The 72,089-nt window shown below is 36.5% G+C and overlaps 2 protein-coding genes across 4 annotated transcripts; both read right to left on the bottom strand.

Annotated features, from left to right (window-relative positions):
• Positions 1–22,350: 22,350 nt before the first annotated feature.
• LOC131659801 (putative disease resistance RPP13-like protein 1) lies at positions 22,351–32,792 on the bottom strand. The gene is made up of 4 exons (XM_058928936.1): positions 32,511–32,792; positions 31,379–31,412; positions 29,994–30,531; positions 22,351–25,033 (listed from the first exon to the last, which is right to left on the bottom strand). Exons 1-4 carry the CDS (start codon positions 32,790–32,792, stop codon positions 22,486–22,488), a joined length of 3,402 nt encoding a protein of 1,133 aa, XP_058784919.1. The 3' UTR covers positions 22,351–22,485.
• Positions 32,793–37,865: 5,073 nt separating this feature from the next.
• LOC131593385 (putative disease resistance RPP13-like protein 1) lies at positions 37,866–44,430 on the bottom strand. Of its 3 annotated transcripts, XM_058865873.1 has the most exons (6): positions 43,339–44,430; positions 43,189–43,248; positions 42,990–43,064; positions 39,299–41,679; positions 38,383–39,163; positions 37,866–38,298 (listed from the first exon to the last, which is right to left on the bottom strand). In XM_058865873.1, the coding sequence occupies exons 4-5, from the start codon at positions 41,670–41,672 to the stop codon at positions 38,445–38,447; spliced, it is 3,093 nt and encodes a 1,030-aa protein (XP_058721856.1). In that variant the 5' UTR covers positions 41,673–41,679; positions 42,990–43,064; positions 43,189–43,248; positions 43,339–44,430; the 3' UTR covers positions 37,866–38,298; positions 38,383–38,444. The 3 variants fall into 3 exon arrangements, with proteins under 3 accessions (XP_058721856.1, XP_058721853.1, XP_058721854.1); XM_058865870.1 differs by having other exon boundaries at positions 37,867–38,298; positions 38,383–41,679; XM_058865871.1 differs by lacking the exon at positions 43,339–44,430 and having other exon boundaries at positions 37,867–38,298; positions 38,383–41,679; positions 43,189–43,332.
• Between the last annotated feature and the right edge of the window lie 27,659 nt (positions 44,431–72,089).

The raw sequence follows: 72,089 nt of genomic DNA, 5'->3' as shown, positions 1-72,089 counted from the left end.
GGAACGTATGCAACGCTTGGTGTGTTTTCCACTCTGGGGCAGTTGGTTATCTGATTGAAGACTGTAAGTCATTCAAAGACAAGGTTCCAGACCTGATTGACACCGAGGTTATCACATTCGCACTTGAGGGCCAGAATTGAAGTTCTCCTCCGACTCAACGGATCTTCTGAAGCAATAAGTCCATACGGAGAGGATCTCCTCAATGTTGGCAATTCCTAAATTCATCATGCATGTTCATGTTTAATCTTTCTTGTTTTGTTCAATACTGTTTGCATGCAAAACTTGTTTGTTTTTGAACTATAATCATAATGCATTGGATATGTTTGTCTTGAAAAAAAATTCATTCGCTTTTGCTCTTATATGTTTTTATGCTTTTTGTGATACTTAACTCTTGCTACACAAAGCATGATAACTCCGTGGGGAGAATGATAAACATAATACCAAAAAACTCAAATGGTATGCTTTTGAGTAGAACCCTGTTGATGATGTACAGGCATTGTTTCAAATTCCCAAACACTGGAGATATAAGGGAGTGAAACCCTCGTTAACCCCTCTGAGCCTTCGAAGTAGGAGTTTCTTTTCTAAAAATAAAAAACCCTCACATTCAACCCCGGGGCGGGTAGTATTCAGTTGACCTGATCGAGCATTCAAAATTCATCAGGAGCACACATTCAAGGATACAATAATGGATATCTTTCAAAAGGTTGAGGAAAGTCAAATCCACAATGGTTATCCCTCACCTCAGGAGGTCGAGACATCAAATTTATCCCTCACATCAGGAGGTCGAGGCCAACATCCGAGCCGATGTGGTTTATCCCTCACATCAGGAGGTCAAAATATGACGATGCCATAATGGTAATTCTTCATCAATCAAGGACTCAGGCAGTCACAGTCACTTCCAACAAATCCGAGATTCAGGATCACACGACTTGTTCAAAAAGAAAAGAATGAATCAAAAAGAAGAATGAAAAAATAAAAGAGAAGAAAAGCCCGCTAAGTCAACAAGTTGAAACATGTGACTTAGGCAAAAATCAGGGCATCCCGCTGGACATCCAAATCAAAATTCAAAAGAATTTGTCCAGGCAAAAGTTAGGGAAACGAAAAAAGAAGCAAAGCAAGGATTACAAAATAAGAATCCTTAGCAAAGAACAAAGTCGTGTGATCAGACACCAAAAACAAAAGGTAAAGTGACTGTCGTGTCCAGAAGACCTCATCAATTCCGCAACCATCTCAAGTTCCTCTTGAAAGATGAATGCTCATGTCAAGTTAACTGAACTTAGGACTGGAGAACATCACGAAGGGGGTGGGCACCAAATAATTTGAGCCTAAAAATCCTTTTTCCTTAAACCGTGAACATGGCCACGTTACAACCCTTAAAAGTCCTAATTGAAACAGGGTTAATTCGAGAGCAGACTATACATGAGAATACGGTAAGCTGACTCCTAGGAGATCCGCTAAACGCTTGAGTTGGTATCACACCATCTTTCTTTCATAAAAACTCGATGTTACGACATCCTTTCAAAAAGTTTCTTTAAACTTCAAGACAAACATACTCTTTGCATTAGAATTATATTTCTCATAATAAACATTCTTTGCATGTGAACAAGTGCTTAACATCAAGAAAGTTTCCATCATGAACTTCAGATGAAAAGTTTATCCCTCCCGAAGGACGAGTTGTCTTCAGAACTCTGTTAAGCAGAGGCAGCAATATTTCAAAGTCCGATCACCCTCAGGGGAACAAAAGCGTTTGATTACTCTAACAAGCGAGTTTTCACTCAATCTGAGGCAATCAGGTCAAGATTCGAAGAATCTCTCAAAGTGCTAAGCAATCAGGGGCATTCACCCGTGCAGTTGAAGCTACCTCCAATACTTATCAATCAGAGGCATGTTTCCAAAATTCTTGATACTGGGGCAAGTTGGCTATGATAGCACAAATTTCAGGAAGTATTTGCAAGACAAATTTCTTCAAAGTCCATACAGGCTGGGGCAAAGCAATATACAGTGACATTCTTTCCTCATCAAGAGGCGTTCGGTTTAAAGTTCAGGTGTGAGCTAAACAACTTTTGAACTTGAAAAACGTCGGGGTTGCCATCCTCAACATTGACGTGTCTGTAAGCCCATTACTTATTGGCATCCTTACAATCAATACGAATATGCAGAACATTATGAAAGCCAATGCCTGTTTGGTCCCTTTGAAGTCAACACTGGCTCGACCCATTAACCCCACTTCTTGGTGGCGTTCCCTTGAAGAACTAATGCCTGTTTGATGCTCCGGCCGATACTTGTTTGGTGTTCTAATCATGGCTTGCCTATCAGCTCATTGAATCCATTGCCTGTATGGAAAGTTTCAAAGCCAAGATGGCTGACAATCTGTTTGCTCTTGCATTTTCCCGTTGTGGGTACATCCTTTTGAGCGCATCATATCAACACATTGGCGGATCTAGCCGAGTGAGAGATTCTCATTCCCCAGCTGAGTACATTCAGATGAGACTTTCTTTGTTCCAAGATTCTCATATCTCCAGCAAAACACATATCAATGCAATCTCCGCGCTTCAGAAGTCTTATTCCCGGTGGAATGTCTTATCCCCAGTTGAATCATGATCGAATGGTATTTGATTCCCTAGCAAGCTCTTAATGAGGTTCCTTGCCTGAATGCCTCATTTTCTCCAGTAGAGCGCTTCTCTCTCCATCAGATGGACCTGTTTTCCCCAGGAGAGTCATCTTAGTCCCCGGTGGAGTTGCCTTAACAAAAGGTTCTTATGCTAAGTTCCTTATCCCCAGTGGATCTCTCATCATCCTCAGGGGATCGCTATGCAGAAGTATTCATCTTCCCCACTGAGTCTTTCCTCAGCAGATATTCACATGCATACTCAGCAGAATCTGTGTCCTTCAAGGATTTCCCCAGCGGAATGCATTCTACACAAGCAAGTCGGTTACTCCCCATCAGAGTTGTCTCCATAACTTGTCTTTATCTTCACATCCCCAGGGTGTCGAGAGTTTGCTTCTCCATATGAAGTTGTCAGGGTTTTCCCCAAGCAGTTAATTGGGATGTCCTTATCTTCAAGCAAGATTTATTCCCCAATCAGAGCTCGCATCCAGATTTGATCGTCTCCAGCAGATTTCTGATTCATCTCTGTCAGCTCGTAGTTTGTGACTTCTAGTCACTCATCTTGTCCTCCCCGCAGAGTTCTATAATCCCTCCAGGACTTCTTCAGCAATTCAGTGCTCATCCGTTGTTTCCCTAAGCAACGCCCGAATCATGCATCATTTGCATAGCATTCTCTAAACGTGTAACGTCTTCCTCTCGGGAACGTTATTCCATAAACATTCATACATGCATCATGCATAAATCATATCATATCTGTTTCTTTCCGCAGGAAAGTTATCCAGATTCAAATGCTCCCTAGAGAGCAAGCCTAGTCATTACAGGCGCTTATCCTGATGATTTTGAATCAGACGAGGATTGTTCTACTTATTTTCTGGCACAGCTCAGATCAGTTCAAAGACATTCCTATTCCCGATGCCCCCAGATCGGTGGAAGATATTTGTTCCTATCCTGATATTCAGCTCAGTTGAAGGAACCGCCTCCGGATCTCCCAAGATCTTCCGAAGGAGCAAGCCTTCTGATACATCAGATCAGTTGGAAATATCTACTCCCTGACCATCAGTTGAGGACGTTTTCTTTACCCGGCGTACACAGTTCGGAAGAAACATCCGTTCCTATCCTAATATCCAGTTTCAGATTAGTTGAAGGAACCGCCTCCGGATCTCCCGTGATCTTACGAAGGAGCAAGCCACTGATATCATCAGATCAGATGGAGATGTTTGCCTGATTGACTTTTTCATTCAGATGAAGATTGTCCTACTTATTTTCTGGCATCACGTCCAGATCAGTTTAAAGGCATTCTTTCCCCGGCGTACACAGTTCGGAAGAGATATTGTTCCTATCCTGATTACCAGTTCAGTTGAAGGAACCGCCTCCGGATCCCCGTGGTCTTACGAAGGAGCTAGCCGCTAATTCCCAGATTAGTAGGAATATCTACCTGATGATTTAATTGCATCAGAAGAGATGTCTGCCCAGATTCCCAGATCATGATTCCCAGATCAGAGATACCTATTACCCGTTGATGTCCAGATCAACCGATGTATCTCCTTCGATTCCTAGATCGACCTAAGACATCTGTCCCGATGCATGTTCGGAGACATCTGCTACGTCTGATACTCAGATCATTCGAGATGTTCCTTCTCTTGATGCCCAGATCAATTGAAGTGTTTCCCCTGCCTGTGGGTGCCCGTTCCTTCTTATCACAAGTTGGAGCATATTTAATTATCCAGGTCAATTGAAGTTTTTTCTCCCTGCTCGCGGGGTGGTACATTCCTTCTTATTAGAAGACGGAATCTTCTATTGATCAAGAGCGCAAATTTTCGAGTTCATTCTGGTATTCAATCTCCTTCCACCTCGACGGTTCGAAACTTTTATTTCTCACTCGTCTGGTTCAAGAAGTTTGAATAGGGGCAGCTGTTGCACCCCAAAATTTGCCCTCTTTATCTGTGCTATAAGTTATGGTAGACGTTTATTTCGTCGGCCAAAAATCAAGAAAAATAATAAAGAGTTCCATTTGTACGTGGTGTCTACAATCGTTAATTCAACTGAGCTTTATTGGATTTCATGTGGAGGAGTTCTTATGTGCTTAATTTTTATCTTCCTCAAGAATTCCTCAAAGCTTCTTTGTTATGTCAGTTTGAAATACGAATGCGAGTCATGACATGAGAGGTGAATTTGTAGATTCATTGTGATCAAAGAAGTTTTTGTTCTCATCACTGTTACTCGTTGTTTACAATACAAGTTGACTTGGATCTAGGACGGCGTACAAGGTTTTAATTCACATTCTTGTGCAAGTATGAGGAATAAAGTTGTGTCAATTCAAGAGACTACTTAATGACATGAATTTCGATTTATGTTCAAGATTAATCGGTTCGTTCTTAAGCATTTGATTTGACAACGAATTGGTTCAAGTTGGAAGATTCATTCATATATACAAGATTTTCAAGATCATTCAACCATATTCATCATTCATTCATTACAAAAAAAATACTACAAAGAATACTCAAGAGTCCATTATCATTCAAACTCCACTACAAAAAATAATAAAAATCATTATAGCATCCAAAATGCATTTTACAAAGACCACAGCTGAAACAAGTCGGTTCGGTTCTTTCTTGGCCACTTATCAAAACCCGCCCTCCAACAAGTGACCCTGGATAATAAAAGTAAAACCGGTTCATACTTGCAGGGATGAAAAGACTGAATCGAAGCTTCTTTTTTGAGGCTTCGTCACAAAAAACTCTCTTGACTCTTCCTCTCGAATCGACACCATTGAATATCTTCAATTCATGACAAAAAGAAAAAAAAAGAAGAAGAAAATCACATAACAGCATATCAGAAAAATATCAACAAAAATTCCGAGGAGAGAATAAAACAGAATTCGCAAAGAAGAGAAATCGAAAAAGAGAGGAGGGAAGTAACAACCTGTAACAAACTTTTTCCTCTAACCAACCTTGACTCTCTCATTCATCTATAATCAACACAATTCTTCAATCCTCTCAACATTCAGAAAATCTCGATGAATCTGCAGAAGAAAACCAGAAAATAATCTCCATTCAAGTCTCTGCAATATTCAAAGAGGAAAAATCGGAAGAAAACGTAACGAAACTCTTGAACCGAACTCACCATCCTCATCCTCTCATCAACTCTTCACACTCTTCAGCCTATCTCTTCTGGATCCCTCACAAGGTTCATCTTCTTCAATACTCCCTGATTAACCAAGAAATCTAACAGAAACACAACAAACTTTTGATTCAACTCACAAACTTTCAGTCTTCATCTTCCACAATTCAACCTTCAACATTCACGATAATCTTTGACCAATCTTCAATCTGAAAAAACAAGAAGAAGTAGACTCTGAGAATCGCGATCTCTTTCCATTCTTCGATTTGTATACGAAAGCCGAAAAATAAAAAAAAACAGATTGAGGAATTCACACAGAAGAACCTCATACCTTCAATATCATTCACCGCTGAATCCATCATCATCAATATCGCCGCGTCGCCGATTCGATTTCAACAAATAGTTTTGTTCCTCCTGCAGTGAACACGATTCTGAACCGCAATCCAAAACCTTCTCTGATGATTCCGCAACGTTTCCATCAATCACCATCAAGCATCGTATCTCAATAATCTTCATCATGTTCTGAATAACCTCTTCATCAACAAGAACTTCGACAACCGCAGCGCACGCATTTTCCTTGAACCATTAGCTTCACGATTCAAAGAGAAGCAATCGAGCAGAGACGAGATCGGAAATTGAGGGATAACCGAATGAGAGATTGAATAGGAGATGAGACGAGAGATTGAGAGATGATTGAGTGGTGGTGGTCGCGGCGCAGTCATCGGAGAAGGAGATGAAGATCGGCGCCGTTTGTTGTTCGTCGTCCAGAGTTTGGGGGAGGAGAAGCAGATCGATATCCCATGGCTCTGAGGCATAACAACGTAAACCTAATTCTATCTCCTTTGCTTAATCCATTGATTAATTGGAATTACGTTAATTGATTGAGTTTATTTGAATTGATTAATTGAGTTTATTGAGATTTAATTGGAATTAGGTGTTAGAATCTGATTGGTGATTAGAGAAAATCCGGATTAACATGGTGATTATACTTGATAAGATTAGTTGAATCATAAAATTCTGATGCAATTGGATCAAGCAGAAAATTGGATATAGAATGCAGGCCTGCCACGAAAATCCTGTTCACACCCCCCCTTAAGCCCATAGCACCACCTTTCAGTACAAAAATCTGAACAAAAACATTCTTTGGGCCACCTCTGGTTGGGCCAGCGCCCCTGTTGCTGTATGCACACTATTTTCAACATTATACCCCCTGTGTGCATAGATTTACCTTTTAGATTTAGTTCTTTTTATCTAGTTTGCTTTTCATTATCTTTTGCATGATAAAAAATGAATAAAAACATGTATTCTTTTCTAGTTAGAATTAGATTTTTGTTTTCTATATTTGTTCTAAGTGAAAATGCAATACAAAAACATGCAATGTCTTTTGCTTGTTAGAATTTAATTGTTTTGCACATAGTTTTGTTCTATTACTTTTAGATAAAAAATGCCATAAAAAACAATTTAATCTTGTTAGATTTTGTTTTAGAATTTACTTAGAATTTAACTTCTATGATTTTCTATGGCGGGTGCGTGTCTCCTTGTTATTACTGATTTGTTTGCTGAGATGTGCGAGGTATTTTGAGAGGGTTCGATTGTGATTTGATTGCTTTGTGTTCCACTTTATTTGTGGGACACGAATTCGCTTCTGATGCGACTTGATTTGCATCGTGTTCTACTTTATTTGTGGGACACGAATGTATTTCCGGTCGATTCGTCTGATCTCTCATTCATTGAGATGTATATTCCTGTATTGTCTGGCTTGTGTTACTCTTGCAGGTTTGTGTGGTTATGCTCGACGTGTACCACATGTGACTCGTGATTTATTTTCACGACGACGCTTTCTGACTCGCTTTGCTTGATGATGGCTTACGCGAAGTATTCCACACTTCTCTGCTTACGCATGCTAGCTCATTGCGGATTTGCTATCCGTTTGGTATCGTTCCCTATTCCCTTTTACTTCTTTCTGTACTTTATCGCTTTCTCGCATCATCCTTTAACATGAGAAGTAGGACCTAGACATGCATCTGGCCAAGTCCTCGAAAGAGGCTCTGTTTTTGTTGGTGTGTTTACATTTGTGCTTTGCGGCAGGGAGTCACGGTGTAATAAGTCCTATATGGCACTCCGTTAAGTCCTCATGGAAGGCATGCGGAAAGGGTTAGCAATCAACCCCCGCCTAGTCTCATCGAGTCTGTTCAGTATGCGCACGCTACGCGTTGCTTGCTTCTGAACCTGCACAAGATCTTGTTATCGAGTATGTCAGGAAAAGGGTTCATGTAGCCGGACCCCCGCCTTTCCTATAGCTCGCGTCGCTCGACGTTGATGCTCGGTGTACGCACGCACCGTTTTCCTTTATGATCCGTGACGGCTTGGTTGCTGAGAGGGGTCCGCCCTCTTGTCTATGGCCCGATCATTTTCACGAGGTCTAATGCTTGGTTGACTTGGGTTGAGCTACTCCCCTTGGCTATGGCGGGACCGCTTTTCTACCATTCGGTCAGTACCGTTGGTTTTGTTTGCTTTACGAGCGGATGCTCGTTTGTGTGCTTATTGTGTGCTTCCCTTTTTCTCGTAGGTTGTTAGTTTAGTTTAGATTTGCACCCTTCGTATGATAACATTAGGTAGCAAGCTTTCCCCCTTAGCTTAGGTCTTCCTCATGCATCTTTTAAAACACAAACCACACTCTTTGATTTTCTTTTCTTAAGAGCTTGTTATTTCCGCTCCATTCCCAGCATAAGTCTCCAAAGGTCGAGCAGCGGAGTGTGAATGTAACTCGTTCACCTAAAAAACACAAAACAAACAGAAACTAGTTAGCCGAGCTACGGTAGCTCTGATTCTGCAAAACAGATACGTAGGCAGCGGGGTAGGGCCCGTGCGAGCATAATCCTTTATTTTCCCTACATTCTGCATTCATTTTAGTCCAGATTAGCGTAGTTTGCTTACACACCCATAGTTTTAGACACAGGCGTGGATACCATCGAGTACGATGGGCACGAGGGGTGCTAGCACCTTCCCCTCGCGTAACCGACTCCCTTACCCTTTTTCTCTGGTCGTGAGACCGTTGTTTTGTTTTGTGGTTTTCTGGCATTCCCTTCCTTTTCAGGATAAATATGTTAGTGGCGACTCTGTTAATTTTCGCGGTAGCGACAGGGTGCCACCCGATATTTCGAGTTCGGGTTTGGGTAGTGTGAAACCCGCACCCGAAACCCGAAGTCACACCCGCTTATTTATACATACATATATATATATATATAATATATTGTGGAAAGTTGTAGGAAAAATGTATTTTGTGTATTTTGTTACAAGTTCGGGTTTGGGTGAAAAAACCCGAAACCCAGCGGGTGTGGGCGTGGGTGTTGTTTTTCCACCCGAACAGTATTTGGGTTTGGGTTTGGGTTCGGGTGCCCATTTCGGGTGCGGGTTTGGGTAGTGTGAAACCCGCACCCGACCTGACCTGTTGCCATCCCTAATTGAAGGTGACTTGGAATTAGGACTTGGCAGGTAATTAAATCTGAGCATCTTGAGGGAGGATGATTATATGCAATTGATGATTATTTGTAGGAGATGGAGATTAGGAAGTTGCAATGTATTAGCTCTGCTGAGGGGCTGCGAAGTTGTCAGTTGAGTAGCCTTACGTCTCGGAAGAGGTTCAGCTGCAAGTTGCAAAGAGGATTGTTGTCGTAATGTTTCAGAAATCGCACTTCGGTGATGGGATATGTTGCTCAAGTTATAAGAATGTTTGAAAGTGAAGAAATGTGATAAGGGGCTGTTTGGAATGTGATCGAGTTGAAAAGAATGAGTTTTGGAGTGAGATTTCCGTAAGCAAAACGCAGGAAAATTGCTGAATAGCTGCAGAACTTCGAAAATTCATAACTGGAGTTCTGGACACCCGATTTGAGTTCCGTTTAAAACGTCGGAAAGCTAACGAGATGAACCTTGTTATAAAAATGGTTGCAGCAGCTGTGTGGACCTCCGATTTTTTTTAATACCGGGCCATACCTCTGATCTGTAGAGATACGTGAACTGACTCTTTTTTGTCGCTTAATGCTTTCGCATTTTTGAAAATTCACAGAGTCGCCACCGACCTTTTATTTTATCCAATTAAGGAAAGGTTTATAAAAGACACAGAAAAAAGACCTTTAAGAAATTCTGGGTAAGGGGGTAGGTTATACAAAGGGAAGGTGTTAGCACCCTTTGTATCCATGGTTATCCATGGGCTCTTAAGTTTGCTTAGCTCACTTGTTTTTCGATCACTTTTCAATTGCTCTGAAATTGCTCATATGTGGTTTCAAATACCTTTGTGAATTGAATTTTGTAATGATCCGTGTGTGGATGTATACAAAATGCTTGTTTATCTTTCGAAAGATGTTTTGTAAAGAACGTTAACTTTGTAATAACCCGTGTTTGGATGTATACAAAGTATTGTCTTTTTTGAAAGTTTTGAAAAATCAACAGTGTATGAGAATTTTGTTTGTTTTGATTTGAGCAAGCAAACTAGGAGGTCTACCCTGAGTTGTAAGGTCTTTATCCTATTTCCTTTAAAAATCTATCCTTTCACCGGATATAAAAGTAAGGTTCGATTTTGTACTCAAAACAGTGGAATTTTGACTTTGATTTTGAAAGAATGAAAAGGGATTACCTGAAGAGGTGCAAGTGTGATTGTGATTGGATTCAGATATTTATCTTTGAAGTTAGTGATCTAACGGTTCAATTTTATCTTTGACATACACGCAGTTTATATGTATGCTGGAAAGTAAAATGCGGAAATGTAAAGTGCGGAAAGTAAATCTACGCTATTACATCGATTGTGCGGGAAATGTAAACTAGCCTATTTACATCAATTTGACATCCTATACATTTATCTAGGAATTTAAATTGCAAGAAAAATAAAAGGCATGTTTTTGGATTTTTTATGATTTATTTTAATTATAATTAATGCATGATTAATTAAATTAAAATGAAGAAAAAAGATAAAAATAGATTTAAACCTAGAAATTAAGTTTAAAATATGTACAAAAATATTTGTCAATTAATTTTAAAACAAAACTAATTTTTTGGAATTTTTGAAATTGATTTGAAATTGATTTAAGTTAATTAAAACATAATTATGCAAATAATTATACAAATAATTAAAACTTAAAAAGAAAATTATTCAAAATATGTACAAAATTAGTTTATAATATATAGACAAATATTTAATATAAAGAACAATTTTTTTTATGATTTTTTGATTGGTTAGAATAATTAAAAAGCAAATATATAAATATATACTAATTAATTATGTAAAATATTGAAATTTTGAAGAAAAATAAAATATTTTTATTTCAGAAAATAATATATTATTTTAGAAGTCTAAAAATATTTTTTGTGTATTTTTTGGATTTTTAAAACTATTTTTAAATAATTTTGCAAAGAAAATTAAAATAGAAATAAAAATATAAAGGTAATAATCAGGTGTGAGAGTTTATGAGGGAACATGGTATGGCTGCGCGTTTTGGTGCGTTTGATAGGCTTTGAGATTGATCATGTGGCTCAGATTTGAAGAGAACATGGTATGCATGGATAGGAGTGCAGCAATGGATCAGTCTGAATTTAAGAGTCCAACATGGGGCCCACTGAAGCTGACTGGCGAATAGAAAGATGAGGATATGCCACGCGAGCGGTCAAATGGTCCTCATCACTATTCATCATCTTCTTCAACTTACCTATGGAATTTGCTGCGGATTTACCTACAACATTACCTGCGGATTTTCCTTGCTTTTTCCATGCTTTTAGGAACCTGCAAAAACGTGAGAGGAAATCAACAAGAACAACCCAGATCCACTAAATGGCATGCTGGGAGTTCATTGGTGGTGTTAGTTTTGATTAAAACCCACTCTATCTATGAAAACGAAAGCTTTGCATCTTTAGAGTTCAAAAATGGCATATGATGCTCTAGGGTGTATGGCTCACATGTAACACGTTGGATCTTCTCTATTTCATGTTGGGAACTTATAGAAACTATTAGATTACTTTGAAAAGGATTATAGCATGAGATATTGAAATTGGAAGTTTTAATGGAATATGGAAGAATAGATATGTATGTTCTATGTACAAACAAACAAGACTATTGGTTGGAACCTGTTCAATAATAATTTAGGAGAAGATTGAAGTGTTTATTTGAAGTTGATAGGAGCTTATACAAAGAAAACGAAAATTACAAGTGTTTAGGTATTTTTTTGAGAATTTTGTGTGTTTCTTTGATACCCCCTTGCTATTTTCGTGGTCCCTCTTGCTCCTTTGTTGCTGAAATATTCTTGCCTTTATATAAGCCTTGGAGTGCTTAAAAAATAAGCTAAGAAGCATTCATGAGCTTTGTTGGAATCTTGACTTTTCAAGCTTAAAACTTAAGCTACCATTGCTTGATCTCCACACCTTTGCTCTAGGCTTTCCTTGCAGCTTCCTTGCTGCATAATTAAGTCAATTGTGGAGGCTTTAGCTTAAGATTAAAGCTATGTATTATTCTTCCATTTTTCTTTTTAATTTAATCTTAAAATAAGATAAAATTATGCCAAAAATGGGTAAAAAATGGTATGGGCCTTGTCTTGGTCGTGGGAGGCCCATAACATCATGGGAATGATGTTTGAATGCTGAAAACTTGGCCCCATTTGGAAAAAATACATTTTTGAGCAATGTTGATTTTATGTATTTTCCCAAAATTTAGCCAACTTTAACAAGGTGTAAATCCTTCAATTTTTGTCATATGAAGGAGATCTTGCACTTTTTGGAAACCTCAAAGAGTCCTCTAACCAATGCCTTTGGTCTCATGTCAAAATGATTTTTGAAGCTCCTTGTGTGTCCTTTTGAAAAAAGTGTCTTTTTGTTGACTTTGAAAATGACCTGTAATGTCTTTGGTCATATTTTTCAAATGGTGAATCCAATGACCATGGGATCAATGGAATTTGAAAGATAATTGAATTTCCTTCCCAATGAGCTTTGGTTTGAATTTTTTGGATGAAGGATGAGAGAGTTATGATCAGTCAAAGTTGAGTTGACTTTTCAGGCAAAAACCCTAATTTTGAATCTTAGGGTTTTGTTGATTTTTGATCTTTCCTTGATGAATTATGATCATACAATGATCAAATGATGAATCCTTTGACAAAATATGGACTTTGACAAAAAATTTCATTTTTGACTGTCTGTTGACTTTTTGGTCAAACGGGTCGTCTGTTGACTGTTTGAGCTGCTGACGGTGCGTTTGAGTGAATTGAAGTTTGAAAATTTGTATGATGGTACTTTGAGATATATGGATGTGTATGAAATCCATTTGAGCTCTCAAAAACTTGTTGCTCCTGTAAAAACAAGAAAAACCCTGATTAGGGACTGTTTGTGTAGGAGACAGTTAAGCGTACCTGATTTTTGTGCAGTGTTGAGTCTCTGCTAATCGCGTGATATTCAGAGGACTTCTAGCACAAAATATCTTGGAATTTTGAATTATGAAAGATTGATTTGATTGATGGTACAAAAACCCTGAGAATTGTACTGCCAGCAGTTTGGCTGTCAACTGACTGTCCAGGTATTTGAAACAGCAGTTAGGGTGAAAAATCAACAGTCCAAGTTAATTTTCTTTTTTGTTGTTTTTGTTTTATGTTTTTATGTGAAAAATGAAAGTTTATTTACATAAATTGTTAGAAAAACAAAGACATAATAAATAACTAATATTTACGGTACGCGGGCAAAATTACCGATAATAACCCTGAAAATCATTTAATGCACAGAAATAGAAATATTTGACTGGCAGAAAACACACAAAATATTATCTTAGTAATTAAGCAATATTATGACAAATAGTACAACATTTAATACTGACAGTACAAATATCACATACTATATTGAACAGTACGACGAATAAACGGTACATTTAAGAAATAAGAAATACGACAAATTTTAAGAATGACGATTAATGACCCATGCTATGAACAATAACATGTAGATGATTGGGAGTGCAACCATTGCAGGTCCACACTCTTCAGGACTATGCAGGCAGAAAAAAGTCATGATCACCGTAGCAATGGTGATGACTGCAAGAGACAGTGTCTCTATCCATTTTGCCATTCTTGAAGAAGAGAAGATGGATTATGAAGTGGAAATTTGAGAAATGAATTAGAATTTGATGTGAGATTTTATGGAAGGAAATGAGAGGTATTTATAGAATGGAAAGAAGGAAAGAGACGTTGGGGAATGATGTGATTCCGTACAAAAGGAAAATTTGAGTGGAAGTAAGATTTGAAAGAAAGTGCATGATAGTGTTGGAAAAAAGAGAGATTTGTTTTTTGAAAAAGAGATTTGAAAAGATTTTTTGCAAATAATGGAATATAGTACAAAAATTAGTGGGAAACAAAAGATAATAATAATCTACTTGTTACTAGTACAGTCTGAGTTTCCTGATTCTGCGCCTGCAAAAAGATTTAACTCTGTACCAATTGTGTCAGTACCATTTATCTGTAAATAAATAAATAGCATGTGTGAAGTAATAAACAGTATTTGGTGTTTGCGTAAGAATAAATTCAACTGCAAGCCAAATTACTGTATAAGAAAAATTCTAAAAACTAAGTATTTCATATGTCAGGATATTTGTTGAAATAAAAATCCATGATTATATGAGACCCTTAATTTTCAGATTGGAGTTTTCTTGAAAAATATGTGGGCAAATTTTGGGGTATAACAAGCTGTAACATAATTAATTGTGACAGAATGACGTTGGAAAGAGGTGAAGTTATGGTTACTCTTGTTCTTAGAACTAGACTTGTTGGTTAGTATTGAACGAGACGTCAGTGTCAGAGTTGAGCGGATTGAAGGAATAATTAAAAGGTTTGTTGAGAAGAAATTTTAGGAATAAAATGTATCAATTGAGGAGTTTTGGATACATCGTATAGAGTTTCGCTGCATGATGTTGGTGTTGGATTTGCGGACAACGATTGGAAAATTCATATCTTGAGTTCCGAGTGTCGGATTAACGTGCCGTTTGAACCTATGAAGAGGAGAGATTATGTTCTACATTATGAGAGAGTTATAAGTACAATAGATTGATCCTATGAGAAGATATTATGAAGTCGGTTAAGGAAGCGTGAAACTTGTTGAATAAGAATGCCTACTATCGCGATTGTTTGAAACGAAGTTGAGTAGAACATGTTGTTGATTAATAGGTTGATGAGATGTTCGATAATAAAGATGATTTGAGTGCCGATGGATTTTAGTGAAGAGTGAATTAGTAGTAAAGATGAAATAAGTTTTAGTACGGTTAAAGTCATATTTGTGATGCCAAAGCAACAACATGTATAAAAGAAGAATTGTAGAAAATTTCTGACACCTATTGATGTGAGGAAGACTTTGTTGAGATTTCGAGTGGAAGGATATTTGGGCGCGAAAGATGTCATGGGATTTAGAGTAAAACTACGAGTTATGAATGTTGTCGCGTTTTTTTTTTCTAAGATGAGGATTTTGATTTGGAACGAGATGAATAGTAATATACGAGTATATTAGTGATTATGAAGTTTGGAAGTACTTAACAAGTGTGTGATGCTAAGTGACTATGAAGAAGATTTTTTTTTTAAAAATGTTTGGACGTTGGTGTCTCACCGTTAAGATCCAATGAGAGGGAAGTGTGCGAGTTGTAAAGACTCAAAGTGAATTATTGAACTATGACGATGTTAATGAGTTTGAGTGCAAACTCGGAAAGGACACTATTATGTGGTAACGACGGTTTATGCTTAAATATGGTTACCGACTATCTATTGACAAATTGAGGACTTGATCACCCTTAATCTCTTGTTGGTAGTAGACAGAAATCATATAAATGAGATGAGCTTGTTTTGTTACCTTAATGGTTTAAGATGTGATGAATACTAAGCCGTGAGAATAATTACTCACTATGATGTGTGAACTTATAAAAAAGTGAATATGGAAGAGTGCAACATGATGGGCAAATGAGTTAAGACGAGTAATCAGAGTCACGCAGCGAAAGTGTGATGTGGAGTAGTGTCATGAGTACTACTCATGGGAATAATTACCAAGATGATGAATAATTACCGAGATGATGAATATATTATTATGGTTGTACGTAGTTAACGAGTATATATTCGGCGAAGTTAAGACGACGAGTTGATACCATATGATGCTATAATAATTTTGTGCTGTTGTAAGATGTTATTGTAGATTCCAGATATAATAAGGGATTATACTCTAAGAAGGATGAGGTTGATTTAATTCTTAGAAAACAGCGAGACTCAGTTTGAGCTATTTTGTAAGCGATGGTATATTAAGGCTGATGAGTGTGATTATAATTACTTGTGTATAGTCGTTCCGATGGTTGGAGTGTTTTAATGGACGAAGTAAATCTGGAATTTATTTTTGGATGCGAGTAAGCATTGTTGAGTGGTAAATTAGTACCATGGATGGTAAAGAATGATTCTTGAAAGAATGAGTAAAGAGGACCAGAGTTCAGTGTAACTCGGAAATCTAATTGGTAATGATGGTGGTAACGAGTAACTAGAGTAGTGCGGCGAAAGCAGAATGTAAAGTGTTGGATAATTGATGGAGTAACTTAAGAGAAGTCAGATAATTGGAAATCAATGGTATGAAGAATACGATTATTGAGTTTCTTGAAGGAAGTAGTTGGTGAAAAGTATATGTATTACTTTATCGCGCAAATGGGAAAGTGTATTTCAGGTTGGTACGTTCGTATATGGAATGCATTGCTGCAGTGTTGATCAGGTGTGATCATACCACGGGTTGTGTAATTATATTATTCAGTTATTGGGCGTATTGTATGGGTTGTATCTCAATGTTCTATTGTTGTTAACCTTTTGGAGGTATAACGAGTAGTACACCTTTGGGTAGTCAAATGCGACGCAAGAGCCGAGAATTGAATGCGTGAGATGTGTTTCCTGTTGGTGATGTCAGATTGATTTTTAGGATCGACTGATGGAAATGTTACATGGGAACTGGAGAGTCAGATGAAAGGCTCTATCTGAAACTTTTCACTAGAAGTATGTTTTCGAGGACGAAAAATCTTTTAGTGGGGGAGAGTTGTAACATCCCAAAATTTCTTATTTAATTAATTTAATTAAGTTTTAAATTAATTAATTTGAATTAGAATTTTATTGGAATTATGTGGTAAGAAATAATAAAATGTAGTGTTGGGCCATTGGTGGAGTTAGTAATGTGGGGGTGTTAGTGTGAAGAAGCCCATTACTAAATTATGTTATGTTTTCATAAAACAAGAAAATAAGAGGAAATTGAGAAATAGAGGAAGAAAACCTAAGAGGGAGAGAAGAAGAACTCATGGGCAAAAGCTATTTCCGCAACCCTTTGGCAGCCTTCACAAATCATGTCATAACTCTCTGCTCGTAACTCCAAATCAAGTAATTCTCAAAGATTCGGATTCTACACGAAATTTCCTTCGATTTGATATATTAATTCGTGTCAGGGAGGTTCTCGATGAGGGAGATAAGCGAGTTTGAAGATTGAGAATTCTTGCTGAAAGTGAAGAAAAGAGGCTTACGGGTTTGATGGAAAAGAAGAGGAAAAGTCCAGATTCTTGGCTAAGGTAAGGGGGGACTCTTCCGGTTAACATCTATTATCGGGTTATGGATAATAGGACTGATATAGATATATTATTTCATGTCAATTGAGTCATATGATAGAGTTGGGATTTTGGGGATGTTTGTTGATAATTATCTATTTTGATGAATTCCATGAATTTGGTGTTGTATGATGTTTGATGATGCATAATATATGTTATATGTGTGTATGATATATGTTGTGTGGCTGTTTTGTGTTGTTTGATCAACTTGAATCGATTTGGTCGAGGTTGAGGAATTTTGGATTCAGGTTCGTATGCTGTCATTTGCGATTGAGATCTCTGATTTTTGCCAGTTCGCAGCGCGAAGGTAGGTTGGCGCCGCGCAGGCGTAGTTCTTTTCTCGTTTCGCGCTGCGAACCTTTGTTTGCGCCGCGAAGGCGTGTTTTCTATTCGTTGCGCGTTGTGGACTGTGTGTGGCGCCTCGTACTGTAGCGATAATTGTTTTCTTTGAAAAATGTAAAGATGCATAACTTTTGAACCGTTGGTCTGTTTTAAGTGCCGTTTCGAGCAGGATGAAGCTTATGAAATATTCTTTGTGTTATAATAATAAAATGAGCAGAATCTTGATTTTATTTTGTCCACATTTTCTTGTTTTGATGTATGATGTGTTGTGGATATATAAGATGAGATGTAACGATACAAACCATGTTTAAAACATGATTCATGTGATGATTTGGTTGTTGGTATGATGAATCTTATGAGATAGTTTTGTGATGATGTGAGTATGATGTGAATATCTTGTTTGTTGGATGGATGACGTATTATTGACATATATGATGAAATGTGACAATATAAGATGTCGTTTTGAAAAACATTATGATGTGATGATTTGTTGAGAATTGTATGATGATGATTGTTATGTTTTGGAATAATGTGGATACATGTATGTTCTTTATTATTGATGATGATGATTGATATGGACACGTGTATGTTCTTTAATGTTGATGATGATGATGATTGATTGTATTTGAATGATGCTAATGTATATAAACATACTTTGATGATGATGTTGTTGATGATGATGATGAAATGAGTATTTGATGATGTTACTCATAGACTTGACGATGGTATAAGTATGTTCATGTATGTTTTCATTCATTCATATTCATTGATGATGTTGTATCCATGATGATGTGTTGGATCAGTGAAGGGCATGATTCCCATAGCAGACCGCGATAAGCCCACTCATGAAAAACTAGAAAAATGTGTTACGGAACAGTTCTGTTTTCCCACGATTTTGCTTCCACAAAACACATCAAAACAACCATAGTTCATAGATTAAAAGCATAATAACATGTATTCATCATATAGCATCAATTACTAACATCAAAACATAATTCAATCATCAATTTCATGGATTCCACATCAAAACCTAACATTTCAAAACCTAGAAATTCTCAAATTCTACACATGTTACTACCTATTACATACATCATATACCCCATAATCATATAAAAAACTCACTCTTACCTAAGATGAAGTTCTCTTCTAAGGTTGCCTCTTATCTTCCCTTCCTTTCTCTTCTTTCTCCTAACTTTCTATTTTCTCTTGTTTTGTTAAAACCCCTACTAATGTAATTTTCTCACTAATGGGCTTACTAACTCATACTCCCACCTATACTCTTCCTAACATTATTATTAGGCCCAATTACTCATTATATTATTTTCACACCCAATAACCCAACACACATAACATATATGTTCATAAAATCACACAATTTAATTAATTACTATATCATATAATAATTAATAAAATAAATAAATAATAAAACAACTAGTAAATAAAATCGGGGTGTTACACAAGGTCTACATCAGTACTTGAATCATGAGAGGTTTGTCCCTGATCATATGATGTTTGGAAACGTGACCTAGGTTAACCAATTCTTGTAATGAGTTGACCCTAGTGAATAGGAATTTCAGATGACTTTCCTGTGATTGAAAGAATTTTCTCCTCTAACATAAGGGGGTCCCTTGAGTGACTTGCTCCTAGTTAGGAGCTTTCTTGAAAAAATTGGCTCTCGATCAAACCTTTGTTGAAACATCTTAGATGCTAAGTATTGATTTGCGAGTAAAGTTATTCCTTTTGAAAAATAATTATAATGCAATATTCTTGCAAGTTTTGAAATTAAAAGTTATTTATGGAAAACAGATATGGTATGATGGTGGATGAGTACGAATGAAGGTGAAAATGTGGTCAACAATGACTTAACAAACATTAGGATTTAGTTTAACACAATTTTGTTTAGTATGCTTTCATAGTGAACCTAGCTTTAATTAAGCCTTTTAAGGGTTGTAATGTGGTTTGATTCACGGTTTAAGAAACAAAGGATATAAGGCACAAATTTGATTTTAAACCCACCTCATTCTTCTTGATGTTATACATTCCTAAGTTCAATTAACGCAATAGATGCATTTAGTCTGCAAGAGAATTTTTTGTTGTCATGAAGATAGAGGTAAATATAGTGGTTTAAGCATTTGACGAGTTCTTCGAGATGGCAGTCACCCATTTTCGTTGGAAGCTTGTTCCCGTTTTTTATTTTTTGCTTTTTAATCCCTATTTTGGCATGGACCAGTTCTTTTGCATTTTTTGGTCCATCTGGATGCCCTAACTTTTGTTTAAGTCAATTTTTTTTGGATCTTTTTACTTAGCGGGCTCTTTTTATTTTTGAAACAAATCTTGAATTTTTTTTGCTTTTGAGATTTTTTTTTCTTTTGATTAAGGAAGGTTGTGACTGCCATGCAAATTGTTGTGAGCTTTTATCTTCATTCCTTCCTCGGTCTTGGATGATGTATGTGAGGAAGAAGATGTTGTGAGCTTTATGTTCATTACTTCCTCGATCTTGGATGATCTATACGGGGATGAGGATGTGCTTAAACCTCTTGCTTAGATAGAATGATTCTGTTGAGACTAGAATGTATTATTGAGTTAATTGAAACCTACCCGGCCCCTAGTTAAGATTAAGGCTTTTTTAGAAAATAGGAAGAACTCTAACTTCTGGCTCGATGGGGTTGACTACGGATTAACTCCTTATTTCTCTAGTGTTTGGAAGTGAAATAATGCCTTACATTGTCAGTCAGGTCTCACTATTAAAATCATACGTTAGCAAATTAAGTTATTTATTTACATCATTCTCCCTCAAAGTTTGTTAACAGTTGAAAAAATAAAATGGAAAAGCGTTGATATTTACGGATATGGAAAGTAAATGAAAGAGTGCATACGAATGGATTTATTTCAAAAACATGCATGCTCATTTTATTGAATTACTAATCAAATAGTACAACTTTAGAACAAATACAAACCTACCAACAAAGGAATTACAAATGATAAAGCCTAATGATCCTAGTAGTGGGCTTCTTTGTTGACCCACTGAATTTAGGAGAGCTTCTTGAAGTTCTTGTCCTTGTCAAGGTAGGGCGGCCGTTCATCAGTGGGATCCTCGCTTCAAAAGTAAACTTCTTGTCATTAATAAGTCTTGGACTTTGTATTTTTTTTCTTTCAAGGGTTCCTTTCATGAGTTCCTCCATAGCTTCTTGAGGTATTCTTTGAGTTCATTTGTAAGCATCGGGAAACCTGCTAGCTGGATGACTGTTGTATAAGGGTGAAGGTGAAAAGAATTATGAGTTATGTGTGCATGTATACTGATATATGAAAATGCATGGGTATGCGAAAAGTGTTTTTTTTAAGGTATGCTAAATATTTTCGTGGAAATGCAATGCAATGTGTACTTAGGAATAAAGATAGACCTAAGGAAATTCAAATTGGTTTAGGGATAATGAGTGATGAGAATACCTCTAAGAGTTTAAAGATTGTGACTGACAAAAGGAAACCCCTAAGGGTTTAATGATGCGCAAACAAGAGGAAACCTTTACAGTTTAAGGACGAAAGGAAATCCTTAATTACGGATTTAGGGATGACAGACAAGAGGAAACCCTTATGCGTTTCGCTTCAAACTTGCTTCCACGCGTCCTTCCAACGTAGTTAAGACAAAAAAGTAGTTATTTAGCCATGTTCTGCATTCCAATTGACTATGTCGAAATGATCTTCATTTTGCTCTGGAAATTACTAAGTCTCAAACACTACTGCGTGCATAGGAACTTCGACACATGCATTGAAACAATCATGTCGAAAAATCCTCCAAAATGTTTGTCGAAAAACACCAATAGAATCATCTAATTTCTATTAAGTATTTCTTCAATTTTCTTCTTGATATACTGAGATTCGAGGTATGTCGAAAATCTCAGCTAACAATGTTGTGATTCTAGACGCATATTATTGAGGTGTTATAATTACCTTTTAAAAAAAAACTTTCTTTACCGTCAGAGCAATTTCATTTCTCTGTATTGATATTACAAGTGAAATTTCTAAAGATATTTCTTCGTAAACAAAATGGACTATAATAATCGTGCAGATGAGAGGAAAAAAAATACTACAATGGTTAGTGGTTACAAAAGAATCATATCGATAAAATGGACTAAAATGACTCTAAGACTACAATGGGGATAAGACATTTCAATATGTCATAAGAAATGAAGGAATATTAGAAAGAGCTGAAAGAAGTGTTAGACTAAAGTTGAAGGACTCATATAAACAAGAGTTTTTGCGAAGAACAAAACGTAGAATATTTAAATTTCGAGGCTCACTCCTAACTAAAAATATACTCCAACTTTCTAGAACTTAAATACATCCTCCACAGTCTATATATATTTCAACAAATCTATCTTTGGAAACACAGTGTTTTAATTCCTTTACTTTCTGTGCACTTTATCTTTCAACCTATAATATATTTCTCATATTCTTGCGATGGCAGTGTTATGCAAAAAGTATGTTCTTCTTTAGATTTTTTCTCAAGTCCTACAAAAACATGATTGTCTTAAGAAGACATTCAGAAATACTTGTATAAATATAAAGTCATGTCCCCTTTTTGAAGGTTCTAATATCATAAACATGTTCCTAACAATAAAAATAGAAATGCTGAATCATTGAATCGAAAAATCTCACCTTGTAATTGGTTGATGCGGACGACGATTGTGCTTCTTTTCCAAAGTCTCATGTTTCAGAGAACTCAAACATGATATTGTTGATTGAGTTTTGCGCTTGGGAGATCTCAATAAACCGATTTCCATGAAGGACAATTTATTTATCAACCTTGGGAATTGAGTTGAAGCAAACACCACTCCTCTCTCAAAGCAAGTAGTCTTGGGCAATTGTGTAATTGAAGGTGTCTCAATTTGGAAGACATACCTCCAATAGGAAAGGATTCCAACTGCGGGCAATTGCGTATTTCAAGGTATGTCAAGTTGGGAGGCAAACCTTCTATAGGAAGAGATTTCAGCTCTAGACAATCAGACAAACAGAGAGAATCAAGATTGATGAACAAGTGCAGTGGAAAAGGCAAGGAGGAAGACCGCCATCCTACCATTGAAAGTTTACAAAGAGAATTATAGCAATGCAAATTCAAAGAAGGACATTTTACAAAGCCACTAAAATCCAAATGCAACTCTTCCAGAATGAGACTGTTGAATAAGTTTTGCGCTTGGGAAAACATAGTGTAGCGATTTCTACTAAGGACCACCTTTTTCAAGCTAGACGACAATTCATTTACCAAAATCCGATCAAATCTTTGTAGATCTAACTCTATGATATTATCAATTTTCAGAATTGTTGCATCCAACGCTTTGCAATTATAAATCTTTAGTATTTGCAAAGAAGGAAGGTGTTGAGGAAGCGCTCTTTTCAATTTCGGACAATCTCTTATAGAAAGCTCTTTAAGCGAAGGAAACCCTTCAAGACAATGCCATTCCTCCCAGCTGTTCATTGTCTCAAATCTCAAAACTTCAAGGGACTTGAACGGAGCGTTTGTTGAGTTATTGCCGTAGAACTCTTTGCCGATAATCTTTATTCCATGACAGTTTGAAATAGAAAGCTCTTTGAGAGAGGGGAGCTGCCCGAGTGGCGGGAAATGAGAACATAAACCACAGTACTTCAGTTTAAGAGATACTAAGTTGGGTAAATGGCAACCTCTTATCCAATTTGGAAACATAATGCCATTGTAGTTCTCAATGATGAGCCTACTCAAGTTGCTATTTGGTTGAAGAGCCTCCAAGACAGACACATTGCCTTCAACTATTAAACCATCCATATCTTCTCTTCCGTCATCGAATGTCATATGTATTTCTTCTAAATACTTCTTATCTTTCATAAGGCTTGTTGCAGCATCTGAAAGATCAATGACATTACCCAATCCTTTAATATGAATTGTTCCATGAAGATGGTTTAGTTTCTCCAACGCTTTAAGATCAGATCCATTCTTCTCTTCCACTATAAAATAAGGCAAGGCCTGGAGATTTCTTAGACTTCCTATATGCTTCGGCAACTTCTTTATATAATAGGGAAGTTCCAGATGACGTAAATTGATCAGTTTTGAAAAATTTGAAGGGAGCTCGGTCAATTCATAACAGTCACGCAACAAGAGTGTTTGCAAATTATACAACATACAAATGGTATCAGGCAAGCTAGTAATCTTAGTGTAAGAAAGGTCTAGATAACGCAAAAGCTTTAAATTGCTTACCGTATCAACTAGTTCCGAGATGACACAATATCTAAATGATAACATCCGCAAACACTTTAGTTTTGAAAACAGATCATGTTGCACATTGTTGTTTATCGATATAGCTCCATTTCCTTTCAGTGTTAGACTACGTAGTCCCTTAAGTTTACAAACTGACTCTAGTAATTTATCAACACAGTTTAATTGAGGAGAGCACCGAATGTGACGTGTCCTTTCAAGGATACCTTCCACCCTAGCACCTTCTATTTGCATACAAAACTCTCCTGAAATTGAATTTGCTAATTCTTTCACAAGACTATGCATGACAAAGGTGTTATAATGAAATAGCGGTTTTTGGAAAAATGAAATTGACTCTAGATCACAAAAAATTTCATTCCCCACTTCTTCTTCGCTTTTTTCTGTTCCGTAACACTTCAACAAACCTTCTGCCATCCAACACCTGATTAATTCACCTTTGTCAAAGGAATAACCTTTAGGAAATATAGAGCAATACGCAAAACAACGCTTTTGATTGGACGGGAGTTTATGGTAACTCAATCTTAGAACTGGGTTAATGTTGTTTTCCCTATCTGATAAACGCCACATATCAGTCTCCAATATCTTCATCCATTCATGTTGAGAGAAATTTTTCCGCAAAAGTTGGCCCAATGTTTTCACAGCTAAAGGCAACCCTCCGCACTTGTCCACTATTTTCGCTCCAATAGATTCAAGATTTGGATATTCACATGCATTCTTGCCAAGAAACGCATGTGCCACAAATAAACTCCAACAATCTCTTCTTTGCAGTTGATGTAAATCAAATATATTGGTGGAATTCAGGACATTTGCTACCTCCTTGTCACGTGTTGTCACAATAATCTTACTTCCAGAAGATCCATGATTAAATGGAAGAAGTAACTGCTCCCAACATTCCGCATTTTTGTTCCAGATATCGTCCAAAACAAGCAAGTATTTTTTTCCTGTTAATACATGTTGCAGTCTTTGTTGGAGTAAATTGAAAATATGTTCATCGTCTAGTGAAGAATTAAATGACTTGATAATTGCTTTGAATTCATCGTCTGCAGAAGAATGAAATGACTGTAGAATTGCTTTGGTGAGTCCAACAACATCAAAAGATTCTTGTTGTGAATTCAATGCCAAGAACAAAGTATAAAACAAGGAAGAATAAAGGACAAGGAAGAAGAGGAACACAAGAATTGGTTATAACTGCTATTCTTTCACTTTCTCTTAAAACAAGATTACAAGTTTACAAGAATAACAAATAACCTCTCTCACCCTAAATTAGGATTTGCAGCTTAGCAATGATGAGAGACTAGTATGCTATTTATAATAAAACCTAACATACTAACTAATGGGCTTTTTCAGCAAGGCCCATTACACAAGCCAACTTAATAAACAAGCTAACTTAACAAATTAGGGTTTAAACACTGAAACCTAATTTAACATGCTAACAACTCTAGCATCTTCGATATCTGCATGCTAGACCCATCTTCGACTACAGCATGCACACTTCGACACCAGCATGTGAACAATCCTTCGACTTCATGCTTAACTCTGTCGAACTGTCGAACCAAGAAGCTACCCTTCGACAATACTAGAGTTCGATCCAATATCTAACAAATCTCCACCTTGGACCTAACTCTACAACGTCAAGGAACAGACTAGCTTTCTTCATGCAGCTTTATCAACTGCATACAGTGGAAAAACTTGCAACTCGGCAATGTCTTGGTGATCATATCAGCAGCATTGTCTTCAGTCGAAACCTTCAGCACTTGGACTTCTCCACGCTCGATTACTCCTCTGACGAAATGCAGCCTCACATCAATGTGCTTAGTTCGCTCATGATAGGCTGAATTCTTCGACAGGTGTATTGCACTTTGACTATCACATTTAATAGTGATACCTCGACCTTGAAGTTTCAGCTCCTTCGCAAAACCTTCAAGCCACAATGCTTCTTTCACAGCTTCAGTTAGGGCAATATACTCCGCTTCAGTGGTTGATAGAGCAACAACCTTCTGAAGTGTTGCTTTCCAACTAATTGCAGTGCCAAACATAGTGAAAACATATCCAGAAATAGATTTTCTAGAATCCATACAACCTGCATAATCAGAGTCGACATATCCTTCTTAAAATCCACTTCAATGCTTGCCAGTGAGCCTTTCCAGGATTCGCCATGTACCTGCTTACAAGACTGACTGTGTAAGCTATGTCGGGTCTAGTACAGACCATAGCATACATCAAAGAGCCGACTATATTAGCATATGGGATGCTATTCATATAGACTCTTTCGACATCAGTACTGGGACACTGATCAATACTCAGCTTGAATTGAGGGTTTGTTGGAGTCACAATTGGCTTCGAATTCGACATACCATACTTTTCAAGAATCTTCCGTAGATATGCCTCTTGAGATAAGCATATCTTCGACTTCTTTCTATTTCTCCGAATGTCAATTCCAAGAATCCTGGAAGCAGCTCCCAGATCCTTCATATCGAACTCCTTATTGAGTTCAGCCTTCACCCTCATCACATCTTCAACACTGTTGCTTGCTATGAGAATATCATCCACATAAAGCAACAAAATAACAAATGAATTACCAGGTCGAAATCTGAAGTAAACGCAGTGGTCGAACTGACTTCTAATGAAACTTATGCGTGCCATGAACTTGTCGAATCTCCTATTCCACTGTCGAGGAGATTGTTTCAGCCCATACAAAGATCTCTTTAACTTGCACACATAATCTTCCTTCCCCTTTTCGACATACCCTTCAGGTTGCCTCATCAGGATCGTTTCATCTAGATCACCATACAAGAACGCAGTCTTCACATCCATCTGTTCCAGTTCAAGATCGAACTGTGCCACCATGGCAAGCAACATTCGAATGGACCTATGCTTCACAACAGGAGAAAACACATCATTGAAGTCGACACCTTCTTTCTGAGTGAAACCCCTTGCAACTAACCTTGCCTTGTATCTTTTCGACGTCACTCCTTCAATTCCTTCCTTAACTTTGAAAATCCATTTACAGCTGACTAACCTTGCCCCATCAGGTTTCTTGATCAGTTCCCAAGTATGATTATCATGACGAGATTTCATCTCATCATCCATGGCCTTCAGCCATTCAGTCTTATTTCGACTCCTCATAACTTCCTTATAGTCTCTAGGTTCTTCGTCTAGAACCTCACTTGCAGAGATTAAGGCATAAGTTATAAGATCTGCATATCCAAGTCTTTGAGGTGGCTTGATGACTCTTCTCGACCTATCTCTCGACAATAGGTAGTCATCGTCAGTTTCCTCAACTTCAGCATCTTCTGCTTCTTCTTCGACTTCATCTGGGATATGCAATTCAGCATCAACATGCTCCACCTCAACAGGAATCTCTACCTGTTCCAGCTCTTCGTCAGATGTTTCTGTACTTCGACCAACATCATCAGTTTTCTTAAAAGCCATTTCAGCTTCATTGAAAACTACATCTCGACTGGTGATACACCTCCTGTGACCTGACTCTAGGCACCATAGCCTATAAGCTTTGACTCCTTCAGGGTATCCCATGAACATGCATTTCAGAGCTCTAGGTTCGACCTTGTCTTGCCTAATGTGAGCATAGGCTATGCAGCCAAATACTCTCAGTTTGTCGAGATCTGGTGGATGTCCCGACCAAACTTCTTCAGGTGTCTTCATATCAAACGTTGTCGAAGGACATCTGTTTATCAGATATGTTGCTGTCGAAACAGCCTCAGCCCAGAACACCTTCTTTAAACCGGCACTAGTCAACATGCATCTGACTCTCTCCAAAATAGTTCGATTAAACCTTTCAGCCAAACCATTTTGCTGTGGAGTACCTGCAGTAGTTCTATGCCTTGCAATACCAGAGGCAGCACAAAAACTGTCGAATGCCTCATTGCAAAATTCAAGGCTATTGTCGGTTCTCAACCTCTTGACTTTTCTGCCAGTCTGATTTTCAACCAGAGTCTTCCAACTTTTGAAATTCTCAAAAGTTTCATCCTTAGTCTTCTGGATGAATACCCATAATTTTCTGGAATAATCATCTACTATGGATAGAAAATACCTTGCTCCTGAATGTGATGGACACCTTGCAGGCCCCCAAAGATCAGCATGGATGTAATCAAGGGATCCATGTGTTCTTTGTTTGCCTTTGTTGAACTTCACTCTGCAAGATTTTCCAAGTACACAGGGTTCACAAAACTTCAGCTTTTCGATTTTGTCTCCACCAAGCAGATTTTGTTTCCCTAATTCGACCAGACCCCTTTCACTGACATGGCCCAATCTCATGTGCCAGATTTCTGTTTTCGACAAAGGTTTCGTGGATGCAATATTTGTCGAACCACTTACAACTTCAGCCTCAAGGGTATACAAGCCTTGTTTCTTCACGCCTCTCAAGACTTCCTTCGAACCCTTCATGACTCTTAGGATACTTTTCTCTCCTTGGAAAACATATCCTTTCTTGTCGAATTCACCAAGAGAAATCAGATTTCTCTTCAAATCAGGAACATACCTGACTTCAGTCAACAACCTTATTGACTCATCATGGAGCTTGAATCTCACAGATCCAACACCTGCAATCTTGCAATCCTTGTTGTTTCCCAGCAATACTGATCCACCATCTTGATCACATAATTCCTCGAACAAGTCTTTGTTTGGAGTCATGTGCCAAGTGCAACCTGAATCCATAATCCACTCCTTCTTAGAGTCACTGCTTGAAACCACAAGAACATCAGATGATTCGAAATCATCTTGAACAATGGCAGCGTTCCCATTATCCTTACCTCCATGATATTTCAAGCGTTCAGGGCACACCTTTCTTGTGTGACCCTCCTTCTTACAATGGTAGCATCGAATGCCAGATGCTTCGCCACTGTAAGTCTTCGACTGGCTTTTGCCTTTCTTCTTGTCGAACTTACCATCCTTTCGTAAGAGTTTTCCTTTAACGGCCAAACCTTCGCCAACAGTCGAAGGTTTATGCTCCTTTCGTTCATTCAAGTCCTTAGAGTACAAGGCTGATTGAACTTCTTCAAACGTCAGGGACTCCCTTCCATACAAGAGAGTTTCTTTGAAGTGAGCATGTGATCGAGGCAAAGAACACAATAGTAACAGCGCTTGATCTTCATCATCGATCTTCACATCAATATTTTCAAGATCAAGAATCAGCTTGTTGAACATATCCAACTGCTCAGCCAATACTTTGTCTTCAATCATCTTGAATGAATACAAAGCTTGCTTCAGGTAGAGTCGATTTACCAGCGATTTGGTCATATACAAACTTTCAAGTTTCACCCATAACCCTGATGCCGTCGTCTCCTTTGATACCTGCCGGAGAACCTTATCACCAAGGCTCAACAGAATTGCGCTGTGTGCTTTCTCGATCATATTCGTCTTCTCCGCTGCCGTCAATTCTGCGTTCATGGCTGCCTCTCCCTTCAACGCTTCCAAACAACCCTGCTGAACCAGTAGGGCTTTCATCTTCAAGCGCCACAGACCGAAATCATTCACTCCGGTGAACTTTTCAATCTCATACTTTGTTGAAGGCATCTTCTCCACGCTCACCGCACCAATTTGTTGTGAAAAATGATGCCAAGAACAAAGTATAAAACAAGGAAGAATAAAGGACAAGGAAGAAGAGGAACACAAGAATTGGTTATAACTGCTATTCTTTCACTTTCTCTTAAAACAAGATTACAAGTTTACAAGAATAACAAATAACCTCTCTCACCCTAAATTAGGATTTGCAGCTTAGCAATGATGAGAGACTAGTATGCTATTTATAATAAAACCTAACATACTAACTAATGGGCTTTTTCAGCAAGGCCCATTACACAAGCCAACTTAATAAACAAGCTAACTTAACAAATTAGGGTTTAAACACTGAAACCTAATTTAACATGCTAACAACTCTAACATCTTCGATATCTGCATGCTAGACCCATCTTCGACTACAGCATGCACACTTCGACACCAGCATGTGAACAATCCTTCGACTTCATGCTTAACTCTGTCGAACTGTCGAACCAAGAAGCTACCCTTCGACAATACTAGAGTTCGATCCAATATCTCATAATTATGAAACATAAACCCATGCTTTAAGTTCAAAATGTTCCTCAATCCTACTTTCATTGTACACAAGCTTAGCAAAGGTGGTCTTGCCCATCCCACCGAGACCCACAATGCTGGATACAGGTGTACGGTTGCCTCCGCCATTATTTGAAAGTAAAATTTTGATCATTTCATCTTTGTCATTATCTCTACCATATATGTCTGATCCACCCAGCAAACATGAAGTTGGCAATCTTTCTACAAGTTTCAAACTGACACCAACTTCATTACGAGCACACGTTCCATTTTTCAATTCCAACACATCTTTTTGCTCTGCAAGATGTTTTAGACTCTTTATCATTTCTTTGATCCGCGATTCAAACGGATTAATAAAAGCTGAAACATAGCTGAAAAAGTTGTTGCTAGTAGAAGGTTGAGATTCGAGTCTCATCTTCTTCAACGGTGCAGCAGTGGCAATCTCATCCAGGAGTTGGTCAGCCTCATACATAGCATGTTTCACATCGCCAAGCCATTTCTTGACGTTTGGGATTTGGTATTGTTTTCTCTCTGCATTAAGTGTGGGCTTTAATTAAGTGATCATCAAACTGTTTGTTGTCCGGCCACCTAATTAATAAGTACAGAATAGAAGAGGCCGAAATTAGTATCAAAATAACAACTATGGAAGGGGTAACAAACAAATCCAAGTTTTCAGAGACATCCTTCATTCTAGTTGTACCACCAAAACTCTAACACATTACAACAAAGTTGAAGGATATTTTCTTAAATAGCAAATAACAAAGTTGGAGAATACATTAAATCGGTTCATGAAAATTCTGAATCGCAACACATAGCTCCTGTAGTTGAAAATCTTAAAGAGGTTGCATTTTCTTTCCCATGCTTTGCTATCGCATATTCTATTGAAAGGGTTTGGCATTAAAAATTTCAAAATAATAACATAGCTTAACACAACTTCCAATGTGCTTACAACACCTCATGAGAGGAAAGAAAGCAAAAATCAAGAATGTTACAGATACTTATTAAGCCTTTGAATTTCCAGGATTAAACCTCTAGCTTCCTTCTGTTCTTGATATAGAGTTTTCTCAATGATTTTAGTTATTATGTCATCATTTTAAATTATTTCAGTGTAAAGTGTATTTCATCATTCAAATGAGAACTTTAATAAGACACAACATTCTAAAACTCAGTAGGATTTAAATGCAATAAATATATAATTGCAGCCAAGATATATTTTGTTTACACACTAGTTTTTTGGAAGATGTATATATGACAGAAACTTGTTTGAATTGATTTATTAACAAAATGTAGTGTATGTGATATCAAGAGAAAGAGAAGAAACTTTTATCATTGTCTAAATAGTTAATAATTTTTGTGAAAGATAGATGATTAGATATACTTACAACATGATCGACAATATATTTATTAAATTGCTGAAAACACAAAAGGATAAACATGAAAAAGTTATTACAGTACTAAGGAAGATAAATGATTTGGTTTTGAAAATAAAAAATGCCATCAAGTGTTAATGCAGAACTTGAATTAGACTGTAGAAATTTTATTCTAGACAAAGCTTTTGATGATGATGATCTACATTTGGCGTTTAAAATGAACATGGCATAGAAAATTGAGAGAGCCATGTGCCAGTATCTTCGATAAGACCTCGTAGATGCACCCGATCAGAGAGATAGGCCTATTATCTGAAATTTTCATCGGATTTTTCTTCTTTGGAATCAACACCACAAAAGAGAAATTAGCCCCTTTGACTATTCTACCATTTAGATGAAACTTTACCATACATCTCATGAAGTCAGCCTTGATATCATTCCAAAACTCCTTCACAAACCCGAAATTAACTTGCATCATCCATATAACGTCTCTATTACTGTCTCTACCAAACGCAACCATTAAATCTATAATATTTTATCAATTTCTTTTTATATGTTATTAATGTTGGGGCTATCAAATTGAGGGATCAACACGCAGAAGCATTTTACACCTTTGTGAGAGACACACCTAAGCAATTGTTGAATCAATACACAAAAACACATTCATTGTTATTTCAATTCATAACTGAGTTGGAGGCAATATTGAAGTACGGAAACAAGAGAGTTGATATGGTTATTGAAGCATACCTTCAACAAGTCAATTAAGCATACTGCAGCAGTGATACTATCTTGCTTGAATCAATAGAAATGAGAAAAAATTGAGATAATTGTAAAATCAGTTTTTATCTGATTTAGTACATTGCAATGACTTATATATATATATATATATATATATATATATATATATATATATATATATATATATATATATATATATATATATATATATATATATATATATATATATATATATATATATATATATATATATATATATATATATATATATATATATATATATATATATTATGGGAAAAGAAAGTTCCATTAAACAAAAGGATCACAAGGGTACAAAGTTGGCTCCATAGAAGGAAAACCATTAATTTAAGTTTTTGAGGCAAAGTTTTTTCCAAGCCTAATTACATTATGAGCATCTACATTATCAGTCCTTCTAATGAACATAACAGAAGCGCAAGAAAAGCTACTGAGAAAGAAACGACAATCCGCTGCAATAGGCTCCAAAACCGCGTCTTCTACGATACCATTGATGCAGTCAACAGCAGTGAGGGCGTCTGACTGGATGATAAGGCAATTCAGCTTCAATTCCTTTGCTAACTGAAGGCTCCAACGAATGGCAAGGATTTCCGCAACCTCCGGTGCGACATGGATTTTCTCCCTTTTACTTGCAGCAAGGTCAATTGACATATTGTATTTCTTCAATACACATCCAAATGCCACAACTCCATCCCTAAAAACACCCGCGTCAACCTGCATAAAAAGACTTATTAGATTGCAATGAGAAAAAATTGAGAATTGTAAAATCAATTCTGATCTGAATTATTAGATTGCAATGACTTATATATGAACTTATCCGGCATTGATATTCTAGTGATGCAAATTGTGAAAAATAGAAATCAGAGTGTTCTGAATGTGCTTGAGTGAGTAAAGCACTCAGCATCCATAATATTTATACACTATATAATTAATTACATATTATGTTTACAAGGAGAAATAAATAATAGTCCAACTTCCTAAATGCATGAATCTAAATATACATGAACCTAAAACTTAAATGCTCTTTTTAATGGAAAACATACAATGTATTTTTTCTATTTCCAACACTCCCCCTCAAGCTGGTGAATAAGTATTCTCCATTCCCAGCTTGAATATAATTCGTTCAAAATTTGAGCAACTCAATCCTTTAGTGAGAATATCCGCAAGTTGCCCATGTGAGGACACATATGGGGTGCAAATCAGCCCACTGTCAAGCTTCTCCTTAATGAAGTGTCTATCAACCTCAATATGCTTAGTTCGATCATGTTGAACTGGATTATGTGCTATACTGATAGTTGACTTATTATCACAGTAGAGCTTCATGGGTCCTTCCCATTTGATTTTCAAATCTTCTAAAATAATTTTAAGCCAAAGTAATTCACAAATGCCTTGTGCCATGGCTCGAAATTCAGCTTCAGCACTAGAACGTGCTACTACATTTTGCTTCTTACTCCTCCAAGTCACAAGATTTCCTCCAAGAAAGGTGCAATACCCTGTAATGGATCTTCTATCAACAATTGATCCTGCATAGTCTGCATCAGTGTAGGCCTCAAGTGTTGTATTTCCATTTCTTTTGAACAAAATTCCTCTTCCTGGAGTTCCCTTGAGATACTGCAGGATTCTATGAACTGCTTGTAAATGGATCTCTTTAGGACAATGCATGAACTGACTAACCATACTTACAGCATATGCAATATCAGGTCTAGTGTGAGACAAGTAAATTAATCTCCCAACTAGACGTTGATACATTTCTTTATCTACTGCAACATCTTCTTCTGTATTACCCAATTTAAGATTTGGATCCATAGGAACGCTCGCTGGTTTACACGCTGTTTTTCCTGTCTCTTTGAGTAAATCTGTAATGTATTTTTGTTGTGATATAAAAATGCCTTTTCGGGAATGTGCCACCTCGATTTCCAAGAAGTACTTCAGCTTTCCAAGAGCTTTTATTTCAAACTCCTTAGCCAAACAATGACTCAAGATCTGTTGCTCCTTCCAATCATCTCCAGTCATTATAATGTCATCCACATATACTAACAAAACTGTTACTCCCCCTTGTGGCGAGTGTTTGATGAACAAGGTGTGATCCCCTTGACTTTGCTTGTACCCCAAGGATGTCATAACCTTAGTGAATCTTCCAAACCATGCTCGAGGTGATTGCTTTAGGCCATATAACGCTTTTTTCAACCTGCAAACTGTATTGTCAGACACATTTTTTTCATACCCCGGTGGTACCTGCATATAAATCTCCTCCTCAAGTTCCCCATGTAGGAAAGCATTCTTCACATCAAATTGTTGTAAATTCCAACCATAATTGGCAGCAAGTGACAAAATTACTCTCACTGTATTCATCTTCGCAACCGGTGCAAATGTTTCTGAGTAGTCAATTCCATAGGTTTGTGTAAACCCTTTGGCAACCAACCTGGCTTTATATCTTTCGATTGATCCATCAGCCTTATATTTTACCGTGTACACCCATTTGCATCCAACTGGCCTCTTTCCTTCTGGTAAAGTCACTATCTCCCACGTTCCATTCTTCTTCAGTGCGTCCATCTCAATATTCATGGCTTGCTTCCATTTTTCATCAGACAATGCCTCAGAAACATTAATAGGTATGGAAGTAGCGTTAAGGTTTGTAAGGAAGGCTCTATGGGTAGGTGAGAATTTTTGAAAAGAAAGATAGTTTGAAAGGGGATATAAAGGCTGTTTGGTGCATTTTCTAGTACCTTTCCTAATAGCAATTGGAAGGTCTAGGTCATCATCTGTTGTTTGGGTCATAATTTTATCCTGCAATTCAGAAGAATTAATTACCTCATTTGAAGGAGTCGAGTCAGGCTCTTGAACTTGTGTCGATTCAGGAACGGCCTTTGACTTTCTCATGTAAACCAGATTCTTTCCATATCTCACATCCACTTCAGGTTCACGTTCAACTACTGGTATATTTGATTGATTTGACTCAACCCCTAATTCTTCAGGCTCAGATGGGTTTGGTACAAGTGTGTTTAACTCAAGACCAGAAAGATCGGGTCTATTTGACTCAAAACTGGAAGAATTAGGTGGATTTGACTCGAGACCAGAGAGATTGAGTGTATTTGAGTCATGACCAGATGTATTTGACTTAATACTAGACAAATTGAGTGTATTTGACTCGAGACCAGAAAGATCAAGACTTTCAAGCTTATCTTCCTTAAAACTCTCCCCCTGAAGATAAGGTTCAGTGAAGTACGGTTCCTCTTCATGGAAGGTTACATCCCGCGACACAAAGAATCTTTTAGATGGAGGATGAAAACACTTATATCCCTTTTGAGTAGAGGAATAACCGACAAAAACACATCTTAGGGCTCTAGGATCGAGTTTTTTCCTGTCTTGACTATGCACATGGACAAATGAGACACACCCAAAGATTCGAGGTTTGAGATTACTACTTGTTGACAAATTTGGATAGAAGGAAGAAAGAACATCCATAGGACTCTTGAACCCTAATACTCTAGAGGGTAATCGATTAATAAGATATGTGCTAGTGAGAACGGCCTCCCCCCATAAATATTTGGGAACATTTTTATGAAACAATAGTGCTCGGGTTTGGTCTAATAGATGCCCAGTTTTTCTTTCTGCGATTCCATTTTGTTGTGGTGTTTTAACACAAGAAGACTCATGGACAACTCCCTCTTTTTGACAGAAAGAAATAAGAACATGATTGAAGTACTCTTTTCCATTATCAGACCTAAGTCTTTTAATGTTTACTCCAAATTGATTTTTAATCATGTAGAAAAACTTTGGAAAAACAGTACTGACGTCAGACTTGTTTTGGAGTAAAAATACCCAAGTAACCCGGGTACAATCATCTATAAAAGTCACAAACCACCTAGCACCTGTTACATTTGGATTAGTAGAGGGACCCCAAACATCTGAATGAATAAGATAGAAAGGGGAAAGACTTCTTTTGTTGTTTAATGGAAATGGTAGACGCTTATGTTTAGCAAACTCGCACACATCACAATGAAGACTTTCAATATCTACCTTATTGAATAAAGACGGAAACAAAACTTTAATGACTCCAATAGAAGGATGACCTAATCGACAATGAAAAAGAAAGATTTTTTTCCTTTTTGGAGAGTATTGACTCTGACATAAATGAGTGAGACAAGTGGACATTTGTACAGTGACCTGGTTCTTCAAGATAGTAAAGGCCATTCCTTTCTCTAGCACGTCCAATCGTCTTTCCCGAGTCCTTATCCTGAAATATACAACAATCATTAAAAAAAGTCACACTACAGGATAAATCATTTGTAAGTTTTTGTATGGAGACAAGGTTCATGGATAGCTTCGGAACATGGAGAACCCTTTTTAAGGTTATAGAATGATTTATTTGAATATCTCCACAACCAGCTACAGTTACAAGAGTACCATCAGCAGTAGAAATTTTTTTATTATTGGGACAAGGGGAATATGTGGAGAACTGTTTTGAAGAGGGTGTCATGTGGTCTGTGGCTCCTGAATCTAATATCCAAAATAAATGAGAAGGTGTTTCTGAGACATGAAATCCAAATGAGAGTGGAAGCTTACTAGAATACGCCACACTACAATTACTTGATGATTTTTCCATACCAGAAAATGCAGGGACAGTGGCTGGAACAGTGCAGACAGCAGCTGGAACTTGCAAACAGTGGCTGGAACTTGCAAACAGTGGCTGGAACTTGCAGACAGTTGCTAGAACTGTGCAGACAACGGCTGAAACGGTGTAGACAGCGGCTGGAACGGTGTAAACAGCGGCTGAAAAATGTGCAGAGTTGTACCAACGGCTGCAGAAAACTGTATGAAACAGTATGGACGGCTGCCGGAAAAGTATAGATAGCGTTTAATTGAAAAAACTTGACAGCACGTGTTGCCCAGTCAAGATTTAAGGGTTCTGACAGCATAAAAATGCCCGGTCAGATTTCTAAATACTGATATTAGCGGAAGTAGAGTCCCCTAGATTAGGAGCTCTGATGCCATGTGAAAAATAGAAATCAGAGTGTTCTGAATGTGCTTGAGTGAGTAAAGCACTCAGCATCCATAATATTTATACACTATATAATTAATTACATATTATGTTTACAAGGAGAAATAAATAATAGTCCAACTTCCTAAATGCATGAATCTAAATATACATGAACCTAAAACTTAAATGCTCTTTTTAATGGAAAACATACAATGTATTTTTTCTATTTCCAACACAAATATATAAAATGGAACAAGGAGTCAAAAGTATTGCAATGAAAGTATTGTTTTATTGAATTTCACTAAATTGGCAAGTCAACAACAGTTGTATGAACTAGGAAGGAACATACAAATTGTAAAGTGAAAAATGACAAAAGATAAAATGGAACAACGAGTCAGAATGGTTCTATCTTAAATCTGAAACCAAATAAAATACAGATATCTGACTTGAATATATTTTGAAAGAAAAACTCAAGAATGTGACAGTCTGATACATATTATGCCTTTAAATTTCAATGATAACTCTCTAACTTCATTATGTTCTTTACATAGAGTTGTCTCAATGGTTTTAATTATTATGTCATCATTTCAAATGAGCACTTTAGTAAGCCACAACATATCATGTATTAACAAAAAGTAGTGTATGTGATATCAAGAGAAACAGAAGAACCTTTTATCATTGCCAAAAAAGTTAATAATTTTTGTGAAAGATAGATGATTAGATATACTTGAATTAGACTCTAGAAGTTTTATGCTAGACAAAGCTTTTGCCAATTAAAATGGAGCGAGCTATGTACCAAAATACAATTTAATTCAACAACTGCTAAACATAACTCATAACTGCTAAACATAGCCGACATCTTTCAAGAACTGCTAAACATAACTCATAACTGCTAAACATAGCTGACATCAATGAAAATTATCAGTACAAAGACATTGAGAACTGAAGACGACCTATTATATTATACAGTGGCCTCTTTGAAAATGGACTGTTAGTTCAATTTTACTTTAACAACAAAAATGAAAACTCGACAATTAACATTAAACATTCCAACTCCATCATAACTAATAAGTTTTATACGGAAAAAACATCAAACATTTAAATAAATAACTTAAGCCTGACTCCATCTGGAAACGTCTGCCAATTGGATCGGCTTACATAGACTCGTCACTGTCACTGTTCAACATCAAATTCAAACAGAGTTTTATTATTACGGCAAATAAAAAATTAAGAAAAAATGAACACATGGGTTGTACTTACCTCATTTCCCCTGGCTCAATTATCACAAAAGCGATGTGACTAATTGTATGCCAATGTTCTCCTCACTCCTTTTGGTACTTCTCTTTAAGTAATGGACAATCTTCAATCTCCAACTGAGAAAGGGAACCCCACTCCTCTGGCAAGTGCTCAAGACTAGGACAATTAAATATTCCAAGTTTGATCAAGTTGGAAGGGATACCTCCCATAGGAAAAGATTCTAATTCTGGACAATTACGCAACTTTAGATCACTAAGATTGGAGAACAAGTGTAGTGAAAAAGGCAAGGAGGAGGACTGCCATCCTGTTATTGAAAGTCTCCAAAGAGAATTATAACAACACAAATCCAATGAGGGACATTCTACAATGTCCTTGAAATCCAACTCCAACACTTCCAGACTGGGATTGTTGATTAAATGAACCATGGGAAACTCGACATACTCATTTTCACGAAGGACAAACCTTTTCAAGCTGGATGGCAACTCATTTATCAAAATCCGCTTACAATTCCATGTATACAACTCTATGACTTTATCACAATTGGGAATTGATACGTCCAACATTTTGCAATTAGAAAATATCAACTTCTGTAAAGAAGGAAGGTGTGGAAGCAACACCCTTTTCAATTTGGGACAATTTTTTATAGAAAGCTCTGTAAGTAAAGGAAATCCTTCAATACATAACCATTCCTTCCAATTCTTCATGCTCTTGAAACTTAAAAATTCAAGAGACTTGAAGTTATTGCTAGAAAACTCTTTTCCGATGATCTTTATTCCATGACAGCCTGAAATATAAAGCTTCTTGAGATAAGGGATCTGCCCAAGTGGTGGCAAATGGGAAAATAATCCACAATTCTCCAATGTAAGAGATACTAAGTTGGGTAAATGACAACCACTTACCCAATTTGGAAACCTATTACCTCTGTACTCTCTGATGGTGAGCTTCTTCAAGTTACTATTTGGTTGAAGAGCCTTCAAGACAGATAAATTGCTTTCAACAGTTGATCTATCCATATCTTCTCTTCCGCCATCATATGTCATCTCTATTTCTTCCAAATACTTCTTATCTTTCAAACTTCTTGTTGTAACATCTGTAGGATCAATGACTTTACCCAACCCTTTAATTTGAATTCTTCCACGAAGATGATTTAGTTTCTCCAACTCCTTAAGATCTGATCTGTTCTGCTCTTCCACTATAAAATAAGCCAAGTTCTGGAGATTGATTAGGCTTCCTATATTCTTTGGTGTCTTCTTTACAGAATAGGGAAGTTCAAGATGACGTAAATTGATGAGTTTGGAAAAATTTGAAGGGAGCTCAGTCAATTTAGAACAGCAATCCAACAAGAGTGTTTGCAAATTACATAACAAACAAATGGTGTCAGGTAAGCGTGAAATTCTAGTATGAGAAAGGTCTAGATAACGCAGAAGCTTTAAATTGCTTATCTCATCAACTACCTCTGAGAGACTACAACGACTGAATGATAACATTCGCAAATATTTTAGTCTTGAAAACATATCACGCTGCACAGTGTTTGAAAACATATCACGCTGCACAGTGTTGCTTATTAACATATATCCATTGCCTTCTAGTATCAGACTACGTAGTCCTTTAAGCTCACAAAGTGACTCTAGTATTTTATCAACACATGTACTATTTAATGAAAGAGACCATCTAATGTGACGTGTTCTTTCAGGGATACCTTCCTCCTTAACTTTGTCCATTTGCATACAAAATTCTCCTGACACTGATTTAGCTAAATCATTGACAAGGTCATGCGTGTAAAAAATATTATCATTCGTTATTTGTTGGATATATGAAAAAATATTATCATTCGTTGATTGTTGGAAAAATGAAATTGACTCAAGATCACCAAAAATTTCATTACCCAACTCTTCTTCACTTTTTTCTTGTCTACAACACTTCAACAAACCTTCAGCCATCCAAAGCTTGATTAATTTATCTTTGCGAATTTGACTACCTTTAGGAAATGTAGAACAAAAAGCAAAATAACGCTTTAAATTAGAAGGGAGATTATGGTAACTCAATCTTAACATTGGGTTAACGTTGTTGTCCCCATCTAATAAACGCCACATATCAGTCTCCAATATCTTCATCCACTCATGCTGAGAGAATTTTTTTCGCAAGAGTTGGCCCATTGTTTTTACAGCTAAAGGCAATCCTCCACACTTCTCCACAATTCTTTTGCCAATTGATTCAAGGTTTGGATTTTTACACACTTTTTTGCCACGAAACGCATGTGTTGCAAATAAACTCCAACTGTCGCTTTTCCCCAAATTCTGTAAATCTAGTAACTTGGTGGATTTCAAAACATTTGCTACCTCCTTGTCACGTGTTGTTACTATAACCTTACTTCCATAAGATCCATGGTTAAAAGGAAGTAGTAATTGCTCCCAAAATTCTGCATTACCGTTCCAGATATCATCTAAAACCAGCAAGTATTTTTTGCCTGCTAGTATGAGTTGTAGTCTCTGTTGAAGTAAATTGAGAATAGTTTCATTATCAACTGGAGAATGAAATGACTTGAGAATTGCTTTGGTGAGTCCAACAACATCAAAAGATTCAGAAACATAAACCCATGCTTTAAGTTCAAAATGATCTTCAATCCTACTATCATTGTACACAAGCTTAGCAAAGGTGGTCTTGCCCATCCCTCCCAGACCCACTATGCTAGATACAGGTGTCGGTGTCTGGTTGCCACTGTCATTGTTTGAAAGTAAAAGTTTGACCATTTCATCTTTCTCATCATCTCTACCATATATCTGGGACGCATGCACCAAATATGTAGTTGGTAGTCTTTCTGAAAATTTCGAATCAGCTCCATCTCCATTATAAGCACGCACTCTTGTTTTCAGCTGCAGCTTATCCTTCTGCTCTGCAAGAGAATCTAGGATCTCTATCAATTCTTTGAGCCTAGATTTAAATGGATTAGTAAAAGTTGGAATGAAGTTGGATATAGTGCTGGTGGAGGGTTGAGATTCGACTCTCATCTTCTTCAACGGTGCATCAGTGGCAATCTCATCCAGTAGTTGGTCAGCCTCATACATAGCATGTTTAACATTACCAAGCCATCTCTTGACATTTGGGATTTGGTATTGCTTTATCTCTGCATCATCCAACACTTGGTTGATAGACTCGAGTGTAGACTCAAGTTCCTCTACCAACTTGTCAAGTTTTCCTCTACGGAAATAGTCTGTGAAATTACTTGAAGCCAACTTATCAAAAATCACTTGAAAGAAAGACGAAAGAAATGCTCCAGCAACTAGTTCTGTCATGATTTTTCTGCAATACAAATTAACGGATTTGCAATGAGTGTGATGCACTATAATGAAAGGTTTTCTGCAGTAATATATTGTTATGTAGAAAATAACAGAAGTAATAGCATTTAATATTTTTTACATTTGTTGTTAGTAATAATACAGAAAGAGAAAACAATTATATATTTTTAAAATTATTGGTAGGACTAATTTAAAAAAGTTCTTTTATTTTCAAATTCGTTACTATATTTTTGAGAATTTATCTTGCCACTCCCAATTTTATCTATGCCATCTTTCAAGTAATGCGGTTTTACTAAATTATTCCTGTAAAATATCGGATTTTGCAAAATTTTCAGTATAGTATTGGAAATTTCATATAAATATCAGAAATTTTGTTGGATTTACCAATTTACCGTGTGTGATGCTACATACTAGAAATTTAAAATTTTCGGTTTGTAGCAGCAGTAAAATTTCAGAAAAATTTAACTTCATCTACCGTATTGGAAATTTCAGGTTTTAAATAAATTTCTGGTACACACCTGAATTTTGGAATTTTCGGTATTGGTTTTCTACCGAAACTTCGTGAAATTTCCGGTACGGGGTAATGAATTTTGTGAAATTACCGGAATTTTTAAAATCTACGGTAAATCGCACCGGAAATTTTGAATATTCCGGTAAGTGAATACTAGGATTTTGTAAAAAAGCAAAGAATTTTCGGTATCGGCCAAAAAGAGGTACCGAAAAATTTGCTCTGGGGTACTTAAAATTTGTTTTTTGATAATTTTGACAACAAAATATTTTTTTTTAAAAAATAAAAATTTTAAATAAGTAGTGTCCGGAGTATTTTGAAGATAATGTAAAATGAAGGGTGGCATGTATAACCAAGATAAATTCTGAAGCAGCTGTATCTTTTGAATCTCGTGGATAATGAGTGAGTTAGAATTGTGCTTTTTTTTCCTAATCAAATGTTTAATATTTTTTAATGAAAATAATTTAGATCGAAAGTAATGTTATGATTATAGATGATGAAATATTGTTTTCAATATGATATAATATTTTTTGAAGTGCAAAAAAATTCTATTTACAAATATATCATTAATAATTAGTTAAGAAAGCAATTATATTAATGAAATTGTAAAGTTAGTCACATTTATCATACAAAATCCAAACATAAGTTATAATCTTGTGTTTACTTTTAATAATTGAACATAAAAATTAAAAATAAAATTAATTAATTAAAAATTGAATTTGATTGCAGATTCAAATAAAAGTAAAAAATTAATATTCATTATACGAAGATAAAAGAAATATTTACAAAAATGAAAAATATATTACCTGTAAATGTGTGAATAGAGTATAATCTTTAAGAAAATCTTGTAATCGTGTGAAGAGACTATGAACGTAGAGAACCTGAGAATGAATATAAAAATTAATATAAGATTTAAAAAATTAGAGGGAATATAAAATTATATAGGATAAAAATTATTTATTAGATGAAAGAAAAGGAAACATTTAAAAAGAGAAAATAAATTACCTCTAATATAAGTGTACGTCTAAGTAAACAAATGAAGACTATATCTTCTCAAAAGAGAATCTGAGAATAATATTTACAAAATTAGAGACAACAAAAAATTATGTAAGTTACAAGATCTGGAAAATTGAAGCAATAAGTAGAATATATTACTTGATTGAGAGGTGGAAGAAATTAAGTGGAATGATGAGAAAAGGTTTAGAGGCCACACAAAGTATGATAAAGATGAAGTTTAAAATGGAAGAGAATGAATGAGTTACTTTATTTATATATCAACCTGTCTTCTCACTTGTTGGGAGATAGGAAGATATTAAAATAAAATTAATTATTTTACTTCAAAATTATTCTTTAAAATCATAAAACTTTTTATTATCTAATAATATTTTTGAAATAGTCAGTTACGATAAATCTACAGTTTGTAAATCCATCTTCTTCGACCATAATTTCTTTAGGCCACTGATGTATCGAGCTACTTAATGATTATCTGATTCTCCCAATTCATTGCTCTTAGAAAAATGCCAGAACTCAGTTGTGTATTCAGTCGTAGTTCTCTTGCCTTGAAGACACTCAATATGCATCTTATAAAAAATTTCCTCATAATCTTCCTATAAAAATTGCTTCAGTATCAATTGTTTCATTCTTCGTCAAGTTCTGACATGCCTCTTCCTTTGTCCATGCCTCTAAACAACAAGTTTATCCCACCAGACAACAGCAATACTCTTCAGCTTGTTCACCACCATCTTAACTTGCTTGTTCTTAGGAATGCCCGTAACATCGAAGAACCTGTCGATGTCAATGAGTAAATCCAAAAAACTCCTCCACTCTCATTATTGTTCAATAGAATAATGGAATATCAATCTTCACTCGATAATCATGGTTATGTCGATTCCCATGATCAACTACGTTTTCCTTGTAGGGTTCTTCTTCTACAGAACTTAAACCCTTGATTTTCTAAATCTACCATAAGTTCAGTCAAAACAGTTAGATCTGCGGTAAGCGTCAGAGTAATTTCTTCAAGATCTGTTTTGGTCACCAATTGATCTTCAATGGTTGATCAAGTTACAAAAAGAAACATAAGAAAATCTTTTCTAATGCCACATTACACATTCAGAGACACTAGGGATTAACAAAAGCTAAACATAGAATGAGAACACATGATTGCAACTGCAAACCTGTCAGATCAGCTCTAGAATCCACCAGATAAAAAAATACTAAAATTTATTATATCAAAATGTCATCTTTGTGTTTAAATACTTAAACAAAAAAACCATAATGGCCTTTTAATCCAAAACATAAATAAAATAGAAAAAAATAAATCCTAATAAATTTTTAATCCAAAACAGAAATCAAATTGAAAATTGCAGAAAATATTAGAATATTATTTTTGGAACTAAAAAAAAAGAGTAATGCTATGCTTACACCTAATACTTACACTAATACTTACACCAAACACTGTTCACCGTATTTATACGGTGAACAGTGTTTTTTAAAATAAAAATAAAAATATTTATTTTTATTTTTAAAATTAAGGACGACATTGTTCATGTGCGGACGTGCATTAACCAATTTTATTACTGCATTAATCAAGTTTTTACACTGCATTAACCAAGTTTGATGACTGCTAAAAATTATTTTTAATACCTGGATATTACATTAACCAACTTCATTACTGCATTAACCAAGTTTTTACATTGCATTAACCAAATTTGAGTAATGCTATTCTTACACCATGAACAGTACTTTACAGTAGTCATCAAATTTGGTTAATGCAATGTAAAAACTTGGTTAATGCAGTAATGCAGTTGGTTAATACAATATCCAGATATTAAAAATAATTTTTAACAGTCATCAAACTTGGTTAATGCAGTGTAAAAACTTGGTTAATGCAGTAATGAAGTTGGTTAATGCGCGTCCGTACATGAACAGTATCGTCCTTAATTTTAAAAATAAAAATAAATATTATTATTTTATTTTAAAAAACACTGTTCACCGTATAAATACGGTGAACAGTGTTTGGTGTAAGTATTGGTGTAAATATGGGGTGTAACCATAGCATTACTCAAAAAAAAAACTCTGATGGTTTAAAAAGTCTTTCTACATCACATTAACAAACTAAAAATAAAAAATAAATATATAACTTTCATTTCAAATAATAATGTTTATATTTTGGTTTTTATATGTAAGTTAAAATAAGTATCATACAAAGAATACAATAAAATATACATATAATACTTGTTGATTTCTATAAAAATATATAAGGATCAATAAGATTTTGTAATATAACGTGGTTTGCCCAGTTTGTTCGGTTTGCAAACACATCAGTGTTTAGTGCAAGTGTGAGTAGTTAAAGTCTCGCATTGCCTATGAATGTGGGAATTTATAAGAGAGATGATCTATTTAAGGATAAATGTTAGGTAAGTAAGTAATCTCTCTTATAAATTCAACATTTCACCCATTCATAGACAATGTGACACATTAACCCCTCACACTTGCACCCATCATTCTCCCCTACAAGTGTGAATCCCCACATCCTATAATAGGATCCAACACCGGATCCAACTCCCGCTCCCCCACCAAACTGAACCATGGCTCTGATACCACTTTTGGAGAGTCCGAGAGAGTCGGAAGCACCAACAAGACCAGTGCTCCAGGATCACAAGAGAGGGAGACGCCCAATCTCAATCCAAAACCTTAATTAAGGTGATAGGTAAATAGGTCATCGCTCTTATAAATCCCACATTTCATCCATTCATAGGCAATGCGAGACTTTAACCACTCACATTTGCACCCAACAATCAGAACCAGACGTGGTTTTTTTTGCGACTTTTAGTGTGATTTGGCTCGATTAGAGATTTTTTATTAAGTCGGTTCGGTTTTGAACACCCCTAAAATAGACAAAATATTTTTTTACATGTATTAAATAATAACAATTAAAATATAATTTATATTCAAGCATTATGTTAATTTTGTAAAATTGATCCTTTGAATTTGCAATCAGATAAAAAATAAAGGTTTTTTTATAAAAAAATAATGTATTTAATATATTGAAAATTAAAATGGTTAATTTTTTAATAAAAATTACTAAAAGAGTGGCTTTAGAACACTAGTTAACAACACCCTTAAAATAATAACAATCCAACCGAGATGCTCTTCTAAAGTCCTAATTAGTGAAATGTTGGCTTTTGGTGGAATGTAGATCAATTTCAAATACCTCTAAGTCAATTAAAGATTGACTTTTGTTGAAGAGGTGATCAAATTCAAATTCCTCCAAATCAATAAAAGATTGGCTTTTGGTGAAGAGGTGATGGACTTCAAATTCCTCCGAATCAATGAAAGGTTGGCTTTTGGCGAAGAGATTCAACTTCAAAGTTCCTTCTAATTAATGAAAGGCTGGCTTTTAGCAACATTACTTAGTTTTGATAGTTTTTATTTTACATTAATTAATTCTTTTATTATACAGTACATGATATTTAACACATCGATTATATTAAATTAACTTTAAAAAATCTTAATATCTCATGCTTTATACATGAATACTTACGTAACCATATCTCCTTTAAGGATTCATTATTCAAAAGAACAGGAAACACTTGGACATCCACTTAAGGAAATCAACTCTAACATTTTAAGAAGTCATTACATCATTAATTCATCTACTCAAAAGACAACTAATAATAAAGCTCTCTCAACGAAAATTTCTTTACCCACCTTCCTATGAGGTCACCCCCAGCGAAAATGAACTTCCTAAGTATTTTTTTTTTTTTAAATATTCTCAGACTTCGGAAGTGCATTTTCGAAAACACCAAATGGGAGGTGTTTTCGGAGATGCACTTCTGAAAACACATTTTTTCAGATTTTGGGGGGTTTCAGAAATGAAATTCCGAATTATGCAGAAACTGTGTTTTTTTTAATGTTTTTAGAAACAGTCGCGTATTTTTAATTAAAGGTATTTTTAATTAAAGGAAGACGACAAATAAAATAAGCGATATATAAACAGAAAATACTAATATACTAATATGATAAAAATAGTAATATATACAAGCCGATCCGATCCAAATTCAAATAATAATAGTATACGAAAGATACAATTCGAAGACAAAAAAAATAAACCCGACCACTACTGGGTATGCCTAACCCTCTCTCCCTGACCCTTCCTCTGCCGCCTGTATGCCGCCGCACGACCCGCATCAGTGACGATCATCTCCATCATGGCGACTGTCTCTGGACCGCCCAGATGAACGACACTTCGATCCAACGCGTCCCGCCCAAGCATCTCTATCCGCTGGCAAATCGGCATGAGATCAATGGCGTGGTCATCCTCAGCCTGCTGGTTCTCCAGGATCTCCTCGTGTGCTGGCCTCGGAGCGCCGGGAGCGTCGGGTGTCAGCAGAGGATGTGACACCCGATAGAACCATGTGACGTATCCCTCCACACTGTGCCAGTCCTGGGTGACCCGCATGCGACGATATGCCTCCGGTACCAAATGATGCTCCCAATCCTCAAATATGGCAGTGAGCTGCACTCAGGTCACTATGTCGGGAGCAGCCTTAAAAGGTGACCTGGGTATCATCTGCACAAATTCGAACTACCGCATGCACCGCTCAGGGAGATACCGAACCATGATGCTGGTCCCGCATGCCAACCAGCCAGAATATAAAGATATGCCGTCAAAGGGGACAACCTGAGTGTAGTCGCTGAATGGCCTCCACGTGACGTCATCGTGCATCGTGCGGTCCAGGTACCCACGATATGGTCCCACCGCATTGTTCCCCCTCTAGAGAACGTATCTGGCGGCCCTGGGCATGGCGTCAACGTACTCAGGATCAATGTGAAAGCCGTGGATCCGGGAGAAGTAAGAGATGATCCAGCTCTGAAACACAAAAACGATAATGTAACGTACTGTAAGTACATACGAAACATAAATAAATACGAAACATAAGTAAATACGAAACACAAATACGAAACATAAATAAATATGAAACAATTAAAATGAAACGTACCGTGAGTAGTGTGCAGGATCTGGTCAACTGCCTCGTCCTCCAGTTGGAGGCCTCATTCAGCTTCTGGTATAGGTATGCCGGAGTAGCTGCCCCCCAGTTCCACTCGTGAACGATGGTCAAGTCCATGAAGTAGCGGAGGTAGGTCACATCGACGTACCTCGCACTCTTGTTCACAAAGATCGCAGCGCCTACCACATGCATGTACCAGCACCGGAGAGCGCAGCCACAGTGATAATGTGTAAATAGGTCGTCACCCGCCTCCTGGGCTTCGGCCGCCGCCACCAGGTGGTGCTCGAAATAGCGGCTCAGTGTGGTGAACCGGATATGAGGCCCAGATGTTGTGATTCACTCATAGTCAGCAACTTCGGGCTCCATACCCAAATAGAGCGCCATCCACTCAATGGCTTTGACCCTCTGGATCCGAGAGTGGGTCAACAGCGTCCCCCTAATCGGCAGGTGGAGAAGACACTGCACATCATGCAAGGTGATCGTCATCTCCCCAACCGATAAGTGGAAAGAAGACGTCTCCTTGTGCCACCGCTCCACAAAGGCCCCCTGCATGTCGTGGCTGACGGTGGAATACCCCATCATGCAGAGCCCACTAAGCCCTGAAGCTCTCACCGCGTCGTTAAACCACTCGGCAGTCGGTTTAAACAGACTGAAAACCTTCCGGGCATCGTTCACCATTTTCAACGGCTCTCTCTCCTGTTACAAAAAAACAAATAAAAAGTATGTTAAATAGACCGTTAAAAAAATATTGAATAAACGTCTAAATTATAAACGGTTAAATAATGTAGTCGGGCAAATTATAAAAAATACCTCTCCCTCCCAGATACGCCGAGCGACGTGCTCGCGGTAGGATATCAGCACGGAAGTGTCACTGGGCCCTCCCGGGTAGCCCTCCTCCAGTTCATCCTCCTCCCCGAGTGGAGGGTTAACATTCGGGACCTCCTCCGCCTCGTGGTGTGACACTGCCACCTCCGGTACCTCCTCCTCTCGCTGGCGGGAAGAAGATACCCGAGGCAGACGACTCCTCGATCCAGGTGCAGAGGTACCCTCGTCCATCTCCACAGGAACTTGCACACGTCGTCCTCGTCCCCGTGTCGACGCCAGCTGCGCCGCCGCCCGCTCGCGTCTAGCTGACGTAGTCTGGGTCTCTCTACCATGTCTGATGCGTGCTTGGTTGTCTGACATGTTCCTGAAAACAATTGAAATCGATTACTATGCGAGACAACATAAAGAACTAAAAAAAATTGCACTTCTAATACAATTCAGAAGTTCATTTCTGAAACTGGGAATGGAGGTGTTTTCGAAAATGAACTTCCGAAACACCCCTGCGAGGAAGTTTTTTGCAACTTCCATGGCAGACCCCAAAATCCAACTTCAAAACAACTTGTAATGCTTCTAACAACCTAAATACTACTAACAATCTACCCCTATATCATTTATGGAATTGAAAACAACTCTAACATGCATTTGAAATATGGATCTAACAATTATAAAACTTACAAATTGAAGTGATTCGAGAGCTTTTGAATGTAGTATAGCAAGTAGATGGAGCCTTTGATGCAGCCTTGGAAGTGAGTTTGCAGAAAATCTCAGAGGGGTTGAGTTTGATATTGGTTTAGGGCAAATGATTTAGGGGGGGGGGGGGGGCTGTTTTGCTAAATTTGCAAAACGCGCAGTATTTCGGAAATGAACTTTAGAAATGCTATTTTCGAAAATGCATTTCCGAAATAAGACAAATTTTGAAAAAAAAAGGCGCTTTCTGAGATGCATCTCCGAAAACACTTTTTTCTTGCATTTCGGAAATGCATTTCGGAAGTCAGGGGTATATGTGGTTTTTCACCAGAGGTGACCTAGAAGGTTGGGAGGTGGGGAAAGAATTTTCCCTCTCAACGGTTACTTCTCTATAAATACTCTTTTTCACCATAGTGCAAAGATCATCAATTTTTAGTGAAGAAAATATCAACTACATCATACACTCAAACTTTGATCAGCCTTATTATTTCAAATTAGTTTAGAAGTTAATTTTTAAAAAGAAGTTTTTCACTGTCATATAGTGAGTAAACAAATTTATCAAACATTGAAACTTCTAGTATATCATCAAGTGTTATAAAACCTTGAAAGTGAACTGCAATCAAATCTAAAGTAAATAATACTTTAGTAATTATAAAAGCCTTTTGAGGCTTAGAGAAAATTTCCACACGTATCCTTCTAAAGGGTAGAGTGGGAGGAATAGAAAAATCCACATGTGTGAGGATTAGACTAACCACAAATTGATGAACCAAAATAAAGGATTGTATGTTAATTACTTTACTCTCGTTTACTTACCTGTTTTTAATTTATTCTAAAACTCAAATTTAAATTTAATAAAAAGATGTCACTATTTAAAACCCCCCTTCTAATGACATTTCTTGTTTCAACAGCTTGTTGATTAAATTTAAGTAAAGTTCTCTGTATCAAGACGAAGCAATTACACACTTACTCATAATTTTGGATGGCAATTGGTGTTTACCACTCGAAGGTGATGAAATGTCTTTTCCATTAAATTTAAACAAAACAAACCTTTGTGTTTCTTTTTTAGCAGAACTACAAATGCTCTGACTTTCCTATTGCACATAAGGGGTATGTAGGCACAAAAATAAAAACAACTTCTTTTCTCATCTCATCAATCTTTTGCAGACTTTAACCCTTTAGCCTAAAAACACAGATTTTCAAAAGGTTCTTATGGAGTACAATAGATGTGAGAGTGTTAATATCTTCCCCTTGCATAACCAACCACCGTATTTAGATCTTTTCTTTTGTTGGATTTTATCGATATTTTCCCTTTCTTTTGAAAACAATAAAGTTCAGTGACGACTTTTGCTTTTGCGAGTTAAGTTAATATATAACTTAATCTCAATTTTTCCGTCACGACAATATTCATTTTGAAACAAATTTTATTTGAGACGATAGTTAGTTTAAAACGGAGAAGTATATATATATATATATATATATATATATATATATATATATATATATATATATATATATATATATATATATATATATATATATATATATATATATATATATATATATATATATATATATATATATATATATATATATATATATATAGTGTTGTTTATCTTTTTTAAATGACAAATTCAATCCTATTAAAAAATTCATGTATATATAGAGTTATGAGACACAACTTTACTATGCATAATGATTTGGACTCTCTAAGCGATCAACTCCCTCTAGTACTAAGAAGGTAAAAGTGTCAAATGCAAGTGGCATAAAGTTATGTTGATTCGGTGAATACATTTTTTCATTTTTGACTATTTTCCTTTAAGTGGTTTTTAAAGTTGTTCTGCATACGGTAAAACATCCATGCATATTTCTCTCATACCCAACCATATGCTAGAACATGTGTCGAGCTAAATGTCCATCTCGTGTCTTGAGGTTCGATCAAAAAATTCATGCGCTTCTTTCTTTACATATACTCTAGCCTGTTGAAATATATCAAACAAGAAACACATAACAAGGTCAAACCGATATTTGATTTCTATAATCTCCCTATAACAAAATATGTGATTTCCAAATGGATCCAAGCGTGTCTTACGACAATAAAAAGGAAAATCTCATAAACACACAATATAAGGGAATCATGATACAATATCTAAGTATAGTACGGTACATTATAGGTGACATATTTTTGTCTAATCCATCAATAGAAATATTTAGAAAAAAATCTTGAGCATATGCTGCTTACAAACAACCAAAAACTATTTTTTATAGTGTGGTCTTGTCAAACTTTACTTCCGTATCTTGAACAATTTTACTAAAGTATTCAACCCAAACATTCAACAATAATCTTGTGCTCGAATTTGTATTGTAATCTATGGATTTTCTCAAGAACACCTAAGACATAAAACTCTATTCCCCATAGCTAGGAATTGGTACACCCATATACGGAAAAGGCTGCAAACAAACATATGCACATTCGAGCTTATGACAATTTAAAGTTGACATGGATCTCACAAAACAATTAAGGCATAAGGTTTTAGTAGAGAAATTTGGCTTTTCTTTTTGTATGGAAGTGGATCATGAAAATCCGCTTGATTTTCGCAACCAATGCAAATGTATTGGACATAACATAACAACTGCAAAAGATTCAAGATTCTAGTTTACAAAAACATGGAATATTTAAACAAGAAAAGGATTAAAATAGATAAGAGACAACATGCTTTGGCTCATGAGGATGTGAATAAAAAGAGAGTGCTCGAATTGTTTTGGCTCAAGATAGCAATGCTACCTGTGAAAATCAGATATTTAATTTGGAAAAAACTAACAAAAGCTAGTTAAAGGGTCCTGTATGGATTTACAACAACAAATTTTTATATAAATTAACCCAAATAGTGATTTAAGAATCTCTAGGCACAAGGTGAAAGTTGAGAAATGTAGTGATACTGAAGATTTAAGCTTTCAAGGATCATGATTTGTATATGCTGCATAACTGGAACATGAAGATGAGTATTTTCTAACCAATGCAAAACACTACAATCAAATTCAAAATGTGGTCATTTTTTAGAGGGTCCAAAATAACATGGGAATTATAAAGCAATCCTAGGCCAATATAGCAGAAATATATGATTTAGAGACAAACCAAAATGAAATGTATTTTTTGGAATATAGAGAGCATAGCCAACAACACCATGTCAAAATTGGCTCTTAAAAGACTATTTGCTAGTAATATGTATGAGATTGTGATCATAGATACATTCCTCAAAATATGATTAACTAATGATATTGGTGTGTCTCTAATCACTACGCCAATTTTGTCTTTTAGCAGCGCATCTACGAAAGCGCTTTTATGGAAAGCGCTACTATAGGTTGCGTTAAAAACAAAACTAAAAAACAAGGGAAAAAAGCGCTGGTAAAAGGGGGGTACGAGAGCGCTTTATGAAAGCGCTGGTAAAGGGGGGGTACGAGTGCGCTTTGTTAAAAGCGCTGGTAAAGTGGGGGGGGTACGAGAGCGCTTTCTGAAAGCGCTGGTAAAGGGTGTTAGAACAAGATTTGTTCTGATCAATATTCTTAGTTTTGATGATAACAAGGATATGAATTTTGCATAAGATAATGTGGTACTCTAATACATTGCAATTTCCCTTTCATGAAATATATAAAGAGTATGCACAAATCAGCGCTCAGAAGCTTTGACTCAGAAGGTTCAGCATGCAATATAAGAACATGGTCTGGCAAGACATCAGAAGATGGTCAAGCAGAATCAGAACATGGGTCTATGGAAGCATCAGAAGGAACTAGAGATCAGTAGGAGAAGTTGCTGAAGTCATGGTATCCCACTCAGAAGCACTTCAAGGTCAAAAGACAAGAAGATGCTCTGCACCAAGTTGTTTGACTCTGATTATACTCAAACGTTGTATACACAAACATCAGATCAGAAGAAAGTACAAGATGGCAGGCTACGCTGACTGACAAAAGGAACGTTAGAAGCTATTAAAGGCAACGTCAGTAGACACAGCGTGAACAAGGCTCGAGGTAGTTGACAAAAGCGTGAAACATTAAATGCAATGCTGTATGGAATACGCAAAGCATTAAATGCTCCCAACGGTCATCTTCTCAAACGCCTATAAATATGAAGTTCTGATGAGAAGCAAGGTTAACGAAATTCTAACTAATTTCTGTGAATACAAACTTGCTGAAACGCTGTTCAAATCAAAGCTCACAGACTTCATCTTCATCAAAGCTCACTTATTGCTGTTGTAATATATTAGTGAGATTAAGCTTAAACTTTAAGAAATATATCACAGTTGTGATTATATCTTTTCAGAAGCACTTGTAATAATCTTAATTGATTACATTAATTTGTAAGTAACTAGAGTGATCGTGTTGATCAGGAAACTCTAGGAAATCTTAGCTTGTGTCTAAGCAGTTGTAACTAGAGTGATCACGTGATGGTCAGGATACTCTAGAAAGTCTTAGAGTGTTTCTAAGCATTTGTTCCTAGAGTGATCAAGTTGTGATCAGAATACTCTAGAAGACTTAGTCGTGGGCTAAGTGGAAAACCATTGTAATCTGTTGCGATTAGTGGATTAAATCCTCAGGTGAGGTAAATCACTCCGTGGCGGTGGACTAGAGTAGTTTAGTTAACAACGAACCAGGATAAAAATAACTGTGCAAATTGTTTTTATCATTCAAGTTTTTAGACTACACTTATTCAAACCCCCCCTTTCTAAGTGTTTTTCTATCCTTCAATTGGCATCAGAGCGCCGGTTCTAAGGTGCAAGCAATTAACCGTGTTTAGAAAAGATTCAGGAAGAGAAAAACGCTTCAGTAAAAGATGGCTGGTGAAGAACTCACATCTACATCTGGCTCCACTGAGCAGTACAATGGAAATGGTAACAATGGTTACACTAGACCACCAGTATTTGATGGTGAAAACTTTGAATAATGGAAAGTTACTTTCTTGGTCTAGATGGTGAACTTTGGGATCTTCTGATGGATGGTTACAAACATCCAGTTAAAGCTAGTGGCGTAAGGCTTACAAGGCAAGAAATGAATGATGATCAGAAGAAGCATTTCAAGAATCATCATAAATGTAGGACTGTTTTGCTGAATGTTATCTCTCATGCTGAGTATGACAAGATATCTAACAGGGAAACGGCCTATGATATATATGAGTCATTGAAAATGACCCATGAAGGAAATGCTCAAGTCAAGGAGACTAAAGCTCTTGCTCTAATCCAGAAGTATGAAGCCTTCAAGATGGAGGATGATGAAGACATTGAAAAGATGTTTTCAAGATTTCAAACTCTAAATGCTGGATTAAGAGTTCTGGACAAAGGCTACACCAAGGCTGATCATGTAAAGAAGATCATCAGAAGCTTACCCAGAAGATGGGGTCCAATGGTGACTGCATTCAAGATTGCCAAGAATCTGAATGAGGTTTCTTTGGAAGAGCTAATCAGTGCCTTGAGAAGCCATGAAATAGAGCTGGATACAAATGAGCCTCAAAAGAAAGGTAAGTCTATTGCATTAAAATCAAATGTTAAAAAATGCACTAACACTTTTCAGGCTAAAGAAGAAGATCCTGAAGAATCAGAATATGAAGAAGAAGATGAACTGTCCATGATCTCCAGAAGGGTAAACCAACTCTGGAAGAGCAATCAAAGGAAGTTCAGAGGCTTTAGAAGTTCAAGGAAATTTGAACTTGGAGAATCTTCTGATGACAGAAGATTTGACAAGAAGAAGGTCATGTGCTATGAATGCAATGAGCCTGGACACTACAAGAGTGAGTGCCCAAAACTTCAGAAGGAAAATCCCAAGAAGAAGTTTCATAAGAAGAAAGGTCTTATGGCAACATGGGATGAGTCAGAAGATGAATCAGACTCTGAAGATGAGCAGGCTAACTTTGTGTTGATGGCGACAGAAGATGATGGATCAGAATCTACATCAGAGTCAGATTCTAAAGAGGTATTTTCTGAACTATCTAGAAAAGAGTTAGTTTCCAGCTTAACAGAACTTCTGGAACTCAAAGCTCATCTTAGTATCAAATACAAAAAGCTGAGAAAGCAATTTGAATTTGAAACTAAGAAGCTGGAATTGGATTCTGAACTGAAGGAAAAAGTTTTAAAATTATCCAATATTAGTGGATCTCCTTCTGAATCAGAAAAATTCATTCCTAGCATGAATCATATTCTGAAGGAATATGACTTGAGCTTCAGAAAGTTTCTATCTAGAAGTATTAGCAGAAGTCAACTTGCTTCTATAATATATGCTGTGTCTGGAAACAATAGAGTAGGCATTGGTTATGAGGGTGAAACCCCATACAAGCTTGAATTTGTGGATGATATGAAAATATCATACAAGCCTCTGTATAACCAATTTAAATTTTCCACTCCCATGATATTAGGCACACATCACATGCTCAAAGCTTTCACATAACACACACCAAGAAGCATGTGACACAACCTAAGAAATATCATGGAACTCAGAATAAGAATTATCATGTTGTTCCTCCTATGTCTTATAATGCAAAACCCAAGTTCAATCAGAACTTGAGGAGAACTAACAAGAAAGGACCTAAGAAAATGTGGGTACCAAAGGAAAAGATTATTCCTATTGCAGATATCTTTGGCTGCAAAGAAGACAAAGCACAACATGTCATGGTACCTGGAATCAGGATGTTCTCGACACATGACAGGAAGAAGGTCTATGCTCAAAGACCTGGTGCTTAAATCTGCTGGAGAGGTTAAGTTTTGGAGGAGATCAGAAGGGCAAGATTATTGGCTCTGGAACCATCTGTATGGGTAACTCTCCTTCCATAACTAATGTTCTTCTAGTAGATGGATTAGTTCATAACTTGTTGTCCATAAATCAATTAAGTGACAACGGTTATGACATAATATTTAATCAAAAGTCTTGCAAAGCTATAAGTCAGAAGGATGGCTCAATCCTATTTACAGGCAAGAGAAAGAATAACATTTATAAGACAGATCTTCAAGATCGTAAGGATCAGAAGGTAACTTGTCTTATGTCTGTTTCCGAAGAGCAGTGGGTCTGGCACAGAAGATTAGGACATGCTAGTTTGAGAAAGATTTCTCAGATTAACAAACTGAATCTTGTCAGAGGACTCCCTAATCTGAAATTCAAATCAGACGCTCTTTGTGAAGCATGTCAGAAGGGCAAGTTCTCCAAACCTGCATTCACGTCTAAGAATGTTATTTCTTCCTCAAGGCCGTTAGAACTCTTGCACATTGATCTGTTTGGCCCAGTCAAAACAACATCTGTCAGAGGGAAGAAATATGGATTAGTCATCGTAGATGATTATAGCCGCTGGACATGGGTAAAGTTCTTAAGACACAAGGATGAGTCTCATTCAGTGTTCTTTAAATTCTGCACTCAGATTCAAACTGAGAAGGAGTGCAAAATCTTAAAGGTCAGAAGTGATCATGGTGGTGAATTTGAGAACAGATTCTTTGAGGAGTACTTCAAAGAAAATGGTATTGCCCATGATTTCTCTTGTCCTAGAACTCCACAACAAAATGGAGTTGTAGAACGAAAGAATAGGACTCTGCAAGAAATGGCCAGAACCATGATCAATGAAACCAATATGGCTAAGCATTTCTGGGCAGAAGCAAAAAACACTGCATGCTATATTCAGAATAGAATCTCTATAAGACTTATTCTAAATAAGACTCCCTATGAATTGTGGAAGAACAGAAAGCCCAACATTTCATATTTTCATCCTTTTGGATGTGTTTGTTTTATTCTGAATACTAAAGATCATCTTGGTAAGTTTGATTCTAAAGCACAAAAGTGTTTCCTTCTTGGATATTCTGAACGCTCTAAAGGCTATAGAGTATACAATACTGAAACATTGATTGTAGAAGAATCAATCAATATCAGGTTTGATGATAAGCTTGGTCTTGAAAAACTAAAGCAGCTTGAGAATTTTGTAGATATAGATATTGATATATCAGAAGCTGTAGAATCAAGAAGCAAAGCTGCAGAAGCTGGAAGTCTCAGAAGCAATGGATCAGAAGATCAAGTTGCTGCTTCTTTAGAGGATCTGAGTATCTCTGGAGAGCCAACAGTCAGAAGATCACCCAGACTTGCATCAGCTCATTCAGAAGATGTGATCCTTGGAAAGAAAGACGATCCCATCAGAACAAAGGCATTCCTTAAGAACAATGCAGACTGTCAATTAGGTCTTGTTTCTTTGATCGAGCCAACTTCTGTTGATCAAGCTCTAGAAGATCCAGATTGGATAATTGCCATGCAAGAAGAACTATATCAGTTTACAAGGAATGATGTATGGGACTTGGCTCCTAGACCAAAAAGGATTCAACATCATAAGTACAATGGGTTTTCAGAAACAAGTTAAATGAGTAGATGAGAAGAACTTTGTATAAGTATCTTCTGAAATGTGATTGGATTAGTCCTTTATAAGAAGTTCTGATTTTATTAAACTAGAAGTAGTGATTCTGTTATTACTAACGTTTCATTGTCTAAGTGGTTTCAGAATTTCTTTAAAGCAAAACAGCTGTAACTGGCTATCTAGATGGTAAACACGTGTTCACTATTTCTGGAAAAGCATGCGTGCAGTTGAGGGGACGCCTACTTAGGTAACTGTGCTAATCACTTCTTTTGTCATTATTATCTCTCCTCACGTCACGTAACATTAAATGCTATCCATCATTTCTTTTTATTTCTTTTCTTTTATATTCTTCAAACGTTTCTTTTTCCCTCTTATATTTTTCTCTCTTGCATTCAGTTTCTTTTTCGCTCTCTCTCTCTCTCTCTCTCTCTCTCTCTCTCTCTCTCTCTCTCTCTGCATTCATATCATAAACCCTAGCGGTTTTCACTATCTGCAACTTCACCATGAATCCTTCGTCAAGCTCATCAAATCAAGACACTGATTGCAAACAAAAGAGAAAAGCAACTGAAGAACCTGATAACAAACCAAAAAGGGTAAGGATCACCTACGATCCTCTAAAGGTGAATCTCTTTGAAGCTATGATGTTTGGAAACTACTCTAGACGTGTGTTTAAACCCCTTGATGGTATCCCTCAATCACCTTCCTCTTCACAGACATCCACCACCTCTTCCTCTTCTCTCATTTCTCTGGAACCACTATCTTCACCATCTTATATCCCTTCCTCCTCAACCCATCTCACAGATATCTCCTCATCTCTCTCTCACCCTTTTCCCACCAGAACTTCTAACCCATATAGCTTTGTGTTTCCTGACTCCAGATTCACTGTCAACCCTCCAACACCTACCACTCATTCATATCTAGAGCTTTTACACTCAGATGTAAATAGCTGGTTGGAGATTCTGGGTGCTGCACACCTTAACCATCTGGATGAGTATGCTACCTGCAACCTCTGGGAAGCCTTTCGCCAGGATTTTTTGGTTAGGGCTACGGATATCCAGAGAAGGATCATGACTGAAGCACCTGGTGCTCGTGGTCTTCTCTTGGAAGTTGGTGAAAGCATTTATCACCATCTCATCAGGAACAGAAGAGTTCTTGAAGAGAGGATACCTGTAGATAAGATGGAAGAAGAAAATCCCTGCAGAGACATCGTGGTATGGAGACCATGGTATCCGGTGCTGACTGGAGATTTTCAGTGGTTGTTCAATTGGTTCAGAGTGAACCCTTCTGAAAGCGCTCCTCACATGGTCTTTCCAGAAGTGGTTTATCCAGCAGAAGTTGCTGGTCCAACCCCTCCAACAAACCTTGCATCCATTCTTCAAGCGTTGGAAGTTGGAGCTTCTGAGTTGCCTGAACCAGAATGTGCTGAGGCTGCTTCTAAGTCAAACTCAGATGCTGAGATGGAAGATGCACATGCTGAAGATCTTCCAGAAGATCGCCCTACTTAGATTGCTGTCCCTGTTGGCAGAAGTTCTGGCGCTTCTTCGTCTGGTGAACCTGCAGTTCTGATGGAGACCTTGGAAGCTCTACATCAGAATCAAGCTATGCTGGCTTCTCGTTTGGACACGCAAGAAGCATCAAATGCTGAGTTTCGCTCCTTCATGGCAAGGCAAACTGCAAGCACCGACAGGATTCATGACGTTCTGGAGTGAATTTTGTCTAGGCTAGGGTCTTAGTCTTTGGTCTTTGTAGTTTTCTTTCCTTGTTGCATCTTCTTGTTCTGCATTTTTTTTTGTACTTTCTCCCTTCAAATCAATGAAAAGTTTAATTCTGGTTCATTCCTTTTGTCTCTTGTTTTACATCTGAATCTTTTATATTCTTTTTGATGTTATGACAAAAAGGGGGAGAAAATGGTGATAAATGATCTGATTAATATTATCAGTTACCGGGAAGAAAGTCCCTACACCACTAACAGAATTTGCAAGATTTGTGTTTCTAAGTGTTTTTGCAGTATTGAAGACAATCTCAAAGGCTAAACACCAGAAGCTAAATCATGAGGATCATGAGGAGAAGCAATTCTAAAGAATCAAGCTTTTGGATTCTTGAAGCAAGCTGAGTGCTAAGAAGCTTCAGAATCAGAAGCAAGAAGCAAGAAGGAAGAATGCTATGATATTCTGATGCTAGAATATTCCTTCCTTTCTAAATGCTCTATATGTTCTGATGCATATTTTTATATGCTCTGAAACATTTTATGTGTGTTCTGACAAATTGATATATCTAATGAAACACATTGTATATGATCAGAAGCAGTCCATATGCTCTGATACATATTTCTTATTCTGATTCATTCATGCTGACTTTTGTCGTATAGTTTGTTCTGTAACATTTCAGGATGTAGAGATGCTCTGATGATGCTCTGGTACATTCAACAATGTTCTGATACAATCTAGCATGAAGTGAAGACAAGAAGAAATTCAAGCTCTGAAGCTATCCGAGGGAAGCAGAAATCAGAAGCTGTGAATGTTCTGAAGATCAAAGAAATTCAAGTTCTGAAGCTGTCCTAATGGAAGCAGAAATCAGAAGCTGTTAATGTTCTGAAGATCAAAGAAATTCAAGTTCTGAAGCTGTCCTAATGGAAGCAGAAATCAGAAGCTGTAAATGTTCTGAAGATCAAAGAAATTCAAGTTCTGAAGCTGTCCGATGGAAGCAGGAATCAGAAGCTGTGAGTATTCTAGGGATCTAAAGAAATTCAAGTTCTGAAGCTGTCCTACGGAAGCAAGAATCACAAGCTATGAATGTTCTGAAGACATAAGCTTATGTGAACGTCTCTACTGAAATAATCAGGGAAGTATTTTATTATTAAAATTCTTCGAGTATCTATTTCAGGGGGAGATTATCTATCTCAGGGGGAGATTATCAATCTCAGGGGGAAACATATTCACACGTTGTCTATATGCTTATCCTATAGTTGTGTAATTGTCCTTTGCCGTCTGTTCTTTTCTGATTGCAAATTCATATCATTTATGTATGTTTTTGTCATCATCAAAAAGGGGGAGATTGTTAGAACAAGATTTGTTCTGATCAATATTCTTAGTTTTGATGATAACAAGGATAAGAATTTTGCATAAGATAATGTGGTACTCTAATACATTGCAATTTCCCTTTCAGGAAATATATAAAGAGTATGCACAAATCAGCGCTCAGAAGCTTTGACTCAGATGGTTCAGCATGCAACATCAGAACATGGTCTGGCAAGACATCAGAAGATGGTCAAGCAGAATCAGAACATGGGTCTATGGAAGCATCAGAAGGAACTAGAGATCAGTAGCAGAAGTTGCTGAAGTCATGGTATCACGCTTAGAAGCACTTCAAGGTCAGAAGACAAGAAGATGCTCTGCACCAAGCTGTTTGACTCTGATGATATTCAAACGTTGTATACACAAACATCAGATCAGAAGCAAGTACAAGATGGCAGGCTACGCTGACTGACAAAAGGAACGTTAGAAGCTATTAAAGGCAACGTCAGTAGACACAGCGTGAACAAGGCTCGAGGTAGTTGACAAAAGCGTGAAACATTAAATGCAATGTTGTACGGAATATGCAAAGCATTAAATTCTCCCAACGGTCATCTTCTCAAAGGCCTATAAATATGAAGTTCTGATGAGAAGCAAGGTTAACGAAATTCTGACTAATTTCTGTGAATACAAACTTGCTGAAACGCTGTTCAAATCAAAGCTCACAGACTTCATCTTCATCAAAGCTCACTTATTGCTGTGGTAATATATTAGTGAGATTAAGCTTAAACTTTAAGAGATATATCACAGTTGTGATTATAGCTTTTCAGAAGCACTTGTAATACTCTTAATTGATTACATTAATTTGTAAGTAACTAGAGTGATCGTGTTGATCAGGAAACTCTAGGAAGTCTTAGCTTGTGTCTAAGCAGTTGTAACTAGAGTGATCACGTGGTGGTCAGGATACTCTAGAAAGTCTTAGAGTGTTTCTAAGCATTTGTTCCTAGAGTGATCAAGTTGTGATCAGAATACTCTAGAAGACTTAGTCGTGGGCTAAGTGGAAAACCATTGTAATCTGTTGCGATTAGTGGATTAAATCCTCAAGTGAGGTAAATCACTCCGTGGCGGTGGACTGGAGTAGTTTAGTTAACAACGAATCAGGATAAAAATAACTGTGCAAATTGTTTTTATCATTCAAGTTTTTAGACTACACTTATTCAAACCCCCCCTTTCTAAGTGTTTTTCTATCCTTCAAAGGGGGGTACGAGAGCGCTTTTTTAAAAGCGCTGGTAAGAAGGGGGGGTATGAAAGCGTTTTACTCAAAAGCGCTAGCGTAGCCCTTTTAAAATTAGGGTTAATAGTAGTTTGCCCCCCTGTAATATGAGCGTGTTTTGGTTTACCCCCCTACCGTTGCCAAAGACAGGTTTTGGCAACGGTTTTTTTTGAAAAAACCGTTGCCAAAGGGTAGGGAGGGGGCAAAAACAAAATTCGTTAACATTAGAGGGGGGTGAATTACTATTAACCCTTAAAATTAAAATTTTTAAACAGCGAAACAACCAAACGCCTCTTCTCAGAACTTTTTTATCATGAACTGTGCCTTCTTCTTCTCCAAACAAACTCGAACAGAGCCCTAACTAGCCCTGCCGTCGCCATCGCCGTTCCTTGCTGCTGTCGCAGTCTCTATCTCTGTTCTCCCTCCTCCGCCGCCGTCACCTCTCCGTTCGCCCTCCTTCGTGCTTGTTCTCCATCACTTTCCATTAACTCTATCTCAAGATAGGTTCTCCAATATTTTGACATTGTTAGGGTTTATTGATAAAATTAGAGATGATGTTCTTTTGCTTGTAAATCATTTTAGTTGGTATAGGTTTGGTTTTCCTTCCTCTAAAGAACAGGTGCTGGTTATGGTGGTAGAATTATTTAGATTTTGTTTTGTTAAGTTTTTGGGTGTTGTTTTTGCCGGTAGAATCATTGATGCTTGGACACTGCATAATGAAAATCTGGATGGATGGAATGTTGCACAACTCTTGAAATAAGAGTTCTAATGGGATTAGTTACTATAGACCACATGGTTTTGATTTGATGAAATGTGTGTTTGATATTATTAACAAAAGAACTATATGGTATTTATAGATAAAAGAGTGAGAACTGAGTCTCATATATGGTAATGTCATTTCAAGGATGCATGGTGCAGAATTTTTTTGGCTTACATTGGTGTTGATTAGTGATGATGCTTTCTATCTACTTGTGAATCAAATTGTTAGGATGTTATCAATCTCATGGCTATAATTCTTAAGAGTGATAGCAAACATTTTTTTTGTGTTGTTGTGAAGTGTTGAGAATTTTTATTGTTTGGTTCATGAATATTGATGCTAGTTTTGTTGAGAGTCATTCACTTGTCAAACGTGTGTGTTGATGTTTAAATGTGCGAATGATGACGAGAGTTTGTTGTTGCTAATTTAGTAAGTGGTATTAGAAATTCCTTTAATAAAAAGTGAGTTGGTGTTGATTTTACTTGGTAAGAGATTTTGGCCTAAACTTAGTTGAATTGAGTTTTTGTTGTTTCTAGTTGATAATATGACTTTCTTGTGTGCTAATGAATGCTTATGAGTATTGTAACTTTCTGCCATGCCTTATTTTCTCGCATTGAGTTCCATTCGCATTCGTTAATTGATGACCATATTTACTGTTGTGTTTACTTGATTTTAAATATGTTTAGCACCATGTACATAATGCTGATTTTTGACAATGTTGTTATGATTCTTGATGTCAATTTTGTTAATCATTTAGTGATGAACTTACTAACTTTGTGAATTTTCTATAGGGGTTACTTGTGAAGAGTGGAAGTTTGATCGTTTTCAAGAATCTTACATTGTGTGGGTCTAGAAGTTGCTTACTTCAATATAGGTAATCAATTGTTCTCTCTCGCCAAAGTAATTAGTTGTGCTTTGAATGAACTGCTATGATGGATCGTTTCCACTTTAATTAGCTGCTTACTTCTCTACTTATGAATGATCAGTAATCAGTGGCTGAGTCGGTTTTAATTGTATGAAATTTTTTATAATAGAAGTTTTCTTTCCTGTGAATTAGCAGCGTTTTCCGGCCTAGTTCGACGTACATCGCTCATTCTTTGCGTTTTCTTGAGTTCGGTAAAATCCGAGGTAAATTTCTTTCTCCAAATACGGGTATTGTGATGAATTTTAATTGAATTTGAATAATTGATGAATACCTCTGTGAATTCTATATAGAATTGTATGTTAATTGATGTTTGTGTTGCGGGTATTGTATTAATTATCGTGTTGTTGCGTTCTTCAATGAACACTGAATCTGAGTTATAGGTTTCCAATAATTGTATAGAAAGTTAGGTTTTAATGTGTAAAACTGACATAGGATAATATATTGATGAAATTGGATGAATACCATATGTTAATGTGTGAAAAGATGGTGTTTTAGACTTAAAACCATAGCCTGTTATGAGTGAAAACGAGTGGAAAATGGACTGGTGCAAAATTGCATATTTTTGGAGAAATACTGGTGTTTTGCTTATGAGAATTGGTGATACGCGTATGGGATGAGGCCATGCGCGTATGGGTGTGTTCATACTCGTATGGGAAACTTCAGTGTAAAATTAGTTCTATTGATTCGCGTATGGGATGGCTGATACGCGTATCGGTTTGGGTGATACTCGTATGAGAGGTGCCATACTCGTATGGCTTCTGTGTGTAAAAATTATGTTTCGTGATTTTCTTCGAAAGTTCAACGATGCGTAACTTTTGATCCGTATCTCCGTTTTTAGTGTCGTTTCGAGTATGATGAACCTTATGAGATAACCTATGAGTTTAAATGATAAAATAAGGTGTAGCTTTCAATTAATTTTGAATTATGAATTTATTGCTTGATGAATGATGTATTGTACATATATATGATGAGATATGACAATACATGCTATGTTTTAAACATGATTCATATGATGATTTGTTTGATTGTGTAATGGAGCTCATGAGATATTTCATGTGATGGTATGAGTATGATGTGAATACTTTGTTCGTTTAATGAATGATATATTATTGACATATATGATGGGATGTGACAGTATAAGATGTGTTTTGAATACATGATTATGTGATGATTGTTGAGAATTGTACAATGATGATTGACTTGTTTTGGAAGATGTGAATACATGTATATTCTTACTTTGATGAGGATGATTAGTGTAATACATTTATGTTCTGCAATGATGGTGATGATGATTAATTTGTGATGAATGATGCTGATACATATAAATATACTTAGTAATGATGATGATGATGATGATGATGATGATGATGATGATGAAATGAGTATAGGATGATGGTACTCATAGAATGATGATGATGAAAGTATGTTATATATATGTTTGCATGTATTCATGACCATTTGATGAGGGCTGAATCCTAATGATGAGAGGATTCAGTGAAGGGCAAGATTCCCTTTGTGTGGAATCTGTGCTAGCAGGGCCGTATCTGGATGATGTTAGATCGGTCGGTGGGTTATTCCCATTGATGATGTTTGGTACCACATGTATAGAGTCAGTTGCATTCATATGCATGAATTTGATAACATGACGGAATGTACTTCATTGTTATGATTGGTAATATGTGTTGTGTGTGATGGTGGACTATCTGAATATAATTGAATAATATAACTTTTGATGTGTTGTTATTTATAATGCAATAATATTTGTTAATTGCGAATGAACTCACTATAGTTGTCCAAACGGGCTACCCGGTCCTAAACGGGCCGGCCCTAGCGGGCCTCGGGTTTTTTTGGGCCAGGTTCAAAAAGCCCATTTTTATATGGGCTCCGTTGTTACTACCCAGGCCCAGCCCTGTTCGGGCCTCGGGCTTTTTCGGGTCGGGCCCAAAAAGCCCATTTCCAAAAAATATATTAAATATTCTCTTTAATTTTAAAAAATAAATTATTTTAAGCTTAATTTTTAAAAAAATATTAAAATTTGTTTTTATATTTCACTATTATAAAATATATTTTAAAGAAATACAAAAATTTGAATTTTTTAATTAGTATTAAATATTAAATTTTATTAATTAAATATTGAATTTTACTATCTATCGTGCCCATGGGCTACCCGGAGCCCATACGGGCTGGCCCATTTCGGGCCCCGCGGGCCGGCCCATGGGCTTCGGCCCATTTTGACGGCTCTAGAACTCACCCTTACACTATATTTTTCAGATTGAGGATAGCGGCTCCGACTCGGTGAGGATTAGCTCATGAGTCGATATGTTGTTTAGCGTCGGGTCGTGCTCTGATAGATGTAACACTGGGGGAAACATTGTTTTAATGTTTATGATAATAACTCTGTTTTATTTAATTTATTTTGAGGATTGAAAGCATTGATGATGTAATGCTAGTTTTGATGATTTATTCCGCTGTGTAAACATGAGATATTTACCTTATGAGTTATGTTAAGATGTTTCTTCTGTGAATGCATGACGTACAACTGATGATGTTTATTTTATTATGAATTGTGACGCCCTTGTGCATGTTACTCTGATTTATTTAATTAATTTCCGCGGGGTTTAGGAGGGTGTTACAACCCTCTTCACCATAGTTGTAACAAGTCACAACCTTCTTCTTACAGTCAGCAGCAATATGGCCCACTTGGTCTCACTTGTAACACTTCTTCTGATCAAGCTTACACTCATTCCTACGATGTCCCATCTCACCACAATTATAACATTTGATATGAGCAATGGAATCTCCCCCACTAGGTTTCTTCCAATCAGCAGACTTACCTCTACCATATGGCTTACCTCTATCCATATGTTTCTTACCCTTTCTGTCAACCAACTCGCGAGAGTGAGATGACTTCAGCGTGATGTTATCCTCTTCAAAAATCCTGCTACAGTTCACTAAATCGACAAATCTCCGAATCCTCTGATATCTAATGCCTTGCTTGATCTCATCACGAAGGCCATTCTCAAATTTGACACATTTTGAGAACCCACTAGCTTCATCATTGTTGTAGTGAACATAATACTTTGCCAACTCAACAAACTTCGCAGCATACTATGGTACCGTCATATTACCTTGAACCAGCTTCAGAAATTCAATTTCTTTTCTGACCCTAACATCCTCAGGGAAGTACCTTCTAAAAAATTCTCTTTTGAATACAGCCCAAGTAATTTCTATACCATCAGTATCCAGTTCAGCTCTGGTTGCCATCCACCAGTCATCAGCTTCTTCCGATAGCATATGTGTGCCATACCTCACCTTGAGATTCTCAGCACAATCGATGACTCTGAAAATCCTCTCAATCTCTTTAAGCCATTTCTGAGCACCTTCGGGATCATGTGTACCCTTGAACAATGGATGGAGGATTGTTCCTCTGAAAATTCCCCAGTTGCCTATCAGCATCAATCTCTGCTCCTCCGACATTTCCTCCCAGGACACCAGCAATCATGCCCAGAGCCTCAGCGATAGCATCATCGTTTCTTCCTCCTCTTCCAACCATTGTTCTTAGCCAAAAGTTCTTGATTGCTCTCTCCCTCTTCAGTTCTCCTTCACGTTCTTCGTGTTCCAAAACCTTCAGTCTCTCTTTTCACGTTCTGTCCTTTCTTCTCCAATTCTAATTATTTTATGAAAAATAAAATTAAAATTTGTAAGGCTTTACTACACCACACCCCCTTTACTTACTAATCTCACTCATGGCCCAAATGTCATAAACCATCATTTTTCTCATTATTTTCATAAAATCCGAAATAATTCTAACTATTAATTCAATTTCTCAATTAAATTAAAATTAAAATATACAGGTGTTACATTTGTCACAATTCCTAAAGCAAAAGAATTTCAAGAATGAATCGCCACTACACACTTCTCTTGTGAGAGAACAAAATTTAGGATCCTACACTCACATCACAATGACGCTAACATCCAAAATTGATTATGCATTCATCTAAGCACGAATATTCAAAAAGCGTAAAGGCATTCATGTAAGCATGAAAATTCCAAGTTGCGACACAGTTTGCAAAAGATGAAAATATTAAGAGGTGAGGTTGCATTTTCTTTTGCAAGCTTTGCTATCTCATTTTCTATTGAAAGGGTTTAGCCTTAAAAAAATTAAAATAATAAGATATAGTGTCTCAATCCCACAACCATTCTATAACTATCCCATAATTACTGTCTTTTTCTTTCTATATTTATTATAAAGCAGAAACACACATAACTCATAACTTCGATACATAATTGACTTATGAATAATCTATTAAAATAAGAAGTGTGCCAATAGGAGTTAGTAGAACATGAGTATGTTTTTCAACATGAAGCTGGAAAAGATAAACATAAGATTTTTCATTGTAAAATGATCAACAGAGTAATACTGCATAATGTGCTTTGTAAAATTCTTGAATTCGGTTTGAAGTATTGCAATGTTCGTATCATTTAATTGGAAACTCAACTTCCTCGGTATGAACTAGGAAGGAATATATATTATATACAAACAGTAGATTGAAAAGATTAAGAAAGTGGTGGTGCTTCATGTTGATGGTAGTGGATATGTCTTGGTAGCAGGAAATGCAAGATTTTTCAGGCTGACATGCAAGAAAGAGGTCACATAGAGTTGCCACTGTTCAACATCAAATACATATAGTGTTAGATTATTATGGAAAATATCACAATTATTAGCAAAGAAAAAATGAACACATGGGTTGTACTTGCCTGTGACAAAGAAGTCATTTCTACCGCTCAATTCCGTCAATCTAATGCTGCTGAATACCGTCAATCTTCACAGTAGGGATGTGAATGATCAAAGTATTAAGGGAGTACTGCGGACTCTCCTCCGGAAAGCGCTCAAGACTAGGACAGTTAGCAATAGATATTTGAATGAGAGATTTCAGGTGGAGAAGACATTGGTAGTTCATTGATCTTAGCTTGTAACTAATTTTTCCAACTGCCTAGTCTACATAAGCTGACATTGGAATAGTTTCAGCTTAATGAATCATTGAAGTTTGAAATTCATTCTTCTGTTTTCATCTTCTGCTAACATTTTGATGGTATTAGAGTGAGTTCATTCTGCTTCGTTTATGCTACGCCAATTTTTTTTTCACCTAGTGCAATTTATTTTTCAAGATTCATGGCGAAGTGACAAAATTCTCAAAATCAAAAATAGGATCAAACGTAAACGCTAGCTTCCTATTATGTTCATCCATCAGAAAATCCAACAACTGTTTGTGTAATACATCAGCTTTACCTGGAGAAAACTATCATGTCTGGGCCTTGAAGATGCCTAGAGTCTTAGCAAGGAAGAACAAGTTTAATTTTGTAGATAAATCGATTGAAGTTCCAAAGGAGAACAATTTGAATTTTGCAGCATGAGAACGATACAATAATCTTGTACATTCTTGGATAATCAACTCGATTACCCCATCAATTGCCGAGAGTTTATTCTTCATCGAAAATGCAATTGATGTTTGGAAAGGTCTCAAGGATCAATATATGCGAGGTTCTAAAATTCGGGTTGTGCAGTTGCAACAAGAAATTGCGAATCTGAAACAAGGTAACCGTAAAATTTCTGAGTATTTCACTAATTTAAAAGCATTGTGAGAAAAATCGGAGTAGTACCTACCTTGGCCTCATTGTAGTTGTCCATACCCATATATTTGTGTGGCTATGATAAACAACAGATCTATCAAATTGGAAGATGAGCATCAAAGTGTAGCTTCACAGATTTTGGTGATAAAACATATTCCTTTGATAAATAAGGTGTTTTTAATTAATTCAACATGTGAGGAAACTACATTTTGGGATTAGCATCTCCAATGGTGAATGAAAAAACAAAAGTTCAAGTTAATTCTGTTGAAGGATTAAGCCACATTTTGGGTTTTATTTGATAATTGTCTCACAGACAATATAACAAACAGGTTTAAGGCAAGGCTAATAAAATGGTTCATATATTGGAATGTTAATGTTGATAATCTCATTCTCAAAAAATCAATGAAATCAAACTTATCATTTTTGTTAAGAAAAATGATTACATAATATAATCAAAACAAACCTTTGCTCTTAAATGATTTTTGGCGTCATCTTGGCACTTAAACAAGATCAGAGAATTCACAAAACAGCACAAAATCAAACTACTGTTGTTATGGGCAATGCATAAATGTACATTTCTCTACCATTAAGAGAGTAGAAGATGATATCAAAGTTAATTAAGGTTGCCTACATATTTGTTCTGATGTGTTGTCAAGAGAAAAAAAAGTAGGCTTAAATAGTTATTTGATCCATGTAAGTTGGCGTGTTTTTTATTTTCGTCCCTGTAAGTTGGCATGTTACCATATAAAAGAAGAAGTCGGTTTATCCCTACTCCCCGTATAAATGGAGAAGTAATATATATGGAGAAGTAGTAGATAAACCAAAAATATATCCTTATGAATGGAAAAGTAAAATCATAACTAAAGATAAGAGAATACCATAAAGAAATAACATGGTTACAAACATGATTTTAATTGACCATGGAATTTACTCGCCAATCTAAAAGAAGCATACTGATTTATTTTTGGATACGAAGCCTTACAGACGCGAGGGACCAAAGGATGTCCATCATAGTGTTGATGAATCTTAGAATAAACCAAGTGGTCATGTGCTTTTTTAAAGCTTTGTCTAAATCCTCATCCATATATCGAATCGTATAAGTATAATTTCAAGGGTTCCATTTGAGCTTGTTGAATTTCTCAAAAGCGCCAATTTAGGAAATATGTTGTTCACTATTGGAATTGCTAGAAGATTTATGAATCCTTTTGTGGCACCAGGATAACTAGCCAACAAAATTTGGCGATGCAAGAAGTTACGAAAAAGTTTTCAGTTGTAAGGAATCTCTAAGCTTGACAAGTCTTAGAACTAATAAAGGGCAGTCTGCCATTTTACGAAACGTTGGAATTGGACGTTTCTAGGAGAAGATGCTCTGAAAAACAACTCCAAGAATATGGTAAAATTGTTGGTGTTATTGGTAGTAGTCAAACCAGGATACTTGCATCAGATTGTAAGGGGTGTTATTTCCATAGGCACATTAGGAACAACTTCAGGGTGAAAGTGAGGCTCAAGAAAGGCGACAAGAAGGACTCTAGTGCTGGAGGGGATATAAGTCACTATCTTAGCCATAAATCAGTGTCAAGAGATAGTTCATCGGTGTACGAACTCATGTTTGAAGAGGAACATTTGGAAGCTTTACAAGTAAACATGAATGGATAACTTCAACAAAGATTTGAGGATTTTAGAAAACAAACAAATCCAAGTTTTCATAGACATCCTTCATTCTAGTTGTGCCAACAAAACTCTGACAACACATTACAACAAAGTTGAAGCATATATTGAATCAGTTCATGTAATTGCGAATAAAAAAATACCAACACAGAATAACAAAGTTGGAGAATACATTAAATCGGTTCATGAAAATTCTGAATAACAACACATAGCTCGTGTAGTTGAAAATCTTAAAGAGGTTGTATTTTCTGTTCCAAGCTTTGCTATCACATCTTCTATTGAAAGGGTTTAGCATTAAAAAATTCAAAATATATTTATAATTGCAACAAGATTATCATTGCCAACATAGTTAATCATTTTTGTGAAAGATATATGATTAGATATACTTATACTGGTCATGTGATTGATATACTTGAGAATACCAACAAATCAATCACAAAAAGATATTAATTTACAACCAATAGTGGATGAAAACTACATGTTCTGTACCAAAGACTTCACCTACGATCTTAGCATGATATGAAATAAAGGTCGGCATCGATGTTGGCCAGAAACAAAAGTCTGAGTTAGATTTTCAGCATAAACAAAAGGGATGGTCACCTCTCCATCGAAGATAAAGAATGACCGACACACAAAAGAAAGATTATCGATCCAACAATACATAAGGGGCGTGAAAATTATGAATGGAACAGCTCCAAAATTTAAAAAATACCAACACAAAACAACAGAGTTGGAAAATACTTTCAATCAGTT

Source organism: Vicia villosa, linkage group LG3 (assembly GCF_029867415.1).
Source record: "Vicia villosa cultivar HV-30 ecotype Madison, WI linkage group LG3, Vvil1.0, whole genome shotgun sequence".
Lineage (NCBI taxonomy): Eukaryota > Viridiplantae > Streptophyta > Magnoliopsida > Fabales > Fabaceae > Vicia > Vicia villosa.
This window is presented reverse-complemented; position numbering and strand designations above follow the sequence as displayed.

Bases quoted from the DNA above. Each gene is read 5' to 3' on its own strand.
- LOC131593385 (XM_058865870.1), bottom strand. From the start codon at position 41,672: ATGACAGAACTAGTTGCTGGAGCATTTCTTTCGTCTTTCTTTCAAGTG.
- LOC131659801 (XM_058928936.1), bottom strand. From the start codon at position 32,792: ATGTCAATTGACCTTGCTGCAAGTAAAAGGGAGAAAATCCATGTCGCA. The intron at 31,413-32,510 runs GTAATTAGGCTT...TTGTGTTTTCAG, and splicing joins ATAATGTAGATGCTCATAAT to CAATTTAATAAATATATTGT. The intron at 25,034-29,993 runs ATAATTATGAGA...GAATTCACAACA, and splicing joins AAAGCATGGGTTTATGTTTC to AGAATCTTTTGATGTTGTTG.